We start from the raw sequence: 69,974 nt of genomic DNA, 5'->3' as shown, positions 1-69,974 counted from the left end.
CATGCCCAAATAAAAATCTGGATTTGATGAGAACACGTCCCTTCTTTCTAATCAATCTGCCAAAGACGCTGATGAGCTGTCACTGTTCTTTCGGACACTTCTAACTGCCATTTCTTCCAGTGGCTCCAAGTCCCAAGATACGGTGTTTCGAATTTCAGTAAAAGAGCATACACATTCATTTTTTACTGGTATGGTGCTCCACCATGGTGATGCTTCCTATCCAGTGAAACATCAAGACTTTTATTTAAAAAAGAAACAAAAATTATTTTGCGAATGCAAAATTACATAAATTACCTTCCCAACAAACTTATTGGAGTTACTGTGTTTATCTTTAATTGCATATTCCTCAGCGACGTCATTTTGCTCATTCCTAGAGAATCCTTTGAGCTAGATGTTATGATGTTATTAGTGGTCAAAGCATGACCACCATTAATATCCAGACATCAGAAAACTCACCTATATAATATTAATATATGAATTATCTCTATTACATTGAGATAATAATATTAGTAAAAATTAATAGTAAATTTTTTTTTATATTTTTTTTATTTTATATTTATCTCTTCTTTTTTATTTATTTATTCTACAACAAAAAATTAATAATAAATTTTATTTATATTTTTTTATTTTATATTTATTTTCTCTTATTTATTTATTTATTCTACAACATAAATATCTTTTTCGATACTTGATCATTTACTAAAAAGACAAAACACTCTTATATAATTAAAAAATTTTAATCAGTCTCCTACATACAATTTCAATAATTGGTCTAAATGTTCTCTTTAAACAGTAAATTAATTATGTATCAGGAGCTATTTAGTTCAGGAACATAGAGCATTTAGACTAATTATATAGGTGATTAGAGACTGTCATGACTTTTCGAATTAGAGACATTTTATTTTTTAAACAAATAATCAAAAATAAAAAAGTCATTTACTCCATTATTAAATATTAAGTTGAATGAAAAAAATGTTATTCTCTTTTCAATATTTAACATGTAATATTTTTTTGAAATATGAGACAATTCTGAGACATTAAACTAGATTTTTGAGACTTTAGATATATTTGACCCTTATTTATTAAATATAAAGAATAAATAATTAATCTAGAATAATAACATTTACTAATATATATTTTAAAATTTGACTACATATTTATATAAAAAAAGTTTAATTAAATAATTTTAATTTTTAACACAAAAGAGTATTGTCATTTATATTATTGATTTTTTTGGTGGATTTAAAAATAGTTAACATAGTTTCTAAATTCAATCCCATTTGCACATAGCAATCATAGAGGCTACCTGTATGCTTAGCAGGTTAAGATACACTAGAGATATACATAAACGAAGTTCAGACGACGTGCTCAAGTGTACACAATTCAGTTTGATACAAATTATATAAATTTCAGTTTGATCGTTTTAGACTCTTAGTTTTTTAATTGTTGTCCCCCCTCCTTTTTTTTTTAAATTATTTTATATCTAGTATGTTTTTCTTTTAAGCCTCTATAAAACTACATAGTTCTAGCTGTGAGAAGTTCTCCAGCTAATCTACTCAAAATACCAAAATGAATTAGTAATGAAAACAAAATCATTTTATATATGTACATAACAAGTTTTAGATATAGTATTCATTCATATCTATTCGTATTAGATTTGTTGATATTTAGGTTATTAATAAGAATTTGATTTTACTATTAAGTTGAAGTCCTGTGGAAAATAGAAATTTTTTAGTTTTTTTTTTTTTTTATTGCACGTGATTACTTGAGTAATTACTAATTAGACGTTAACTTCTGTGAGAAATGCTGTTAATGTTTTCTTTTTAACCGAAAGGAAATGGACTTGAAAAAGACGAGAGATCCTACGTGTACATAGATCAAAGCAAAACCATGGTCACATAGACACGTATAACCCGTCTCTCTACTCTCCACACTCTTTTTCCAGTCCTTTCCACTAACGATATTTTTGTTTTTTCCATTATTACCGGCCCAAAAATAATTTATCTTCACCTAAGACGAGATCTCCTCTTTTTCTCGTCTCGTCAGTCATAGACAATTCCAATTCCACCCTCTTTCACCCATCTCGCCCCGATTTATTTCTGTCAGAACCCGTTTTTCCATTTCCACGAAGTTCTCTCTCATCTCTCTCTTTCTCTCTCCTTTGAAAGAGAGGGTCCAAGTCTTCTCTTTTCTCTAACTCTTCCCAAGATCTCTCACCGATTTGGATCCTTAACTATTCTCTATCTCTACTATTCGCTCTTCCACACTCCGTCGCCGGAACTCAATCGCCGATCGCAGATCCGTGTCTTCTACTTCTCGATCTGAGGCACCATGGCGGCTGCAAACGCTCCGATCACCATGAAAGAAGCCCTAACCGTGAGTTATCCTTTGAACTTCGCGAGCTTCATTTTTTTAAGCTCACTTAGCTCAATTCACACTTGTAGTTCTCGAATTTGAAATCAGAATACTTGGTTTCGTTATAATTATCCATGTTTTTACTGTTATACTGAGCACAATTTCGGATTTCAAGTTAAATGCTATGCGAGTCCAGTTTACTTGCTTCCTTACTCTGAATTCGAGCAGATCCGTGTTCTATTTTGCCGTTTCGTTTTAAAATTCTGTTATTTTTGTGTGTGACTGGAGAGCGAGGAGCTTGAATCGTTGCTTTGTTAACGGTGAATTCGTTCGACTATTTAGTGAACCGAGTGATGTGATTCGGTTTGTGATCTGGCTTTTGTGGTTTGCAGTTGCCTAGCATCGGCATCAATCCGCAGTTCATCAATTTCACGCACGTGACGATGGAGTCAGATAAGTATATATGCGTTCGAGAGACGGCACCGCAGAACAGCGTGGTTATCGTTGATATGAACATGCCAAATCAACCTTTGAGGAGGCCTATCACTGCTGATTCTGCTCTTATGAATCCAAATTCTAGAATCCTTGCGTTGAAAGGTAGGTTATTGTCTCTTGTAGTCTTCACCTAAATTTGAGATTTTGCCTTGAAATGCTACTTATATTCAATGCGCATTTGGTTAGCTTATTTTTCTTTCAAATTAAACTAAGCTATTGTTTCTTGGAAAAGGAATGCAATTACCATTTATGCTCTTAGGGAACCAAAAGATAAAAAATCGTGCACCTATGTTCTTATTAGATGAGGAATTAGTTTAGAAAGATGATGTGCGAGTTGGACTATAACTTCTGAAAGATGTTTTGAGAGTTCGACTATTTCTTAATGATCCCTGAACTTTACATGTTAGATATTTTTCCTCGGTGCATTTGCTTCTGTTAAATCGTTAATCATTCTCAATTTACGCCATATCAATTAGATTTAGTGGTCCTTTAAATTTACCATGTTGACAAACGGGTGACTGGGTTTCCAGTTTAAAAAGAAAATAAGCAATTAACTGATACTATTATGCACTGTGTGTACACACACAAAAAACACGTAGGAAAAAAAAAATGTTCATAGTGCGTCCAATCCTTGGGTAATCTTCCAATCTTGTGTTTGATTATGTCATGTGCTTTTGCGTTTTCGCTTCAGCTACAGACACAGACACAAACACAAAGAAATATTTTTTTAGGGGTAGTATTCAAATTTTTATTTGATTACATCATGTGCTTTTGTTGGCGCTTCAACTATTTTACTTTTGGAGTTATCTTCACTGACAAGCTACACAATTCCTTTTGAAGCCCAACTGCAAGGGACTACCCAGGATCACCTACAGATATTTAATATTGAAATGAAAGCAAAGGTGAAATCATATCAGATGCCAGAGCAGGTAACTATTATTTACATGTACGTTTGTATATTTTGTAACGTAACGGGTTCAGAGGATCATTATATTAATATTCATGAATATCCTTATCTCATGTAGGTTGTCTTTTGGAAATGGATTACACCCAAGTTGTTGGGTCTTGTGACACAGACCTCTGTATACCACTGGTCAATTGAAGGTGAGATAACAGTAATATGGTTAACCTTAATACTTTGGCCCTTCTATATTTCCCATGTATGCATATTCTCACTCATTGTGCTTGTAGCTTGTTTGAAAGTTATTGACTAGCATGTTTTATGGGATAGAATTAGACGCCTAGTATCTAGTTGGTGTAAAAATCATGATCTTTATAGGGAAGTTCCCTCATGTTCAGAGATTGGAAGGCTATGCTTTTAGATAAATATTTTGTTTTATGTTTTTGCTTTTGTATTTTGTTTTATCCTGCTCCTCAGCTTAATGAAATTGTTTTTTATCAAAAAATAAAAATAAAAATAAATGTAACTTGCAGGTGAATCTGAGCCTGTAAAGATGTTTGAGAGAACTGCCAATTTGGCCAACAACCAGATAATTAATTACCGATGCGATCCTACAGAAAAATGGTTGGTCTTGATTGGCATTGCTCCTGGTTCACCGGAGGTATATTTCCGATGCCTACTATATTAGATTATTAGGTCAGGTGGAATACATTTCAACTATGCCATAGTTTTTTTTAGCTCATATTTTCTTGTCTTTATATGTATTGTTGCTGGGATTATCCGTCTATAGTTGTACCTCAATTATTATCTTGTTACGGTGATGTTTATAAGCCTGATCTACTTTATTTGTGCTTGCTGTTGTTTTATCATAGAGGCCACAATTGGTGAAGGGAAACATGCAACTTTACTCCGTGGATCAGCAGCGTAGTCAGGCTCTTGAAGCTCATGCTGCATCCTTTGCTCAATTTAAGGTGAGATTTGATATGATTATGCGCTTCTGCACTTATTTATTGATCACCTGAATAATTGCATACTTTGACTGCTATGTGTTGGATGAAATTTAATTTTTTTTTTTGGACAGGTTCCTGGAAATGATAATCCTTCAGTTTTGATATCTTTTGCCTCAAAGACACTCAATGCTGGTCAAATTATATCGAAGTTGCATGTTATTGAGCTGGGTGCACAGCCAGGTCTGCATATTTTTGCCTCTCACACCTGTCTCCTATGTATTTATTCTATGGCAACACGGGTGTTACACAAACGTGTCTTGTAGTACCAAGTTACTTGTCCTCTCCTGATTTTTCAAATTTAAATCCCAGTGATACTGATAATGATGAACATTTGTAGCCGTGATGGGTAATGACTTAAAGAGGCAGTAATTTTTTGACAATTCATGAGGACATGTGGTAAACTTGCATTTGGTAGTTGATGCCATAAATCCATAAGCTGTATGTTGAAATCGGTCAGGGCTCCCGAGGATGAATAGGATATTTTAAAATTGAACTTTTTGTATCATTGTATTAGCTGTGATTAAATTTTCCTCTGGAGTCTAACCTGTTAATCTATCAAATTTGTTTCCAGGGAAGCCATCATTTACCAAGAAACAGGCAGATCTTTTCTTCCCACCGGATTTTGCTGATGACTTTCCAGTTGCAATGCAGGTATTAAAGCAGTTGTTGTGTGTCGGTCATTTTATAAACAATGCAGATATTTGATTTTGAGCTTTTTTTTTTTGTTTGGCAGATATCCCACAAATACAATTTGATTTATGTGATTACCAAACTTGGGCTACTATTTGTGTATGATTTGGAGACAGCAACTGCTGTGTATAGAAACAGAATTAGTCCAGATCCAATATTTTTGACAGCAGAAGCTACGTCACTGGGAGGCTTTTATGCCATCAACAGGAGAGGCCAGGTGTTATTGGCTACTGTCAATGAACAAACCATTGTGAATTTTGTCAGCGGCCAGGTAGGTTTCTGATTATCATCTAACATGTAGACTGTGAAATATAATCACACTTTAACAAATTTCATCTGGCTATTATTACAGTTAAACAATTTGGAGCTTGCGGTTAATCTTGCCAAAAGAGGAAATCTTCCTGGGGCTGAGAAGCTGGTATGTCATTCTTTTGTAGAACTCAACTTCAGTAAAAATATTTCTAACTTTGGGTTGTTGCCAATGCAGATGCTGAGAATTTGAATGTGTTGCCTGTTAATTTTCTGTGTTTCATATAGTTCCCAAATGTTAACGTTCTCTGTTGAAACTATAGGTAGTGGAACGATTTCATGAACTCTTTGCCCAAACAAAGTATAAAGAAGCAGCTGAGCTTGCTGCTGAATCTCCGCAAGGAATCCTTCGTACGCCAGATACAGTTGCCAAATTTCAGGTTTGTTGTTAAGTTGTGTCTATAGTTTTTCTGCTGCATCATTTGCAGTGAGTATAATCTTTCATTGTTTTCCAGGAACTGTTATTTTTGCAACTGTCCTTTTGGTTGGTCTATTAGATTGTGATTTTTAAGAAGTATTCACTATATGTTTCAGAGTGTTCCTGTGCAAGCTGGGCAAACTCCTCCACTGTTGCAGTATTTTGGAACACTTCTAACGAGGGGGAAGTTGAATGCCTTTGAGTCGTTAGAATTGTCTCGGCTGGTTGTGAACCAGAACAAGAAAAATCTTTTGGAGAATTGGTTGGCAGAGGACAAGCTTGAGTGCAGTGAGGAGCTAGGAGATCTTGTTAAGGTTGGGTTGCTTTAGAAAATTTGAAGAAATTAAAAATATTGTTATATAAATTTTATGCTTTTGCACCCTCCCCTCTTCTTTCTCATTGTCTGCCTGATGTAGTAGTCCTTCTCTTTTGATTGCGTCAAATGGTGTACTTATAATGATATTCACAAGTCTTTTTCCTTCTAGACTGTGGACAACGATCTTGCTTTAAAAATATATATCAAAGCCAGAGCAACTCCAAAAGTTGTTGCCGCATTTGCTGAGAGGAGGGAGTTCGATAAAATTCTGATTTACTCCAAGCAGGTGCCTGTTTACTTATCAAAGAATATTTGATTCCCAATAATTTAATTTTATTATTTCATGTGGATGTTTTACTTACCTATATAGCTAGTATAACGTCCATGCCTTTTCATTTTACTTTAAGAATTTGAGCTTAAAAAGTTTGCACTGCCTTTTTGTTGTGATAGGTTGGGTACACTCCTGACTACCTCTTCCTTCTTCAAACAATCCTCCGGACAGATCCTCAGGTATGAAGAACCTCTGCAGTTGTTTATATTGTAGTTTATTAATTTAGAGTTTAAACTAACTATTGGGTAGCAAGTAGTAGTTCACTTAATAAACATGTTCTCTGCATTAGTTGAGAGTGTCTGCTTAAATTTTTCTGTTTATAGAAATTCAATAAGTTCATTTTGTTTTGCAGGGTGCTGTTAATTTTGCATTAATGATGTCTCAAATGGAAGGGGGTTCCCCAGTTGATTACAACACTATAACTGATCTGTTTCTTCAGGTTTGGTTTCCGCTATGATCAAGCAATTTTGATGAATAGCTATTTGATATCCTAGCTTTTACTACTGAGCTTTTGTGAAAATTATTGTCATTTTCATTTTGGCGGTTCCTTGATCTTTTCAGAGAAACCTGATCCGTGAGGCAACAGCTTTTCTCCTAGATGTTTTAAAGCCCAATCTACCGGAGCATGCATTCCTTCAGACAAAGGTGTTGCCTTTAGTTTCACATTCATTAATTTGAATTTGGCGAGTGTTTTTTCCCCCTCCCTGCAGTGAAACAAACTCTTTTGTGAATTGTTTTTCAGGTGTTAGAGATAAATCTGGTGACTTTCCCCAATGTTGCTGATGCAATTTTGGCTAATGGCATGTTCAGCCATTATGACCGTCCTCGTATTGCCCAACTATGTGAAAAGGCTGGTCTTTACGTGCGAGCTTTGCAAGTAATGAATTTCCATGTGCATTTTTCTAAATTGAAACTTAGAAGTCATACCTATGATTCATGATTCATTACATTATTTTCGGTGCAGCATTACACAGAGTTGCCTGATATAAAGCGTGTGATTGTGAATACACATGCAATTGAACCTCAGGTTTGTAGTCATTTTGCATGGGTTCTCTCATCTCTGTGTGTGTGTTATTTTCAGCACCATAAGCTTTTTGCCTCCTACTTATTCACTATGTGGTTATTACAGTCACTTGTCGAGTTTTTTGGTACTCTGTCACGAGAATGGGCACTGGAGTGCATGAAAGACCTATTGCTGGCCAATCTTAGAGGCAACTTGCAGATAATTGTGCAGGTACAGAAGTACCAGCGTCTTGTATAATTTATAGCTTACTGAATATAATTTGATAACTAAGCTTGCTTGTGTCTGACTGTCTGTTCAGGTTGCTAAAGAATATTGTGAGCAATTGGGTGTTGACAGCTGCATAAAACTTTTTGAGCAGTTTAAGTCTTATGAAGGACTGTACTTCTTCCTTGGATCATATTTGAGCTCCAGGTAGGACTCTTGTTTTATGACAGGATACGATGACATGCTTGGTCCATGTAGTTGATGTCACTTGGTAGGAATTAGGAAATGGCTTAGTTGTTGGATATAACTAGCCTTAGTATGATGTCAGTTTACTCCTTCTGTCCTTGAGGTATTTCCATTGTAGTTCTGCTAATGTATGTATGTGAATAATATGGAACAGTGAGGATCCTGAGATTCACTTCAAGTACATTGAGGCCGCAGCAAAAACTGGTCAAATCAAAGAAGTTGAGCGCGTGACAAGAGAATCAAATTTCTATGATGCTGAGAAAACAAAGAACTTTCTGATGGAGGCTAAACTTCCAGATGCACGGCCTTTAATCAATGTCTGTGATCGTTTTGGATTCGTTCCAGATCTTACACACTATCTATACACAAACAACATGCTTCGCTACATTGAAGGTTATGTTCAGAAGGTATCATCACAATATTCTGTCTTATAAGTTATGCCCTCTCTCTGTCTATTCATAACTTTTTGGCCTTGTTTTTTAGGTGAACCCAGGGAACGCTCCTTTAGTGGTTGGGCAGCTTCTTGATGATGAGTGTCCAGAAGATTTTATAAAAGGCTTGATTCTTTCTGTTCGCTCACTACTGCCAGTGGAGCCCCTTGTGGATGAATGTGAGAAGAGGTGTGGTGTCTGTCTCCAATCATGTTTTCTTGCTTTGCATTCACATTTCTGATTCTTATGCTGGGTTTATTTATTTTTTATGGTATGCAGGAATCGTCTTCGCTTGCTCACACAGTTCCTAGAGCATCTTGTAAGTGAGGGAAGCCAGGATGTTCATGTCCACAATGCTTTGGGTAAAATTATCATCGATAGCAACAACAACCCAGAACATTTTCTCACGACCAACCCATACTATGATTCACGAGTAGTGGGCAAGTATTGTGAGAAGCGTGACCCCACCTTGGCTGTTGTAGCCTATCGACGGGGACAATGTGATGATGAACTTATTAATGTTACAAACAAAAATTCTTTGTTCAAACTCCAAGCGAGGTTTGTGGTATATATTTGGTATTTCTTCCACAAAATTATTGTTTTGGATTCATTACTTACATGCTTGTATGGTGATGACAGATATGTTGTTGAGAGAATGGATGGTGATCTGTGGGCTAAAGTTCTTAGCCCTGATAATGAGTACAGAAGGCAACTTATTGATCAGGTTGTATCTACTGCTTTACCCGAAAGCAAGAGCCCTGAACAAGTTTCTGCTGCTGTTAAGGCCTTCATGACAGCTGATCTTCCGCATGAATTGATTGAACTTCTTGAAAAGATTGTGCTTCAGAATTCTGCATTCAGTGGGAATTTTAATTTGCAGAATCTTCTTATATTGACAGCAATTAAGGCTGATCCATCCAGAGTAATGGATTATGTCAATAGACTGGATAATTTTGACGGGCCTGCAGTTGGAGAAATGGCTGTTGAAGCTCAGTTATATGAGGAAGCATTTGCTATTTTCAAGAAGTTCAACCTGAATGTTCAAGCAGTTGATGTCTTGCTAGATAATATTCACAGCATTGATAGAGCTGTGGAGTTTGCGTTCAGAGTTGAAGAAGATGCTGTTTGGAGTCAGGTAGCCAAGGCTCAACTCCGGGAAGGGCTAGTAAGTGATGCAATTGAGTCATTTATACGCGCAGATGATGCTACACAATTTTTGGATGTTATCCGTGCTGCTGAAGATGCCAATGTGTACCATGACTTGGTTAAATACTTGCTGATGGTAAGGCAGAAAGCAAAAGAACCCAAGGTGGACAGTGAGCTCATTTATGCATATGCAAAGATTGATAGGCTTAGTGACATTGAGGAGTTCATTCTCATGCCAAATGTTGCTAATCTTCAAAATGTTGGTGATCGACTGTTTGATGAAGCATTGTATGAGGCTGCAAAAATCATATTTGCCTTTATATCTAACTGGGCCAAGTTGGCTGTTACACTAGTAAAACTGCAACAGTTCCAAGGTGCTGTTGATGCAGCAAGGAAAGCAAACAGCGCAAAAACATGGAAGGAAGTTTGCTTTGCTTGTGTTGATGCGGAGGAATTTCGCCTGGCCCAGATATGTGGTCTCAACATTATTGTTCAGGTACAGTGATTAGTTTTTTCTCTCTCTCTCTCTCTCTCTCTCTCTCTCTTTTTTGAATTTGTTATTTAAATGCATTGTATACTGATGTGGGAAGGTTGTTCTTTTTACGATGCAATCTGATTTCAGTTTAGAGTTTTTGAATGATCTGGCCTTTAGAATAAAAAGTTGAACCAAGGCCTTGAGGTCTTTGTGGTTATCGTAAGAGCTTGATGTTGGTATACTGGTAATGAACTTATGGAATTTCCAATGCTTATCATGTCATTCTATATTGTTAATTTTGTAGGTGGATGACTTGGAGGAGGTCAGTGAATATTACCAAAATAGAGGTTGCTTCAATGAGCTCATATCTCTCATGGAGAGTGGTTTAGGGTTAGAACGGGCACATATGGGTATCTTCACTGAGTTGGGAGTTCTGTATGCTAGATACCGCCCTGAGAAACTTATGGAGCATATCAAACTATTCTCAACTCGTCTCAATATTCCAAAACTCATTAGAGCATGTGACGAACAACAGCACTGGAAAGAATTAACCTATTTGTACATCCAATATGATGAGTTTGATAATGCTGCAACTACCATCATGAACCATTCACCTGAAGCGTGGGACCACATGCAATTCAAAGATGTTATTGTGAAAGTTGCTAATGTGGAATTATATTACAAGGCTGTCCATTTCTATCTGCAAGAACATCCAGATCTTATTAATGATGTTCTGAATGTCCTAGCACTTCGTGTGGACCATGCACGTGTTGTTGACATCATGCGAAAGGTATCTTTGATAGTAGCTGAATGATTTAGTAGTCTTGCTTCATCACTTGCTCGGTATATAATACTAATGTGTTGTATTATTTTCCCTGTGATGTACCATAGGCCGGTCATTTGCGTCTTGTGAAGCCATACATGGTTGCTGTTCAAAGCAATAATGTATCAGCTGTTAACGAAGCCTTGAATGAAATATATGTTGAGGAGGAAGACTATGATAGATTGCGCGAGTCCATTGATTTGCATGATAACTTCGACCAAATAGGCCTTGCGCAAAAGGTAGGCTACATTTGTTAATTACTACTGCTCAGTTTCAATTACAGAAACCTAATAGTTTATTATTATTATTACTATATGCTGCAGATTGAAAAGCATGAGCTTCTTGAGATGCGGCGTGTTGCTGCATATATCTACAAGAAGGCAGGTAGGTGGAAACAGTCTATTGCCTTGTCAAAGAAGGATAACCTCTATAAGGATGCCATGGAGACAGCCTCACAATCTGGTGATCGTGAACTTGCGGAGGAGTTGCTTGTTTATTTCATTGATCAGGTACCAGGTTCAGTTTCCGATTGCATAGATGATTTATTTTCTCTCATTATCCTTTTATTCTCTGCTAATGCACTGCGTAATGGCACAAGGCACTAGATCTTATGGAAATGTTACTATATGTCCATTCTTTTTACAATTTACATTGGTAATTGCATATTAGCGGTACGACTTGTAGCATGTGCAATTTTAAGTCAAGCAGAATAATTGTTGACACCTGGTTTTGATAATAATTTCTTAGTCAAGGTTATAGTTACTCCTCCTTCTGACATCCTTTTCTGTCTTGCTGTCAAAAACTTTTGATTGAAGAATTGTTATTTAATATTTCTTGGCATGGCCCATTTGAATGCTAATATAGTGATATTCCAATCTTTTATGTTATACGATTGAGTCTTCTAACTTTTCTTTCTCAAACTTGTGCAGGGAAAGAAGGAATGCTTTGCCTCGTGTCTCTTCGTTTGCTATGATTTAATACGGGCTGACATTGTTCTTGAACTGGCTTGGATGCACAATATGATTGATTTTGCCTTCCCATATCTCTTGCAGGTATGCATTTTCTGTTCCGTTGAGTAGTATCACTTGTAATTAGATTCACATGTATTTTATTCTCTTACAATATGTTGATAATAGGCTACAAAACTTTACATACTAATTAGTGCTCCTTCCCCCTCCCTGACATCTCAGGGAGTTATGGTGGTATAGTGGATTTGACCGCCTTTGCAAGGTCTTTGGTAGTCTATAGATAGTCTTGAACAGTTACTTTGATATTGCACTTTGCGGGTAAATGAGGAAATAATAGAAACTTCTATGCATGCCAGTGATGTTTTGTGGTTGTCTTACACTTGTTCTATCAATTCTTTGATTGGTTATCACATTTTTTTATTATTATTTCTGTCATATAGTACTACTCTCTCACCGGATCTCCTTTGCTTTTGTAGTTTATCCGTGAATATACTGGCAAGGTTGATGAGCTGGTGAAGGACAAAATTGAAGCGCAGAATGAAGTGAAGGTTAAAGAGCAAGAGGAAAAGGATGTTGTTGCACAACAGGTAATTGGTTTGGTTGTTTTCTGTTAATATAATTTTTGCCGTGGCTTTGTTGAGTACTTGTGACTTCCATGGAAGCAAAGTTTTCAAAATTGTTTCCTTCTTTTGTCAAAAATGCTGCCTTATCCTTGACTCTCAATACGGCCCTTGGGTTACTTATTCTGGGATATGATTTCTGTTGCAGAACATGTATGCTCAATTGTTGCCACTTGCTTTGCCCGCACCACCAATGCCTGGAATGGGAGGAGGTATGGGAGGAGGCTATGGTCCTCCTCCTCCCCCTCCTCAAATGGGTGGACTAGGGATGCCACCAATGCCTCCTTTTGGCATGCCACCCATGGGTAGCAGTTATTGACAGGTATCAAACCATGTCGTGTTTAGTGTGAACTAGGTCCTCATGGAGAGTAATTTAGCAGCTTCGGCGGTCGCATAGAATTTCTTCTGGGATTTTGGTGCAGTATTCTTTCCTTGCTTAGCGTGGTGGTTTAGGTTCAATTTATAAAATAATTTCAGGTTTCTGGTGGTGGTTCGTGTCATAATAGTCTTTCTAGTTTCTTTTTGTTTGTAGATGCGGCATTTTTTGGGCTTCTGGCCCTAGCTAGCTGATGAAATTCTGTATAATACCATTTTATTGTATTAAATGAACTCGTCCAATGTTTAATACCAAAATTTACCGACTCTGAATCCCATCATGATGTGCACATGTCCTGAACCCTCAATTAAGTCGATTCTTCCATTCTGGTGTAACCTCTAACTACAACCTTACTTGCTTTTAGTGTGCAGATTGTTTTAAAATTTGCGAGGCGTTTTTTTCCTTTTTTGGGTGCACTACTTATTTCATGTTTAACTGTATTTATTATCAGCTGCCATTGCTTTTGTTGCAGGTTTTTTATGCTATTAATAACAAATTTTTAACAACTCTAAGTGAAATTCTAAAGTGGTGCTGAGATTAGTTCTCCACTTCATTCCATGCTGAATTAGACGAGATGATATTTTAATTTTGATGTTAAATGTTTGAAAAGATGATGTTATTTAATGTTAATGGTCACATTTTTTGTGAGGATAAAATATTTTATGGTTTATTAAGATTAAATGGTGTTGTTTCATTCAGTGTCTAGCACCAAAACTAAAAAAATGACGTCGTCTTGTCTAGTCGAGCATAGAAGAAAAAATGGATGCTTTTCATTTTTTTTAACAATTGAGGGAGTAAAGTATGATTTTTCATCATTAATTTTATAAGTGAGATCAAGAATAAATATGAGAAAAAAAATAATGAAGGGTTTGAGATCATACTTTACACTCTTAATTTGTTTTACCAATTAAGAGGATCTATTATCGCATAGAAGGATATGTGACAAGTCACTCACGATGTGACGAATATCTCGAGGAGAAAGAAGTGGAACTAATGTGGTATAATTTTTTCAGTCTGATCATTTTTTAGTGCAATTGAAATTTTATGACTTTTTCAAGTGAATGTAATTGAGAGGATTAAATGGCTCAAGTGCTGGGGACTCGTTTACAAATTACAAAGGCCAACTAATATGTATTCTCTCATCCCGATATCATTCAATTCAACGTTACTATGGTTGATATATTTTTTAAATTTTTATGCACCTTGACCATAATAGTTCGCAAGACGATATTCAAGTATATACATTATGGTGTTTACTTGGGTGAATATGATTGACTTTTTAAAAGTACAAAAATTAAAGAAATTGTGACTATTTGTTTTGAATTTTCTCTTTGCCTGGTGGTCTAAATCATTAACACTTTCTACTTGATAGTTCTGCAGATTTTGTGGAGCTGTTAATCTAAAAAATCTTAAATCGAACTTAGAAAAAATTAGCCTTTTTTGGGTGGTGTTATATTGTTTTAGTCAATGTTCTTGTTAGTATGCTACTTACTATTCGGTAATATACATTTTAGTATTTTACCTAGATTCGGGATGAGAAAGGTGGGTTGGGAACACAAATCCAAAGAGCAGAAACTACGCGAAGCTTTAGATAAGATGGATGGTAGGGGTGGCAACACTATCCGAACTTGTGGGTATCCATCTCGCTCTTATCCGTTTGGGGTGGGTAATTACCCGTTTCGCACCAGAGCAGGTTTTTAGTGGAGCGGGTTCTTGGGTGGGGCGGGGCCGAGTTTAGGTTCTACTTGTCCTTACCCGTCGCGGTATAGATATATAATATAATTTTAATATATAATATGTGTAATATATGTAAAATAATTAGTAAAATGATTAATAATATTGTATCATATTTAAAATTTTACTTTAATTTATGTTATGTATGTGATGATGGTTATATGAATTTTGAAATTTAATTTTATTTATCAAATTTTAATAATTATAGGGACGGGTAAAAGTGGGGCGGATACCCACAGAGGTGGATTAGAGTTCAACCTTTTACTACCCGCAGATAGGAATGGAACGAGTTTTATGCGGATTATTGAAAGGTGGGGCGGGGTCAGGTAGAGCAAAAACTCACCCTGCCCGGCCCTGTTGCCACCCGTATAGTAACTACAAATTTTAACATTTTTTCAGAAACAACAAATATTATTAGTCTAAAAAGATATCTTTAATTTATCCTCCTTAATAAATATATTATTTATTAAAAAGTATTAATACTATAATTTAATCATATTGTATATGCATAAAAAATAATTAAATTATTAGTTTAAGAAAAGGTTTGGTGAAAATATAAGAACACGTATTAATGTTATTATTAGTAAAATTTTTTGCTTTCTTTTAAGAAAAAAAAAAACCATAGGAGTGCTTGTTCTTGAATGAACTTGGGTCCCTTACTCCCTTGAAGGACGTGCGGTCACGCGCTATGCAGCGTGTTGTGGCAGCAGGATATTTTAGAAGCTCAATTAATCAATTAAAAGGAAGGCCACTCTTTTTGTGGCTAATATTTCTATCACATGGAAATGGGTGGTTACTGAAGTAGCAGAACTTGAACATGAACATGGCCATATCATTATCAACACATCCCATGATGATGAGCTTCAACCCACTGGTATGTCTTTTCACTCTTTACTTCTTCACCATTCACTTTTGTACTATCAACCTCTTTATCTATCTCTATTCTGCTAATTTGCTCAAAGTAATTTCACTTACTATATAATCGAATCATTGGAATAATTCTACATTACTGGTTTCACAAAATCCTATTTTTGTGCTAGAGAGTTGTTTTACAAGTATGCTTAACTTCTTCTTGCTAAGATTTGTTGGAAGAATGCTCCTATAGAACATAAATGTTTGGATAATTCTGATGAAGAAGGTCTCTAGGGTTCCTATGACTAGGGGCAGAAAAAGACCTAAGAAAGGCACAGGAAAAAATTATTCGACTATTTAAATAATTTTGGTTTAAACATATGAATATTATGATATAGATCACCAATGTTGTTTTGTTTGATTCACATAGCCAACCCTATTAATGGGTCAAGGCTTTATTGTTAACTTCTTGTTTTTGTTGTTGTAAGCTTCCTTGTGAAGATGCATCTAACCACTAGAGCACGAATATGAGAAAATTTCTTGTGTGCTCTGAGAGCAAATGAATACTCTTGTTCTGTGTCATTTATGTTGTTAGTTTGGGGTAATTTTTTGTTTCATTAATTTTCTTAAAATTTAAACTAAAAAATAATAGTGACCTATAATGCTAATGTGAAAGACAATTAATTCATCAGAGCAAAAACGCTGATTTGCTCTCAAACCACCTAAGAATTTCTTTGAATATGATGATAAAAGGTTGTGAATTTAAGCTATGGAAAGAAGAATACCTTTAAGGTTTTGAAATTGAGTCAGAAAAGAGAAGACAACATGTTAAAGGGAAAAAGGATGAAGTCTATCGAGTTTGGGCATTCGGGTCCCATATTAGAGAAAGGGACAAATAAGAGCAGAGAGTATTAGTAATGTGATGCTGCTTGTGAAAACTGTGATTCCAATGTATTGTTGCTAATCTTGCAAGGTCATGTTTCATCAACATAACCAACCAAATACATCGTCAAACTAGTTCCGGTATTTCCATTGGTTTACCTGTTTTGGATCTACCATTATGTTATGATCCAAGCCATGGAGATTCAGTAAGTCTAATGTTTACTTCTGACGGATGAACACAACATATTTTTTAATCTGATTCCGGGATCAGCTATGTAAAAATTTGCAATATATATGCAGAGCTTTTTATCTTTAGTTTTTTTTTTTGGTAATGTGGGGAAAAACCTTTAGATAGATAGGAAATTGTTCAAATACTAGATATAACTGGATATTTCAATATTTTTAATGGTTTGTATATAATATAGGCATCATCTGATTCATGTACCTGATTTCTCCCACTAAGACAATACTTATTTGTTTTTCTTGTCATTGTTGGGATATGTTTGATGGCAAAAATTGAGTGTATGTTAATAATCATAGCCATCGTCATCTCGAGATCATTTTTTGGAAGGAAAAGCACTAACAAATAAGGAACTGTCAAAGATTACTGTGTTTTTCCTATTCTGCTTCAGCAAGATTTAGTTATGTTATCATTGATTTCCATTAGTCTTTGTTACTTATACAATGCTTTCGATTTCATTAGAAGTTGCAAGCGAAATATCAAGATTCATCATGGTGTTCTAATGGAGTTTCGCTACCAAAGGCCACTCAGTATACACCCTTCTTGGCAGTGCCGGTATCAAGAATGTTTTCCAAAGAAAAAAGATTTGGTCATTGTCTTTCAGTCGCAGACAGCGATCAGCTCGAAGCAGGCATCAGTAGTAAGGATCCTCCGGCCGAAAACTCCGAGTTACAAGCTAATGTCAATACCGAGTTAGAATCTCGGACATCAGATGCTTCTGAGGTTTCAACTGACCAAAATCAAGGATCAGCAGCATTTTCTAACCCTCAATCAAATCCCAAACGGTTGCCCTTGACGGCGAGAGAGAGATTGAGGGCGGCTCGAGTCCTAAACCGATACACAGAATCAAAAACATCCAAAAAATCAGACATGGGAAGCAGGGTGTTGGATGCTCTAAAAGAAAGTGACCGGGGAAAGAAGAGGTCTCGGCTACCGGAAGCCCCTACGGACATGCTTGACGACAGCAAGCGAGGGCTTCCGAAGGCAGGATTGACATTCTCATTTCCCGGGGGATTTGATCTCTTCATTGTTGCTTTCTCATTTGTTTTCATCAGCACAGTGATGTTTGCAACAACTTACTTTGTCTGGAAAGTTGGTGCCATCCATTTCAATGAGTACTGAGACAAAGTTATCAAGAATTCACCAAGCAGAGAGACAATTAGGGTAGCTGTGTGATTTTTATGTAATTTTGGATGAGCTTCAGATTCTTCAAGCACTATTAAGTATGAACTATTGAAATCTCAGTTACTTTACTCAGATTATAAGCACTAAGTTTCACAAGCTAGGAGTAAAATTTGCTTCGGGAAAAGGTTCTGATATACATGAATGTACAAACATTAGAGTAAAAGCATATGTTATATTATATAATTATTTGATACATCATTAAGCCATCATCATCTGCAAAATAAATTTTAAAAACATATATTCAGTTTAGTTCCAAGCGAATTGTGAGTGTAAATCTAGTTGTTCTTGTTTTTTTTCCCTTATGGAGAAATAATTAAGAAAAATGAGGTCAGCAATGTTGGATTGTAGGATTGAGTTCCATTTATTGATTGAATGACACAATTAAAGAATGCATAGTCACATTGTGACTGTTGTGAGGAATAAGACAAATCAAGAACGGTTAGCTGTAACCTCTGTGTCTTTTCCCACATTTATGATGTAACAAAAGCTACGTCTTCATTTATTTGCATTCTACTACTAATTAACACAGCATTCAACCATTTACTGTTAGCATTCAATGATTGAGTCTTTTCTTCTTCTTCTTCTTACTATTATTTCAACCTTGTCAGACCAAAGTTATATAGAGTGTGTGTTATATTAAAATTAAAATTTTCTTTTTTATATTTTGGTAATATTTTTAAGCAACACTTTTTAAAAAGTATTGCTAAATAATAAAAAAATATTATTTTAATTTTAACTTAATTTTTTAGAATATCATAACCACCATAACATAGACATACTAAAATGATCCTAAAAGATTTCATATATATAATCATTCATGTATTTTTACGACTTTACCTAATAGTTTTAATATTTAAAACAAGTGATTTTATGAAATGATATTAAAGTTAAAAAATAAAAATAAAAATCTAAAATGCAATCCTTGAAGCCCCCAAAAGAGTTCTTGCATTGATAAAAATTAATCAATTGTAATTTGAGATTTGTTATGTTTTGAAACCTTATAAACATGTATACTAACTACTATTGTATTAAGTGAGAAATACTTTACAATTTTTATTACATGAAAACCTAAGAATTTCTAATGCTTCTCATTTCGTTGATGGATAATAATGCATGCTTCATTTCTTATCATCTAAAAACAAGAATCAATGTCTCACTTTGGCCATCCTTTTTGTTTGCCATGTTTTTTTGACTTCATTGCCGACGATATGTAAATACATAGCTAGATAAACATTATTATAGATATGATTGGAGATTATGGGACCCGGGCCAAATCCTAAAACTTGGATTAGACATAAAATAAAATGAAAATGGAATGAGTGGTAAAAAAAATAAAAAGACATAATGAAAGAGATGTAAGAAGAAAAATACGGAAGCATAAGAAACCACACAAATTGGAAGAGAGATATAATAGAGCCTAGCAAAGTGAGTGGTTGATCAGTGGTCATATCACTTCTTTAAGGTGCTTTAATTGTGTGAGTTACAATTGTAAGTGATAATGGGACCCCCCTTCTGATTGTAATTGAAGCTTCCTTTGTTTGATTGCTATCTTTTCAATCAGAGAGCCACTAAAGTCTTCAAAATAAGCCGCTTTTATTGGGTGGCATGCTTTTAACTTTCAACTTTCAATCAAGAAGGAATTCACCATAAAATGGACAAAAAAATAAAAACAAGTAAATAAAGCATATAATAAGGAATACACCATTTTATGTGAAAAAATTATCACCAGTTATATTTTCTTAATTGATGATAAAAAAATTGATATTATAATATATTACTTTAAATCTCTAAGAAAGTCAATTTAATTTTTAAAATAGAATAATATTATATTGGCGTATAATATCATCACTTGAAATTATTAAATAATTTATCCAGTATTTTAATCACGTGAAATTTTTATATAAGATGTTGGATTTCTAAATCCAATACTTGTTTTGAAATCATGGAAAATTGGACTACTCCACTTGGCCGTCCAATATATATGCTGATGAGAATGGTATGATGGGACCCATGATCTATTTAACAATCTTGTTCATTGATGCATTTGTCTATGAGAAATGTTAGGGCTAGTAATATTTAGAATTTATAACTATTAAATCGCTATCAATGAAATTTTTAATGATGTGAGATTAATGTGAAATTTCATCTAATGATTCATTTTTTTTTTATGGTTACATATTAGCTAGAATTTAATAAAATTACTGACCCCTAAACTTTTCTTTTGTCTAATTATATAAGAAAATTTTGGGATCTTGTTTGTGATTGTGTGCTTGTTTTCTTTCTATAGCCTCCTTCACGCTTGTACTCATAGCAGAAGCTATAATTATGGAACATGGAGAATGCTTGGTGAATTGAACTTAAACTCACCATGGAATTTCGTGTTGAAGTATATTGAATGATGATCTTAAAAGTTAAAACCAAAAAGGTATATTGAATGATAAGAGAGTGAAGGATCCTAACACGTTGTATTTGATTAGTCACTCTATGTATAAATAACTATAGATAAAGACTGTTGAAGCATTATTTTATAGCACATTCTAAGATAAGCTAAAAAATATTTTTATATTAAGATAATGTTATTTGAACATCTAAAATATTTTGTTTTGTCAATATTTACTTATATTTAACTATTCGATCTCTTAATTTTATATTTAATATTTTATATTACCTTTTGTTGGGTTTTTTTATTTTAATAAATAAATTAATTATAATAATTACGAAAATAAATAATTTAAAAAATATTTACTAAAATAATTACTTCTCTTTTATCTCGTTTACACTGTAAATGAGATAATTTACTGTAAATGAGATAATTTTGCATGTATCTTGTTTACATTCTAAACAAGATAAGAGAGGTGGACGACACGTGTATATCTTATCTATAGATACGTGCAAAATTATCTCGTTTACAGTGTAAACGAAATAAGGGAGAAATATTTATTTCGATAAATATTTTTTAAATTATTTATTTCGATAATTATCACATTTATTTAATGAGAAAATGTCATTTCCCTCCCTTGAGAGATGTTAAAATGACACTCCCCTCCCCTCTATTTATAAAATATACATTCCCCTCCTCTATAACCTTTAAAAAAATCCCTCTTTAATCCATATTAAATTTTGTGTTAACTAATGTTAACTTTATTCATTTTTTTTGAAAAACAAAATTATTTTTACAAAAATATCCTTTAGTGAAAAATTTTATTTTTTTGTCATTAAATTTTGCTTACTAAAATACCTTTTAATAAATTATTTTTTTATTGATTAAATTATATTTTTACTAAAATATTTTTAAAAAATTAATAATTAAATTATTTTTTCTAATATACCCCTCAATAATTTTTTTGAGAGATTACATAATTCAAGAGAATTTTAATATAATAAGAGTGAAAAATGAGAAAGGAAAAGTGACTGCTATTTGTGCTTCTGAAGGTTGTCCTTGGAGGATTCATGCTTCTCCTTCTCCAGATGGTATTGCTTTTATGATCAAGAGTTATGAGCCAAGGCATACTTGTATTAGAAAATCTGAGAAGAGAAATGCTAATTCTACATGGATAGCAAAAAAGTTAAAACAATCTTTAAATGCTGATCTAAATATGAGCTTAGTTAGTAATCTGGAACGGACTGTGCGGGAATTGGAATCCTAACTCAAAAATTGAGTTTAGTTAGTAAATAAATATAAAGGGATAGTATGGTAAATTAAAATATTAATTTTATTGAATAAAATATTTAATTTTTTTAAATGAAATATTCTGTTAACATTTTTAACTAAATGGATTAAATTGTACATTTTACAAATAGAGGGGAGGAGAATGTCATTTTAGTATCTCTCAGAGGAGGGGAGTGTCATTTTCCCTTATTTAATTTATAAAAATAAAAAATCCACCTTTTGTTTTACAATCTTAATAGAATATTTATTGCTTTTTTAAATATATTTTTTATGATATTTTTGTATTTGACAATTCAAAAATTAATTTATTACAAATTTAAATATCTTTTAAATGTTGAATGATCAATAAATTATTGTATTCAAAATCTGAATTATAAACCCTAAATATTTATTCAATAGTTATTTTGAATATTTATTGTTTATCCAATATTATTTATATAGAAGATTTTAGAAGATAATTTCTCCTTATCCTTAATTACAATGCAATTTCATACAAAAGGCTTCCAATCTTGACATGTGAATAAAGCATAATAAGGCTAAACACAAACCTCCAATATTATTTATATAGAAGATTTTAGAAGATAATTTCTCCTTATCCTTAATTACAATGCAATTTCATACAAAAGGCTTCCAATCTTGACATGTGAATAAAGCATAATAAGGCTAAACACAAACCTTTAATCAAATAAAGTTTTCAGTTCAGGATAAGTACAATTAGGATCTGCACCATAATCCACAAAAGGATCCCAATGCTTATTATTAGTTTATTACAATCAGAACAGACAAAAAACTTTGTGGTTATAGATAGAAAGAATAAGATACTGATCACAATCCACTACATCTCTCTATTACTGTTACAAGGTCAAGTGATAACAAAGTTTCAACAGTGATTCCCAGCACTACTTGCTGGCACTATTTCATTTATTGCTCCATTGCTTAGTCAGCAAGGATCCCAAATAAGATAAGACCTGTTAGGCTAGGCCACACCATAATCCTTTTTTCACTTTGATAACATTGCTTGTATCTCAAAATTTGACATAAAAGATAGGCACCATCAAAATATACTCTTTTTAATTTGCTCATTTTTAAAAAATTTTTATGGTCATTTTTTGGTAGTGTTGAGGAATTGCAGCAATTTTGTATCTCAATTATTTATCACACAAAAATAAGAGGTTATGTAATTTTAATTTTATTTTTATTTTTAAATAGTTATATCAATTAAAAAGTATTTTCGTATTTTAAAAATACCGATATTTTAATAATTTTGATCGTTAATTTCAATATAAAATATATATTATATATTAAATAAAATCAATGATTAAATAAACTGAAATACCAATATTCTTAGAATATTTGAAAATTTTTGGAAAGTGATAATAACAAAAAAAGAAAAAAAGAAAAAAAGTGGGTATATAAGTTTGATTTTATCATGAGTATCAAATATTTTGAGACTCTCCCTGTATGTGGCATTCACTCTCAAATATCTACTTTTAAGTTTTCATGTAGAAATATAAGATTACCTTTTCCTTCTTTTGGTCGTTTTTCTTCTCCTTCAACTTCTGATTCTATAAGAAGTCCAAATCCACAAGAGAGGGAGAATTTATCTAGCTGAAGTGACAGGCAGATACATCCAAACATGATTTTCATTTGACCCCATTAAAGTTTTAATTGCATAATGACACCAATCACCATCAAAGATAACAAGAAGTCCCACACATTTAAGTAAACAGTGGTTGTGAATGAGAGATAATAAAAGGGATCAGAACTCAAAGAAGAAGCTTTAGAAATGATTTCACATTATTGTTGAATTGAATATGGAAAACTACTACTATTCTGGATGGCCTCAATCTCAATGCAACAACTCTGCACCAAACAGTAACAATAATTCTTCCTTTTCAGTACCAACACAGATAGTGCCTCATGCCTATGACTCAGCCTTTGCCTCTCTTCAATTCCAATATCCATGGCCTTTAGCCTTTGAAGGGTTTCCAGAAGATAGAGCTGCAAGTGCTTCTAAGAGCCATAGCCAAGCAGAGAAAAGAAGAAGGGACAGGATCAATGCACAGCTTGCAACTCTTAGAAAACTCATTCCTAAGTCTGATAAGGTAATATTGTTTTTCAAAATTCATATTCCAATAGTGTCATACACATAGACATAGTTAGTTACTTCTCTCCTTTTTGGCAAAGCATATAGTTTACTTTTACTTCTATCAGTTATGCTATTCAGAGTTTAGATTTTCTTTTTTCTTTTTTTCTTTTTCACTCCTTGAATTCTAGCTAGAAAATAAAAATTACCTACCTTAGGAAAATGACATGATATGCAAGGTATCATTAGTTTATGCTATTAATAGCTTTAATAGGTTCCATGATAGAACTTAAAGCATTTGAATTCTACTTCATCAACCTTGATAGATAGAGAACTAGAGAAGCTATACATGCTTTTGTTTTCTAGACTGCATAAATTCCATAATTGATTATGCTTTCAAAATCATTTCAACTAGAAGTGTAAGAGTAATATAAGTTCAACTTTGAATTATGCCGGAATGAATACTACAAAAGCAGAATCAAATTAATTAAGTTTTGTTGCGGATGCAGATGGACAAGGCTGCATTACTAGGGAGTGTAGTAGATCATGTGAAGGATCTAAAGCGAAAAGCAATGGATGTGAGCAAAAGCATCACAGTTCCAAGTGAAACTGATGAAGTAACAATAATAGAGTGTGACCCTGATCAAGATGAAAGCTATGCTAAAGTGAAGATACTGAAGCACAACATTGTAATTTCAGTTTGCTGTGATGATAGACCAGAACTTTTCAATGAACTCATTCAAGTCTTAAAAGGGTTGAGGCTCACAGCAGTTAAAGCTGACATAGCAAGTGTTGGTGGCAGAATCAAGAGCATATTGGTGCTATGCTCTAAGGAAAATGAAGAAGGTGGTGATGGTGTTTGCCTTAACACTCTCAAACAATCACTGAAATCTGCTGTTAACAAAATTGCTTCATCATCCATGACATCAAATTGTCCCACAAGAAGTAAGAGGCAAAGGTTCTTCTTGCCTTCACATTTCATACAGTGATTTCTACAATTTTTTATTCTATTTTACCTCCTATTAGAGAGGGTCAATTTCAGTAGGTGAAATCATTTATTTTTCATTTTTGAATTCGTATACCTATTAGTATTATTAGGTAGGTATAAAAAGCAAGTTTATTTTGCAAGGAAAATGATGGTCTTGTGCCTCCAATTATTGTGGCAACGTTAAGTAAAAAAGTTCAATGTATCACAGTTGTCATTCTAAAATGGGAAAATGAATTTTGATACATTGTTTGGAAGCTGGCCCCCTCTCAAACATGCGTGAAGATCTTCTAAAGTAAAAAAGTTGATAAAATAATAAACTGCAAAATTAATCACTTTTAAATTAAGATAGAAAAATACATATTTCATAGAAGTTATAAAATTAACGGTGATTAATCCTTTACTTTATCATTTTATCAACTTTCTTACTTTATAAGATCCAAATTTCTCAAATGAGACTCTCATTCTATGACATTCTCTTTTTCTTTCATTTTTCTTACAAATCAACATATTATATACATAATCCTTTTTTTTTTTCAAAGAATCCTTAATTCAAATTTACGAATTAAAAAAGCTTTCATGAAAAAGAAAAATATACAATTTTTAAATTTTTAATGAATTTGTTATATATATATTAAAAAAAATAAGTAAACTTCTACTAATAATTATATTAACATGTGCTTTTTAAATACATTTTAACTAAACCCATAAAATAAACAATAGTTCCATGTTTAAATCGATCCAATGAGGTACTAGCCTACTGCAAAAAATCGATATTCTAAAACAATACGAGGGGGGAAAAAATTTAGATACTTAGTTATCTTTGAACAGATCAATGTTTCATATACCCTTATCTGTTCTGATCTTTTTGATCCCAAATCATTATCCATGATATTTTGTGTTGTCTTCTGCTGCTTGGGGACAGCTTTGACATGCATGAAATTTATAAAGTTCTTCCAATGTGATTATGTGATCAAGATGGAGGCACCATTTCATACATAATTAGAGAGTGAGAGAGAGAGCAATTGTTAAAAAATTAGATTACAGCTAGACTCTTTTTAAAGGTAGTACCAAGACTCATCTTTAGACATCAAAGTCAACACCATGAGTAATTCACCATTCAAAAATTAATGTAAAAGATCGCATAGTAAACATCTAGCATCTCTTTGTTCAAAACAAGGACTCGTATTGTCACTGAATCTACAAATACTATAACAAAACAAGGTCCAGGTATTCTACTTTTCATTTTAACCCTTCGGGGTTCAATTGGAGGCAAAACCCCACACAAATCCAATTTAACCAAGGAAGTTCATGATCACCAGATGGAGAACCAAATTGCAGAGAACAAAATCTGCAAAGGCACGTTCAGGAGCAAGATCCTACAGTAGCACGCATAAGCAAAATTTTGTAAGAATATGTTAAGTGAAGGAACCAAAATGCAGAAAACAAACATATCACTTAATTTCATCATTTATGTTATGCTTTGATCTGCCAAGTTTCAAACCTACGTTATCATGCTAGGTGTTTAAAATAGTATGAATAAATGAAACCTGCAGCTTGAAAGGGCAATTAGAAGTTTCAATCCAACTCATACACCTTAACAGATAAAAAAAGACATGAAAGGGACTTTTACCTTGAATTCCTTGTTCTCTTTATTCACTTGGATACGGAGACAAACTGGAAAAAAAAATAAAGGAGCATAACAATTATAAGAAACATAAGAATGAGCCAATCCATGTTTATGCATGTATGCATGTAGTACGCTTCAAGGTCTCACAGTGTACTCAAGCATATGTTGTGTGTGTGTGTGTGCATGCATTGTATGTGAATATGCATAACTAGGTAAGCCAAGTGCTTATATCTTCTCCTCTTACCAGCCAGAACTGCAGTCCCTACACAAGAAAGTACTCCTGAAAGGAAGGAGTTAAATGGAAATGATCCCACCATAGCCATGTAAACTACCTGTTCATGAACAAAAAAAAATGAAAATGCTCTTAAAATTTGAACTTGAAGATTGAAAATAACTTCCTCATCTCATTCATTTTTAAGGTATACACAAGTTACAAGGGATTACTGCACATCTATAGAGCTTAATGCAGCCACATCATGTTAACAGAATCAATCCACAACAAACTATCCCAAAATCGGGAAAGGTGTGAAAAGAGTGTGTAGAGACTAAGTGACAGAGCAAAGCAAGAAGCAATCTGTTACATCAATCCAAAAAGGAGACAGACTAAGAGAAAGGAACTGAAAGCAAAATAAAGAACTCAAATCCCTGAAATACTTATTTCTCACTACTGTTTTTGTAGCTTCATTACATTACATACTCATAGGAAGTGAGGAGAAATGTAATCTAAACATTAGCAAGTATAATATTCAGCTGAGACAACTCTGACATTCCCCAACATACTCCAACAAATTAACCTCACAGTTGTAATTTGTATAAACTTAAAATAAACATAACATTAATGTCATTGCCTAAAACATACACCAGGCTAAATCAATCAATATCCCCTAACGAATTGAAGATATCTAAACCATCTAAAATCCTAAAACTCATCATCAATGAGTAATGAAATTGTTCTAATATTCTCTATAGCGAAACCCTAAATCTGATGAAAAACAGCGACAGATCTAGAGTTGAATTACCTGGATGAGAGCGGTGAAAACAGCGTACATGACGTAGAGATCAATGATCTACAGAAAGTGACGAATCGGAGGTTAAGGAAAGTTCAATTGTTTGTGAAAATTATTCGAAAGAGAGAGAATGAAAGAGAATGAGAGTCACCTTGAGATTTGTTGGAGTTGCGGAATACGCAGACCAAAGCGCACGGAAGAGGTCTTGTGCGTCCTTGCTGGTTGACCTCGCCATTTTCTCTTCTCTCCTTAGATCGCAATGCAAATCCTTGTCTTCCGATTCGGAATTGGAACAAGAATAGGAACGACACTCTGTATCTTCTTCACTGGGTTCTAACACTCTTTTCAGCGTTGAAATGAAAACTCAACTCCACTGCCACTCGGTTTTTAGTCTCTATAGTCGTCGTCTTCCCCAAAGGTACGAGGATAAATTTGTCTTTTCACTACATAATTTTTTTTGGATCCCCTTAAGAGTTTGCTTTACTGTTCGGCCCAATTAAGGCCCAATAAAAGATTACAATTGCTACACACCAGGCTTACTTAGGGTTACAGACCGGAGGAGGCATCAATGACCACCGGAGGAGAGCCACTCCCCGTACCCTCTGCAACGAGGCGTCAGTGAGAGCGGCGCCAGCGAACAAACCTGAATGAAGAGTGCAGTGGCAACTTCATTCATTCAGGGTCCAAGAAATGAAGTAGCGTGCGGAAGAAAGAGGAACATTGCGGTGGACACGGAGAGTTCAAGTTATCCGCGCAAGGTTTGTCGAACAATGGCGTGCAAGGGATGGACCAGGCAGAGATCGAAGTAGCAGCATGGAAGGGTACGAAGCTTGGGTGGAAGATGTAATGGAGTTCCCCCGCGTGAGTTGAGCATGGACCGGCGTTACGTCTTCAACGGAATCAATCTCCTCAACCTCTGAGGCGGAGCTTCTTGCCGAGGCGAAGCCAACAGAGAGACCGATTCTGACCTCATCAACCGTTTCGCGGCTTGATTCCAAACCCGAGAATCAATCGATAATGGGTTAAGCATGGCAAAGTCATGGTGGCCATGGAAGTGCTTCTCGGCGCCAAGATTCAACATCCGCGAGAGAGAAGATCAGTTTGGGGTTGGGTTTGGGCGGGTTGGGGTTGTGGGTTCGGGTAGGGTAATTTGGGCGAGAAACCCGTTTGGGGTTGGTGCGAGAAACCCGTTGGGGCGACTGCGGTGAAGCGGTCTATGACGGAGAAGCGAGCGACGGCGGGGTAGCGAGCGAAGCGGGAGACGGTGGTGTAGCGGGGGACAGCGGCATGTTTGCGGCGGATGAAGGTCTGCCTGGGAAATTGCAGAGACGCACATACGCAGACGAGAGCGAAGATGAAGTCTGAAAGGCGGGTCCGGTTCCGGGTTGGAGCTCACATTTCCAGGATGCTGGCCTGGATCCTGGTTCCTGACCAAAAAAATAAAAGGGTTGCTGCGGTAAAAAATTCCAAGTTTCTGTTTAGTAAAATAAAAAATTGTTAACCAAGTTGAGTTGTTATAGTGGTTAGTTCATTATTCCGCTTAACCTGTCGGATTAGGGGATACTGTTTATTAACTACCATTAAATCTTTAAATAAAGTATAGATTTCGTAAACAATAAAAAAATTAAAAAATTTTATATTTGTATTTTTGCTTGGCATTTTAAAAAATATGAGTATTTTAAAAAGCATTTGAAGTGAAGTTTTTTAAATTGTCTTAAATTTATCAAAATTAAAAGATTTAATACAATATCATACATTAATAAATTTTTAAATTTAATTCTTATATTTATTTTTATTATAATATTTTTAAATTTTAAAAATTATTTTACCTAACATAATTATTGTTATTTATATTTATTAAAAATTATTTTTAATTTAATTTATTAAACTATTAATATAAAGATTACAATTTTTAAATTAATTTTAATAAACTATTTTAAAATGTAAAAATCTTACTAAATTAATTTTTGAATGGATTGGACCATCAAAATCAATTATCTTTAATTAATATTTTTATTTTTATTTATTTCAAATTTTTAATACTTGTCTATTAATTGTTGATTTAAAATTGTTGGTTTTTAATAAAATTATGTTCAAAAAGACAAATATAATTTAAAATTGTGTGAAAATAAGTTTTTTTTTTTAGTTAAAATGAAGCCTAAACCCAAAAAGAAAAAAAAGTTACAAAGACACTAAACAAGGTAGAGAAGTAGAGTTTATTGTTTATCATCTAATTATGGAGTTAATAGTCAAAATTGTTTCTAAAAAATATCTTGATTTTTATTTTTGTCTCCAAAAGATAACCAATCTGGTTGTGTTATTCTGTCCGTCATCTCCTGTGTTGAGGTAGTTAACACTCGCTGGTTGACATGGCCTGTGAATTGCCAGCGTGACACTCGTTTAGTGTACTATCTTGTTGCCGATAAGATAAATTTATTAGATCAATTCAAATCAGTCCCTAAGTCCATGGACCCTAATCCTAAATCTAAAGGAATTGAACCTCACCTCTATAGCAGATTCCATGTTTCCAGGTTGTCCCTGCTACTGCCCGCGTCACTGTCTACGCCTTCAATGCCGTCATCGCCTGCACATCGACGTCATCTGCATTGTAGCCGTCGCCCAAAGTATAATAAAGTCTATCATCAATGCCGTTCTTCGCCACAGATTCTGTCGCAGCTCTCACGTTTGTAATATAGTCCCGTTTTACCACCACAGACGGCAATCCACATGATTGTGGCAGTGCTTCCTTTTTTCTACTCGACGCTACTACTTCATCCCGTTGCATCATCTCCGACTCGATATTCCATCATGTCTTCGTTGTTCTAACTATTCCCCCAATGCATATTTATCTCCGTGTTACTCTTATTGGTTGTATACTATGTTAATTCTTTATAAGATTGGTTGAAGTTAATCATCATAGTCTACTCCATGGGTGTTTCTTAAATGGGTAAAGGACAAATTCGTCCCTGACCTTTTAAATCGTGGACTTTTAACTTCCTCAGAATTGGAAAATACAAAACGACCCCTCACCCATCAAAACGCCGTACAAATCGGTCCTCCCGTTCAATTCGGTGTCCAACACGTAACGGAATATGTTTAGCTGGCGCCTATGTGGCGTGTATATGCGTACGTGTCTTCACGAGGGTGGTAACGGGGCTGACGTGGTGCTAGTAGAGAAAGTAAAGGGACATTGTAGTCCTTAGGGTTTAGGACGACGTCGTTTTGGTGTGTGTTTTGCAGTGGTGAGTGTGCGTTATAAAATATGCCAATGCTACCCATATCAGTGACAAAGAATTACAAGAAGCCTTAGCACCACTAAGCTTTTCCTTCTAAAAAATACAACGCTTCGTCTCCGCATTGTCATCGTTGCAGTTCCGTGGAGGAGTTCCATATTGAAGCTCCGTGGTTATACCTGCGTCTGCCGTAGAGAGTGGTAAGTACATTAATGTTCAATAGTTCTGCTTATGGGCATTTTTTTGCTATCAATGTTGTAGGGTGAGACTAATAGGGATTGTAAGTGATTCTCATATGTGATTAGTTGTGGGGTTAGTCATTTGCCATGTGTTGTTTAGAGAGATTTTGGTGATTTAGATAATAAGGGGTGATATTGTGGTTTGTTGTGGATTGAAAATTTTTGCAGATGGTTGATGTCTTTAGTGTTCCCGTGTTCCATCATGGGGGTAACTTTTCACGGAGGGCTAGCGGTGAGTTAGTGTATGTTAATGGTCAAGTTGAGAAGTTTCCTCCAATGGACTTGGATTTTGTCAATTTCGACGATTTGGTCACGATGTTCAAAGGACTAGGATATCAATCCTATAAGGAGGCTTACTGGTATGATCCAAAAAGTCAAGATATGGAGTCAGGGTTGCATGTAATGAGGGGGACGCAGGGATCAACCAAATGCGACAGGCTAAGTTGAGGAACAAAGATACTGAAGAGTTTTACATTTTTTTGACCATCATGTTGACAAACCTAAGATCGCAGATGATGATTTTGAGGAAAATGCTGAGGTTGATGAAGAAGTCGATCCAAATGAGTTGGAGAAGTCGGATGGCTCATCTACCGCCGATGATAGCACTGACAGTGAAGAAGATAAGCCGTATAAACCACCTCCAGCTGGTTATGAAAGTGGGAGTGATACTGGTGAAGATGATAGGGCAGAAGGGTTAGAGCTGCCAAAGGGAAGAGGAAACATGTGTCTCCATCATCGAGGAAAGGGGTTGATCCCAATGAGAAGCTAAAAAAACAAGCAACACATGAGTTTAAAAGGCAGAGATTTAAAACAAGAAGGGTGGACTCAGCTGGTGAGAGTTCCTCAAGGTCTACTGGGCCTACTAAACAGCCCAGCACTAGTAGGCCTGGATGTCAACCCAACAGATCAAGGCCTGCTAGGGAGCCTAGCATGAGGCCAGCCGTTGCAGACTATGTCAGTGATGTAGACACTAATAATGAAGACATTGTGTTTGAGTATGAGTCTGAAGAGCTACATACCCCTGTCTCATCAGTGGATGAAGGGAACAAACCACACTGGCCTGAGTTTGATGAACACTATGGCTTTGGTGAAGGCAGATTTGAGCTAGGCACAAGATTTGCTACAATAAAGAGGTTCAAGGAAGTTGTGAAGGATTCGTTTATTGCTGAGGGGAGGGAGTTGGTATGGATTAAAAATGATAAGGAAAGGGTTAGAGTTGGCTGTAAGAATGAGAATTGTCCCTGGATTGCTCATCTTTCATACAATAAACAGCTGCAGTGTTTCCAAGTGAAAACCTATAGAAGTGAACATACATGCGCAAGAGATCTGGGAAGCAACGCGGTTGACCAACACTGGATCAGCAAAAAAGTGGAAAAAAGGATGATCACCCATCCCCATATGAACACACATAAGGCCATTGATTTTTTAAAAGAAGAGTTTGATCTAGTACTACATCCTAAAATGGTTTACAGAGCTGTAAGGGAAGCCAAAGACAGGATCATGGGAAACGAGGTAGAACAGTATGGTAAGCTTAAAGACTATCTAATGGAGATCCATGGAAGCAATCCAAGGTCTACTGCATTGTTGGATGTTATTCCCCAACCACAAGCACCCCCAACATTCGACAAAATGTATATATGTTTCGAGGCCTGCAAGAGGGGATTTAGGAGTGGATGCAGGCCATTGATTCACTTGAATGGAGCATTCCTCAAGACCTATCATGGGGGCCAGTTGCTGTCTGCTATGGCACAGGATGCTAATAACCAGTTTTATGTCATTGTATTTGCTGTGGCAAGGTCTGAATCGAAAGTGTCATGGAAGTGGTTTCTGATCATATTACAAGAGGACATTGGAGATGTACAACAACATGGTTGAAATTTTATGTCCGACATGCAAAAGGTTAGTAAGTCAGATTCTCTATACTTAATTTAAGTACATTTGATGCACGATGATGAAAGTCATTCTTGAACCATTCTGTTTCAGGGACTGATGCCTGCATTGAAGGAGATAATGCCGAATGCACATGTGGAAGAATTTCATCAATCGTTTCAAGGACTTATATATCAGGAAAATTGTGTGGGACTGTGCAAAATGCACAACTGTGGCTGAGTTCAAGACAAGAATGAAGAGGCTGAAGGAAGTTAATCAGGATGTCTAGTCATACCTGATGAAATTTGAACCTGCAACATGGGTAAGGGCCTATATCAGTCATGGTCCAAAAGTAGACAACCTGACTAATAATATGTGCGAGCCTTTCAACTCCAAGTTCACCAAGTACAGGTGCAAGCCTATACTCACAATGTGCGAAGAGGTGCGCTGCTACCTCATGAGGCGTATGGTTCAGCACAAGAGACTGATAGATTGCCATCATGGAAAGCTTGCACCGGTTCAGGAGAAAAGGTTGAAGGGGCTTGTTAAGCCAAGTAACAAATGGACTGCGAAGTAGATTGGTGATAACGAGTGCAAGCGATTTGAGGTCACACAAAAGGGATCTAAGTTGGATGTGGACCTCATTAAACATACATGCACTTGTAACAGATGGCAATTAACTGGTCAGTGTGTAATTTTATTTTCCTAAATATTTCTTCTTGGTGCTGTTGCTGTTAATTTACTTATGACATTGTTTCTTGTTGGATTTGCTGGCCTACTGCTACTTTAATTATATTTCACTAATTGTTTCTTGTTGGATTTGCCTGTGTGCTGCTGCTGTTTCCTTACTTGCATATGTCCAATTGTTATCCTCAATTTGTATATGTCTAAGTTGAATATGTCTAATTCTTACCCTTAACTTGTTGGGTTTGCTGGTCAAGGGATGCCGTGCACTCATGCAGTTGCAGCAATCAGAAAAAGACATGACAACATGGAAGATTATGTGCATCCATGGTTATGCATGGAATCACTGAAGAAGACTTACGAGCACTTCATTCAACCAGTTACAAGTGAAGAGTTCTGGATACGGTTTGATCAGAGTAGGCCTACTGCACCTATCATTAAGCGTCTAATTGGTCGTCCAAAGGTATATAACAGGCAGAAGGACCCAGCAGAAACTGTTATCGAAGGTGAAAAACTGAGGAGAAGTTTCTATGTGACCTGTAGCAAGTGTGGTCAAACAGGGCACAACTATAAGACTTGCAAGGGTGTGCCATCCAATCCAAATTGGAAACCTAAGACCAGGAAACCAAAGAAGAAGACCCAAGACAACCTTTCTCTTGTGGTTATACCACTGTCACAATCAACACCTGAGGCAGAGGTACTTGGTTGGACTAAGGATCTTTATGTCCCCCCGATAACATGTTTAAGGATTTAATTGTCCATTTTAAAAGTGTTAGAGGACCTGTATGTATTTTTTAATTTTGCCTCATGGCTTTCTTGTCTTTCTTTATGTCAGGGTGAGGAGCATGACTCAGCTACTCCAACCAACCTGAACTATTCTACCACTTCCATAACTCCAGATGTGGCCCAGCAACAACTTGCTTCACAAGTTGCATTTGTGACCACCACTGCAGCCCCTGCAAGACAAGGTCAGGTTCCATTCAAACCTCCAACAAGAGTTCCAGCAAGGCCATCCAACAAAACATTCAGACCGAAACAACCAATTAGAAGGAAGGGTGATGGCAAACAACAGGTTCAGAAATCACAGCAGCCAAGTGTGGAAGCAGTTGAAGGACCATCTGATGAGACTCTGGTTGCAACAAGCAGTGGAACTAAAAGGATGTTTCAGTTCATCCCCACCCCAGGAGTCAACAATTCCAAAAAATGATGTTGATATTTTATGAGTCTGATATAAAACTTGGATGAAACTTATTTTCGTTTGTTATACATTGTGGTGTCTTTTTGGCAAAACTATGATGCTAAGGTTGTGAACTGTTATCAGACTGCATATCATGTTTTGTTAGGATTGTAATCCATCGAACTTAAACTTTGGTTCAATGTTAAATGATCCAAACTATTTTATGTCTTTTTTATTCTAATCCCATCAACATCATATTACATATACCCACCCAACTCCAACATGTTACAGCAACAGCATATCATCATTCATCAAAGGATAACTTAATACAACACTTGTGTTCTAAAGGCATAATTTAAACTGCTTTTCCACTTTTCAGCCAAGTTTGGCAACAACAGAACCCAAAATTACACTAACCACAATAACAATAACCAAATACAAATTAACATTCTCCTTCCTCTCTAGATGCAACATCTTCTTCTCCAAATCAGTGAGTCTCTGTTCCACCACCTTCTTTCCAAGATACAGCTTCAGATCATCAACCTCGTTCTCAGTCATAAACTTGTCCAGAACTCTTACTGTTGAAACATGGTCATCCAGCCATAAGAAGAACTTGCAGTGACTGGAATTTTTCAGCTGCATGTTCATCATGGCAAAACAAAAAATCACCAACTTATAATCAAAATAAATAACTTCTTCTTACGCCCGTATAATCAAAATCAATCAAATAAAACCACCAACTTACCTTAAAGAATGGACATCCAAAGAACAATCTGCAGCTTCCACACATTTTATGGTCGACGGTAGTGGAACGCGTCTTCCGCTGGATGAAGCTCCATCGCTGGCCATTTACCACTCCGCAATACCACCACCCCAACCTCTCACACAAATCACAACGGCTATAGCGACAGGGTTCCATTTGAACAAATAGGGCACAAACCAAAACGACATCGTCCTAAACCTTAAGGACTACAATATCCCTTTACTTTCTCCACTAGCACCACGTCAACCCCGTTACCACCCTCGTGAAGACATGTACGCATATACACGCCACATAGGCGCCAGCTAAACAGATTTCGTTACGTGTTGGACACCGAATTGAACGGGAGGACCGATTTGTACGGCGTTTTGATGGGTGAGGGATCGTTTTGTATTTTCCAATCCTGAGAGGGTTAAAATGCCACGATTTAAAAGGTCAGGGACGAATTTGTCCTTTACCCTTCTTAAATTAATGCATGCGAACCTTTTGCATCTTGACACAATCACATGAGACCTTGTTTTTGTCTTACAAGTGAAGGAGCACCCACGATTCAAACGAGAGCATGATGACCTCTATATTGAGCGCAATCTCAACTTGACCGAGGTTTTTTGTGGCTTTTAGTTTACTGTCACCATCTTGACGGGAGACAACTATTGATCAAGTCAAATTCTGGAGAAGTCATCAAACCAAGTACTATCTATAGATAATTTTGGGATTGTGCTTCACTGGAATTTCATTTTATAAACGTAGTTTTGATTCACAAATAACTTATAAAATCTGTAATGTAGGCCAACAAAAAGCCATAAATGATTAGGGAATGCCACAACACAATAAGCCGTTCATGAAGGGTTGTCTTTACATCAAGTTTAATGTGGATTTCCCAGACTCAGGGTTCCTTTCCCCCGACCAATGCCGATTATTAGAGACCTCAAAAATACAGCAAGCAGTTGACAGATATGGAGATAGATGAGTGGGAGGAGACCACATTACATGATATCAACATGAAGAATGAGATGAAAAAAAAAGCAACAACAACACTACCACGAGGCATATGATAATGATGATGATGAGCAATCCATGCCTCAAGTGTGATTTGGGATTAGGGTTCATGGACTTAGGGACTGATTTGAATTGATCGAATAAACTTATCAGCAACAAAAGGGTACACTAAGCGAGTGCCATGCTGGCAGTTAATAGGGCATGTTAGTCAGCGTTAGCCACCTTAGCGCAGGAGATGACGGAAGGACTAAAGCGACCAGGTTGGTTATCTTTCGAGGACGAATTTGATTAATTTTATCTTTTGGAGACGAAAATGGATATCGATGTATCTTTCAAGAACGATTTTGTCTATTATCTCTCTAATTATGGTTCTGAAAACTGATATGTCGAATCAAAAGCCGGCAATGTGAATGGTCCGATCCTATATCTAAAACCACTACTCAGGATAGAATCGGACAAAAACTGCTAAATCGATCAGGAACTGGCTGGTTGGACCAAACCAAAAACTGGTCGGTTCTTCCTAAACGAACGGTTTGGTAAATTCAAAAAAAAAAAAAATGAAGTATGCGTGTTCCCCACTTCCCCCCAACGCACAACCCCCTCGTAGGTGATTTCGTCCATTTTAGAAAGAAAAGGAAAAGCAAAAGTGCTTAAAACCCTAGCCTCTTCCACAGTTCCACCAGTGTCGTCCGTGGTTGTCCACGGCTTCCCTCTTCGCCCTGTCCCAAACCCTCTGTTCTGTCTCGGCTCGGTGTCTATCCTCCAGCGGCTTTTCTATTCGAGCTGCTCGCTGTCATCCTGCTCTCCGTCTCGCTCCACGGCTATTGAAAGTTAGTGGCCAGAACTATGAAAATGGGGATGATATTGTGTAATTTTTCGTAGGTTTCTCAATGACATCATTAATATGCATTGTCGTACATACTTGGAAGAACCTATCATTAGTCTTCTTATTGCAAGCTTCGAGCATAAAAAATTGGGGTCAATCATTTTACCTTTGAACTTCCATTATGTCATGTCACTAACTGTTATACTGGATAAAAAAAGCATGTCTAATAAAACTCAAATGTCACTGAGGCCACTATTTCGGATAAGGTTAACTTATTTCTAATTGTGCTCACCTGCTGTACCTTTATCTAAAAACGAAGCACTTGAAAATCTGCAAATGCACCTCTCAAATGGAAGAAGCAATGCCTTGTTTCGGATGAAGCATTGGGAGGTAGTGGCCTTCTTTTAGTTCAATAAAGAAATATGTGAATTGGATTAACTCAATTAAATTAATCAGTCTTTTAATTTAATGAGCTTCTATTTAAATTGATAAGTTTAAAGATTGTTAATACATTTTATAATTTACAATTTCAGTTATAGATGATAGTATTAATAAAAAAGTATTTGGTGATAATAATATATCTGTGGATAATAAGTAGAATTTTTTTGTTGTAATTATATTAATGAGTTCAATAGTGATACAATGACTAATGAATCTTAAATTGTTAATAATTGATGAGATCAAAGCTTATGTTATATTTTGGTTGATGTAGTACTCTAAATTTAGAAGACATTTTAAAGTTTATATTAGATTATAATTATATTTTAGGATATTTATTTATAATTTTTTTTATTATTTTATTATAAAACAGTTTTTTGATTAGACTAAGATTGAACCAGTAAATTAATAAACTAGTAGTTAGAGTGATTCGATGATCGGTCCGGTTTTTAAAACTTTGCATCTAATAGTAATTTAACCACCTTTCTAGGAAGGGTGTCCCAAAAGTAAAATCCTAAATCTAGATTCAGACTTTTACACTGTGACAATCAGCACAATTGTTACCTTTCCTATAAGTATTCACAAAAGGAATAGTCCAATTTTTCTTTCTTCATCTAAAGATGTCTTTGATCATATGTATGAATTTTTTTTCCAAAGTCATATAATTCCATTCATGAAATGAAAGAAACATATAGGTGTCCATATATGGGACAAATAAAAGAAATGGGAGACTCTCAATGCTCTACTATAGAGGTAACATCATATAATAATCTAATAAGAGAGATAAAAAGTAAAGTGCTCATCAATTAGGAAGTGGAAATTTGTTGAAACTCTTTCTACAGCTTCAAAGCCAACGCCATTATCTCTTCCACGCTAGTTGATACATTATCAAAAATGAACCTGTTCCTAGTCTTCCATAAGGACCAGCTCAAAATCATCATCATCATTCTCCGAGAGGAGCTATTGGATTGGGTACACAAGGCTCCCATTCTCAAGTTCCACTCAACATAGAAATCAGAGTCTTCGATGCTCTTTCTAGTAGCTGATAAGCCCATTTTTGACCAAATTTCCTTTGATTTTACACAAAGGAAGATGCAATGATTGATTATTTCTGGAAATGGTAGGCATCTTTGACAGATAGGTTGAATCGATGGGATGCGATGATGAAGCTTTTGCAGCACTGGAAGCTTTTCATGGAAGCCCCTCCAGAGAAAAATCTTAATCTTCCCTGATATTTTCAGCTTTCACGGTTCTCGCCACAAATTTTGTTGTCTCACTGGGTAAAGTTCAATGGGAGGATGCGAGAACCCATAAGTCATACGGTACCTAGTACTCACTTCATACAAATCACTCTTATTAAGGACCGATAAATTTTATCTTCTCCACCCCCAATTGTTGTTGCTAGCACACGTTAACTAGTGTCCTCAGAAAAAAATACTTCTAATTAGAGTTTGATTTCACTGACCATTAGAAAGTATTAAGTCTTTGACCATCAATAGTGGCTGATTTGTAGATTAGAAGTTTCAGATGAAGAAACAACATAAGGATGTGGAAGAGCAAGCCAAGGATCATTGAAGATTCGGATACTGGATCCATCACCAACTCACCAAACCAACCCCTTTTCAACAACCTTACGCCCTTCCAATATGCTACGCCATCCCCACGAAGGTATTGTTCCGATCTCTGCATTCATTATAGAACTGTATCGAAAATATTTACCTTTGAGGAGTCTAGATAGGAGTGATTGTGGCTGAGAGATAACTTTCCAACATTGTTTTGCTAATAGCGCCAAATTTTGAGCCCCTAAGTCCTTAAAACCTAGTCCACCTTTCAATTTTGGTCTTGTCATAGTATCCCAACTATCCCATGCCATTTTTCGCTCTATACCTTTTTGACCCCACAAAAATTGGGAGAGTATGTTGTGAATCTCCCTAGTTAAAGTGTCAGGAAAACGGAAGCATGATAATGAATAAATTGGGATAGCCTCCCCAATAACTTTGATTAGAACATGCCTGCCTGTAGAGGAGAGAAGTTTTCTTTTCCACCCTTGAACTCGCTTCCTCACCTTGTCCTTGATTTCTCCAAAGGTGGACTTTTTTTATTTTTGGACTGTAGATGGAAGACCCAAATATTTATCCTGTGCACCAATATGATCAATTTTCAATTTTTGAGCTAATAGTAATCGAGCAACGAGAGGAGTATTATTACTTAAGAATAGAGCTTATTTATGCAAATTAATTTTTTGGCCACTGAACCCCTCGTATGACTGAAGAAGATTGAGAATATTTTTACAACTGTTTCTGATGCTTTGCAAAAAAAGATTGAGTCATCCGCAAACAATAAATGATTAACAGTAAGATATTTTCGGTTGATCTGAATACCTTCAATGAGACCATTTTGCTCTGCCTTGTTTAGCAAAAAGGATAATCCTTCTGCACAGAAAAGAAAAATGTGTGGAGATAGAGGGTCTCCTTGACGGATACCTCTATTTGGTTTAAAAAAAAAAACCAAAAGGTTGACCTTCAACAACGACAGAGTAAGAAACTGTAGTCACCACCTCCTGTATCCAACCAATCCACCTAGATTCAAATCTCAGCTTCTCCAAAATGAACCAAAGAAAATGCCACTCAACACTATCATAGGCTTTACTCATATCCAATTTAACAGCCATTTTACTAGATAGACTCCTCTTCTTTGTCTTTAGATAGTGCATACATTCATGAGCGACTAGGACATTGTCTGAAATCAATCTACCCTTAATGAAGGCACTTTGATTAGGGCTTAGGGAAGTCATAAATTTCTTTAGCCGATGGACTGGTACTTTAGAAATAATCTTATACACAATTGAGGAAAGACTGATAAGTCTAACTTGTGTCATATTCTTTGCATCAAGAATCTTAAGAATGAGACATATTTGTGTATGATTGAAGCTCTTTAGTAGTCTACCACTGACAATGAAACTGCAGACAACCTTAAAAACATCTTCCCCTTCTAAACTTCAGTAGAATTGAAAGAATTTAGCCGTAAATCCATCATCATCAGGAGCGCTCTGGAGTGAACACTAAAGACCACACGTTTTATCTCATCAAAACTGACCGGTCTAGTTAATTTTCTGTTCATGGTTGCTGAAACTTTGGTTTCAAAATCTTCGAATGCATGTGCCGAATTAGCTTGGTTAATCGATGTGAAGATATCCTTGAAGTATGTTTCAACTACTTGTGCAATTTTCTCACGGGTGGTAGCATACGTACCATCATTCTTTTCTAGTTTCCAAATTTTATTTCTCCAGATTTTTTATTGGAATGATTGGTGAAAGAAACTTGTATTTTTGTCCGCTTCTTTTAGCCACTTTACACGAGATTTCTCCCTCCAATAGCTTTTCTTCCAAAAGTAAGCATCCTCAAGTTTATTTTCTAAGGCTTCAACCTATTCCCCCCTGTAATATCTTCCTCTCTGAGAATTTCAAGCTGAGATGTGAGTTCACCAATGTCCTTCTTCGAATTAGATTTGTTCTGCTGCTGCCATTGAACAATACGGTGCCTACAATGCTTCAATTTTTTAGCCAAAACAAACATTACTGAGCCATTCACCCATTCTTTCCAAGCTTCCGTGATAATTAACCGAATTTCTTCTAAACCACACCATCTCTCCTGAAACTTAAACCTCTAAATAGATTTTTCTATGATCGGATTTGTATCAACGAGGATAGGCGCATGATCTGAACCATTTTCTGCGAGTCGAGACAGCGAGGCTGATGGAAAACAATCTATCCACTCACCGTTTGCAAGTGCACGGTCAAGCCGCTCCCTAATTTGGTCCTGCTCTCGTCGCCTATTAGTCCAAGTGAATCTTCTCCCAATCATACCCAAGTCCTTCAGTCCACCATCATTAATAAAATTCACAAATTCAGAAATAGATGAAGCTGGTTTTAACCTTCCTCCTTCCTTCTCATCGAGGCTCACTATAGCATTAAAATCACCCATAATTATAACTTTTTCAAAGAAACCTTGTACAAAAGAGAAAAGTTCTATGTATTGGGTAGATCGAATCTCATTCAAGCTATTTAAATGTACCCCAATTAGCCCCCAAGAACAGTTCAAAGCATGATCTTTGGCAACTGTAAAAAACTCTTTTTCAGGAAGAATCTCAACTGTTGTGCCCTCTTTACATGCTAAAGTCAATCCACCAGCAGTTGTACCTGTCGAACTAACAATCCTCCAATCCGTAAAATAACAAGATCTCAACTTACTTTCTACCAGACGAGATTAATTTTTTTGTTTCACATAAAAATACGATCTCGGAAGAGTGGGATTGACACATCCCTTTAAAGTTATGAACTGTCAGGAGTCATTCCAAACCGCGATAATTTTATGAAAGAACTCTCATAACGAATTAAAGGGAAGGAATAAAGAAGGGAATAAGGAAAAGATTAAAGAAAAGAATTGATAAAATCAAACATTGACCTAGACAGTACAAGAATTCTATTTTGGAAAAACTTCTAGCAGAACAAGTTAAAAATATATACTCCTCACGTGAAAAAATATAAACGGCGCTCGATCATATTTATGAATTAGTTGCTTTCTTCTTAGATGATTCATCAATATATAAAGCTTCATATCTCTTCTTGAATGTTAGTTGGAGTAATTTTCTTTTTCATCAAGCACATATCAATGCTTTTAGCCGTTGACTTTGAATGGAAATCCTTTCCTTATTTAGCTTAATTGTAATGGGCAACAACTATCCAATCACTCATGAATTTGATCTTTAACGGTATCAATTGTTGTATTGATAGTACAACATTTTTTAAAAATAAGCTTGATATTATCTTAAGTTCTTAACGATATTCTCATTAATATTGCTAGTTTGCATAATTCTAGCTTGTTTGATTAGTTATTTTTGATTGATTTCTACATTACTCATCATAATGATTAATAATTGAAAATAATCAATTATGTTTATTATCACAAAATATCAAATCAAATCTTGACTCAACATTTATAGGCCATTGAATTTAAAATTTAGTTTCGTAGATTAGTTTATGGTTGAATTATGAATGAATATCAGAATGTAAGATGTATTTTTATTCTTTAAAGAATTTTTTCTTCTAAAAACTAAATGTTAAATGGTTGAATAAATAAATTAAGAATTTTAAGTTTTTTAACTATTTTTTTATGAAAAATATTATAGGACTTTTAAAATTTATTATTTTTTGCCTTAATTAATTATTAATGTTTAAAAATATAGGTTAAAATATATTATTAGATTACTAAATTAAAAAAAATTAAATTAATGACTAAAAATAATAATAATAATAATAAAATTTAATAATTTTTAAATATTTCTCTTTTTTTATTATTACTAAAAACAAGTCCAAAAATTGTTTATTTAGTAAGCAAGTCTAATTCAAAATAAATAAATAAATGGAGAATTCAACGGCTCAAATTGTGTTGAATGGTTCATCCAAAAGCCTAAAATATTAAAATCTAGTCTAAGTTCTAACAAGGATTTTATTAACTTCTAGCAACTCTTATTTGTAGTTATGTTTAATGAAAGTATCTTTGTAAATATATTTAATAAAAATATCTTTTTTATAGTTGTATCTAATAGAAGTGCCTTTTATAAATGTATTTTTTGGATGTGTTTTTTTATACATATATTTAAAATATAATAATTAATTATTATTGACAATAAATTAACAGATAATATATTGGTACCCTATACTTTTTTTTTATATTATATTGGTAATCCTTTTATAAAATACGTATTCTAATCATATTGATCAAAAACAGGAAAACACATGTATTTATTTGAATTTTATCAATAAGTTAAAGACGAAGGTGAGCCACTTTAGACCAAATTTTATTTGTAACTCAAACTCAGCTTTTAACTAGAACTATTGCCTCGAGCCCTCAACTCATTCAATGCATGAGGCAAGTCCTCAAAGGGTAGGAAAGAGGAAGGCAGTGTTTGGCTGTTTGCCTTATCAAAATATTAGATATTATTTTTGTCATCATTTTTTTTCTTTTATTTTTTTTGGTGAGCATTCTTTTTTGGTATCGATTCTTAATGCAAATTATTCTTTAAAATAAGCTCATTCTTATAGGTAGAAAAATCTTTTAATATTTATTTAGTAATTAGCCGCCTCATGGGTGAAATCATCCCTTATTCAACCCTTAACTACTTGCCTGTTTTCTTGTTAATTCTAAGTTTCTAACTAACTAACCTACCACTTTTAGTTGCAGTTAGATGTTGTGTTTGTTGCAACTATTTTTGTTTAATGTTATCAAATATTCAAGTAGCTCTTGATTTACAATCCAATTAAATAAAAAAGTACATATTAAAATAAGTTTTTAAAAAATTTTGCATCTAATATTTTTGTCTTTAAAATTTTTATTACAATAAAATTCATAAGATATATAAATATTTCTATCATATTTTTTAGAACTTATTTTTTTAATTTAAAACAATGGGTGTGACTAAGATAAGAATTTATATATTTTATTTTTACAAAGTTTAAAAACCTTAATATAATAACAAATTTTAGAGGCTTACATGTTTAACGCAGAATTTTGTAAGAAGCTATCTGACTATATATGTATGTATAAACATCTTGCTTTGGGATACCTTTTCTTTTCACCAAAAAGCATGCTATTTGTTTTGGCCAAAATCAATGTTTTAAAATTTTTAAAAATTTTATTAAATATTAATTACCAAAAACTTCTACTCCAGTATCTTTTCATGAAATAATCTCATTACGTATAGCTCTTTTTATAATAAATATTGTTTTGATATTAGTATTTTTTTAACAACTATACATGAATCCTTTTGTTTTGTTAGTTAAAAAATAATTTAAATATGTAATTCATTAGTAACAATTGTATTTTTATATTGGGTGTTAAAAATATTAAATAAATAGTCAAATTAATTTTTAAAAGATCATTTATTTTTTAAATTAATTTTAAAAGATTTTTTTAATTAAATTTATCTTAGTTCCTCCATTACTTCTTTTACTAATAATATCAAAATTTATTGATATGACACGTTAAGTAATACTATAACACATACCTAGTAGTCCTAATTAGCAGCTAACATAATAAGTTTATGAAATTAGATCAAATCAATCTCAAATAGGGATTCTAATGCCTGAAATTGTCCCCTCAATTAAGTTTTGATTTAATCTAATTTTAGAAACTTATCAGCTAATGTCAATTAAGACACCTATGTATGTTATAGTATCACTTAACATACTATATTAAATACATGCTACATTAAATTAACAAATTTTGGCACTACCAATAAAGAAAATGATAGAAGAACTAATGCGATTAATTTAAAAAATTTTAAAAAATAAAATTGATTAAAAAATTTTTTAAAAACTAATTTAAATAACGAATAATCTTTTAAAGATAAATTTGACTATTTACACAAAAATATTCAGCATATAGTGTTTTTCTTCGTAAAATAACCTTATTTTAACATTGACTTTTGTGTTAATAATTTTTTTAATTTGTATACACAATTGTTTTAGGGATAGGCTATGCGCTCTAACTCTTTTGGATATCCAAACTGAGTATTAGTTAATCCAAAATAGAAAATACACATCCACAGAAGATAATAACAAATTATTTCCCTAAAGTTAAGAACGACGTACTCTCTTATATAGTTTACATAGAAAGAGCAATAATTTGAAAATCTAATTTATCTTTCTTACTATTCCGCTAATACTTAAATGAACAAAAATTTAAATACATAATTTTTTAAAACATTAAAAAATAAAAAATTAAAAAATTATTTATTTAGAGATAAAAGAAAATAAGTTAGAATTTCTAATAATTTTTTCAGAGTTTTAAATTTATGCTTTACACAAAAATTAAACAATTCTAATCTTAATTTCTTCTTTAAAATTAATATTTTCAAAACCTAAATAAATTTGTGTATACTAAAAGGTGTTTAGTTTTTTGTTTCTTGTTTTTTTTTGTTATGACGATGAGAAATTTAGGATTTCAAATATACTATATATTCAACCCTTCACTCCTTCACTGCTAGATCAATCTTAATTGAAGAGGCATTTAGATAAAGACGTCTAAAACGTCCTTTTTTTTTAAAGATGTTTTTTAGTAACTAAAAAATAATATTAATTTAGACCGATTCAAGATTTGATTCACTATTTTTTCGTTTAAATTAATTTGTTTAACTTTAACTTTGACAAAAAATAACATAACTTAATGAATTATATGTGTTAACTTTTGATTAATAAAAAATATCTTTAAAAAAAAATATTTTTAACGTCTTTATCTGAGTGCATTCCTCTTAATTATTAATAGTTTAGTGTGTTATTGACTTATTTTTTTTTTAATTATTCATATATTACGTAACCGTTGTACGTACCCATCTTTTTCATGGTACAAAACATTAACAGCATGTTAGCGAGTGCCGGTCGAAGCAAGACTCGTTATTTATCATAAATTTAAGACGACGGGTTTGAACAGCATGGTTAGCTGATTTGATCCCATAGTAATAATGTGATATGATGGATACCTATATGAAAAGATATTATACTTTTGTATTTAAAGAATACAAAGATACTTAGATACCTCAAGTCCTGAACAAATAATATAAATTAAAACAACTCCAACCCCACCTTACTAGCTAGTAAACCATTGAACATGACCCCAAATTTGCCATGCAATTTGATGTCCATATATATACCTCAACCTTCTTTCTACTCAATTTTCGTTATAAGTAACGTTGGCGAGGGAAAAAAAACCACGAGCAAAAAATATATTGAAGAAATCTATCACTTAAAAATAAACAAAAAAAAAAAAATAAATAATAAGAAATGAAATTTAACAATTAAAGTTTTATAGTTATCCAAACACATTTTTAGATTTTTACTATGCCACCTAGCCACCCACCCACTCATATACCCACGGCCGGACCTACATGCAATACAAAGAGGACATTTGCCTCGTCAAAATTTTTTAAAAAATAATATATATATATATATTTACTTTTTTATATTATATTTATCTCAAAATAAAATATAAATAATTTTCTTCTGTTTTATGTTAATTTTTTTTAAAATTTAACATATAATAATAAAAAATAAATAAATAAATTTAAAAATAATAATTAATTTTATTATATTAGTTAATTAGTTAATAATTAAATTAAAATTTAATTTTTTAATTAAATACAACTTAAATTATTAATAATTTTTTAAAATTATTTAAGATAAAAAATATATTATCTATCTATTAATATATTATATTAATATTTATTATTAAAATAATCTTGATTATAGTAATTATTTTGGTTAAAAAATTTATTATACTATAAATACTATATTAAATAGACCTAACAGTTAAATATTTAAATATGAGATAATAAAAAATAAATTAATTTTTTAAAAATATATATAAAAATTAATATTATCATATTAAAAATAAAAAGAAAGGCATTATAAATTATTGTTTTTATTATTCTGAATATTATATTATGGGTGTAAAATTATTTTTTTTATTATTTTAAATACTATAATAAGTAATTATGTGTATATTTTTAGTTTTTATCAATATGTATAGATAGTTATAATTTAAAATTTTAAATATATTTAAACAAATTTAAATTGGTCGAGTGATCAGCTTAGTTGTTATCCACCTAAGTAAGTATTGAGAGTTTGAATTCTATCTTGTATATGTAGTGACTTTTTAACCAATTACAAACTCTTAATAAAATTCAAATTCATAATAGAATAATCCTAAACATATTGAGTATTATAAAAAGTCTAAAAAAAATATTTATACCTAAATTTTATTATATTTTTACTTCCGTTACAAAATTTTTTTAAATCTGTCACTGCCCATATACTACAAGACTACAAAACCAAATTGCCCTGCTCTCATCTTCATATAACTAACCTTCTCTCTACTAGTCTCTAGCTAGTAGCTACAAAATAAATGAGTTCACGGAAAAAGACCACGAAAAAAAATCTTCCTTCCTTTGAGTTAGTTAAACTTGAAATATTTCTAATTCCACTTTCAGAATCTCTTTCTCATTCCATTATGAAATTTCTATTAAACTATATTAGATCTACATTAAAATTAATTATTAAAATAAGTTATTACTTATGAATCCGAATTTCGAACCCAAGAGGCCAAGAGAACTTGACCCCAAAGTCCAGCTGGTTCCTCAGGCCCAACCGTTCTGGTACTTGACAAGTCGGCATGTCATCAACCGATATTTAAATTTAAATATTAATATTAATTACTTCCGAACCAACTAGAAGATAAAATACCTTGATTGAACCTATATAAAGGAGAGTCACATGCTTCTTCAGGTAACACATCCTTAAAATTCTAACTCAGATCAATTTTAACTCAGATCAGAATTGTGAAGCCAACCACCATGAAGAACCAATAGAGAAACTGTGGATCCTGTGATTTATTTTCAGGTAATTCATAACATAAGTCATTAGTATAGAATATATATCAAAATACAAAATATATACTCATTAAAATTAAATTAAACAATATAATAATCTTTTTAACTTAATGTGACAATCATAGGATTTCAATTAAATATTTTACAAACATAATTAAAAAATAAAATATTTTATTTTTAAAATTTGGTGATCTTATACTGATTGAAATTTTTTATCAATAGAAAAACTTTTCAATTTTTTTGTCACTTCTAACAAAATTATTTTTTGTTATAATTTAAAATATTTTAAATATATTTTGTTATTAATAAATATAAAAGATAATTTTATTTAAAGTTTAATTAGATACTTTTGTTAATGATTGGGTAATTTCATCTAACCAAATTTTACTTCTAATTTGGTTAGAGTTAGTTCAATTTACAAAAAAAAAATTTGTACATGTAATATTTTTCATAATTAAATATGTGACATGATCTGTTATGAAAATAGTTAAATATATGGAGGATAAAATTGGAAATAAGAGAATAACTGAAAAATAACTTATTTTTGAAGTTTAAAATATGTTCTTATCCCCAGTATGTACTCTGTACTGTTGTGCATCTCTAACTGCAACAAAATCATGCAGTTACTACATCCTTAGAAACACATCAATCCCCTTAGTCATAACCATATATTCCTACACTTTAATAACCGATGACCGTTCCCACCCTCATGTTCCACTTTGACCTACCCATCAGTTAGTTAGCCTCCTTCCTTTCACACACATCAAGAATAAATACAACAATTAAATCCCATTTATGCACCAAACAAAATAGGAATTACATAGTCAAAGTAAATTAATATAATGTATATAGAAAGTGAAGAATAGTCCATCCTAACTGCCACAGTCTTGAAAAATGTTATTCATCCCAACTAATTAAAATTAATTAACATGACGTATGTAATATGTATATCTCCAAAGCTTGTTAGAGTTTCTAGTTTATAGGAAATGGCGTTATTTGAGTCAGTTAGAAAAGAGTGCGGCAGTTATAACGTCCTCTCCCATTATTATGAATCTCCCTAACCATCTAAAACCCATTCCTCTTCCAAAAATAACTAACATGTTTTAAAACTCCCATGCCCCAAACTAAATCATCCAAAAGAAAAGCGCTGTTCAAGGTTCAATGCCAACTCCAACTCTACCAATTATCTTTGGTATTAACAGATATATACCATACTAATCTCATTCTGGAATTTCATCGAACAGGTTGCGATGATGATCCAAGACAACACCAAATTTGACGAAGAAGCAGATCGAATCAAGGGGTCATGGACTCCTCAAGAGGATGCAACGCTTCTGAAGCTGGTGGCGCAGCACGGAGCACGGAACTGGTCCGTCATAAGCAACGGGATACCGGGCCGATCGGGAAAGTCATGCCGACTGCGGTGGTGCAACCAGCTCAGCCCCGACGTTCAGCACCGACCGTTCACCCCTGCGGAGGACGAAATCATCCTTAAGGCTCACGCCGTACACGGCAACAAGTGGGCCACCATCTCCAGACTCCTTCCTGGCCGCACCGACAACGCTATCAAGAACCACTGGAACTCCACCCTCCGACGCCGTAAAGGTGTAACCGTCGCCTTTTCCGGCGCCGGATTCCCCTCCGCGGCAGCCACCGACGCCTCCACCAGCGGAGGATTATCCGGATTCTCTTCTGCCGCCACGTCGTCGTCATCAGATTTCAGTCCAACATTTGTTTGCCAAAAGCGCAAGGGCGAGCAGTTAGAGTTGCCACAGAATTTCATCAAGAAGCCGTGTTTGGCGGCAGTTGCCGTCGACAGTCACGCGGAGGAGGAGGTTCGCCAAAAGCGGAAGGCCGAAGAAGAAGAAGAAGGCGGCGTGACGACACTGAGTTTGCTCCCGCCCGGAGAGAAGCCTTTGGGCGCAGAGGGAGTGTGGCGGAAGGAGGAGGAAGTCAATCCGTACGGCGAGCATGCATGGTTGATGAAGATGATGCGGCCCATGATAGCAGAAGAGGTTAGGAGATACATTCAAAGCTTACAAAAGGCTCAACCACTCTTTGACCCTGATCCACCTAGTAAAAAATTTTAATTAATAGACAAACATATTAATAATGTATATCTTTTCTTCTTTTCCTTCTTTTCATGTATACATTTGTATTTTACTTTCTTGCTCATTCCTTTCAATAACCGTTGCCTAGATGCCTAGTTTTTTATTTGTTTAGTTAGGATGATGATATTAGTCAATGTAATGGTAGATTTTGAATCACTCCATTACGGATACTACCTCATTGTTATGACTTTGATACTCAGACTTTTAATTTTTTTACAAGTATCTATCGTATTAAGATAGTTTTTTTTTTTAAGTAAAGTATTGTGATCACTAACGAAGATGCACATGTGGGGATTAATTTATTCACCCCAACATTAACATTATTACGTCGGTTATCATTTTTGTTTTCTTCGGGCTTCATCTTAGTGAATGCATTGGAGGTAGTTTGTGGATCAATTTTGCCTATGAAGGAAAAGATTGCTGTGTTATGGTCTTCACGGATGTTGATTTGGTACATGTAAATATTTTGTAACAAAAAAACATTAATCAAAAATTTATTTTTTTAAATTTTATTTAATGTATCTTGTAATTAAATAAGGTAAATTTAAATTGTGTGGCCTAATTGTTTTTCGTTTCTATATTATTTTTGTGAAAAACAAATGGTACACAAACCTATGTTTTTGTTTTTCTGATCAATAGTGCATGCAACCAAGGTGGATAGACATGGGAACGTGCAGATACAGGGTTGTTGCCATGGTAAGATTTATGGGGTTCGTAGAAAATATTTTCTGTGGTCTTCAATTAGGGCATCAATTTTTTTGTGGGGTTAACTCTTCTCTAATGTACTTTAGAAAAGACAACTAGTTAGGTACAAATATCTTAAATGAAGCTTCAATTTAGTGTGTGTAAATGTGTATGTCCAAAAAAAAAAATAAAGCTTCAATCTATGTTGAAGGACTGAAACATATCATGGAAAACAAACAAAAATACCCTAAAACTAACACTGCACAACAAACACAACATTTTTTACTTATCCCATACTTAACACGATCTCAAAACCTGCGTTCAAAATTCTTTGTAGTTGTGAAAGTCACAAGCACCCACCTTTCTCCACAATAACAGGTTGTTCAACCAAATGGAATAGAGGAAGATATCATTTTAGTTAATTTTTAAAAAACTAAAATATCCTTTTAGGATTATGGTTGTTTATTGTATTAGAAATTTAAAACTTTGAATTTGGTTTTAGAAATATGGAGCATTGCAAGTGCACAAAAATCATTTATCAAATTAGTCACTATGTTTTTATGTATAAATACATATACGAGAAATGTTCAAAGTTTGTTTTTTTTTGTCAATATTTTTAGTCATTAATCCAATTTTTTTAGTCTAGTAATTCATCAATATACTTTTAATTTATATTTTTAAATATTAATGACTAATTGCTAGTAAAAAATAATAACTTATATTCGCCATCTAGCATTTCTCTACATATACTGTTCTATTTATTTTTATTGTGCATTCTACTTTCAATATGTATTCTTCAATAATTAATTTTTTGTGTACACCTTGATTGTTTTGTTATTAAATATTTGTTGAGTCCTCTTAATGGCACTTAACAATGCCTAAATAAAATTTCAGCTATATATAATAGTCTTTTTTTAATATATAGTGGTATGTTTGATATTTGGTTTTATATCTATTGGTGCCTTTGGTGGTATGGTTAATACGTCTATTAACCGATGTGAAGAAAATCCCATTCAAACATACATTTCATGGAAAATTTAGAAGGTATGTTATTTGGTGATAGAGTATTATGGCCAGGTGATTTAAGAAGTTCAAACTTACTTCAGTAATTGGTCATTTGAATTTTTTGACATTGTTATTTTAAAGGAAATACTTGACGTAAAATAACTCAAAAATTAATTTGGATTGTTCAAGTGATTAGCTAATTCATCTATTTAAGTAAGTATTGAAAATTTAAATTCCACCTTATGTATACAATAATTTATTAACCAAGAACAAACCCTTAAATACAATCCTAATCCATAACCGGTCAGAATATATGATATCGTGAACACCAAAAAAATTAAAAAAGTAACTCATAAAACATCGGTGGAAACTCATATACTACCTTTGTATAAACGTTAATTTGTCATATTTTAACTAAGACGCTTCTACTATTTGTAAATTGGGTGAGTTCGCAATCTTATCATTATTAATGCAATATACTTTCTACCATGTATTACAGTTGTATGAAACGAAATAAAATTATTTCTATGGCTACCCAATGATAAATTTCCAAAAGCCATCGGTTCATTTACTAATACAATTCAAAATATTAGATATGAATTTTATGAAGCACTCTGAGTAGTTAATACTAATTTCCATACAACTATGTAAGTATACAATAAAATCAGAATACAGATTTCAGTGTACACATGCATTTTGTTTTCCATACGTGCAGTTCCGTTACATATCCGTAACCCTTCTAGTAGGGTTATAAATTGGATCGTTAAGGAAATTTTAAGACAATAATAAAAGTCTTAATTTTAAAAAATAAATTATATCAAGTTAATTATTTAAAATCCTTATGCAGTTAACAATCATAATCCAATAGGAAAAATTTGGAGAAAACGGCATAAAAAACCAAAATATAAAATCAGGGTCACAAAGAAGCAAAAGCAGAGATTATTATGGGTCAAAGTGGCAGTTCTAAATTACAGGCTTCAATGTAACTCTGTAACTCAGTAACCTCATTCCCAACCTTCCTTTATCCGTTACTTTTTATTTTCATTTAGAGGGTTTGGTTACCGATTAAAAATGAATATAGCAGAGAAAACAAAAATAGCGGGTTCGGAGTACTCGTTCATTCGTTTATCTGATTTCATATACAATCAATTGAGAGTACTACAGGTCTAAGTCGTTACAGAAATAAACAAAACATTACCTTAGATGTGAATATTTTTTCAAGTAATAGGTTTAACTGTTTAAGTAGTTATCGTGATCCTATATATCAGTCAATGTGTTATTCAGTAAAAATCCTAAAAATCAACATTCGCATCAAACTTCAAAGTACACAATCGCACCGCAAATTCATCAAATAAACAAAAAGCAATCCTTAGCGGAAATTCTAATAATCGCAATAGATATAGGCAAATTCCAGAATAATTCAAATGTAAAAAAATAAATAGAAAAAAAATTCTTAACTCAGAATAGTAGCAAGAATTTTTCAAGCTAATGTAAATTTTGAGACACAGAAATTAAGCATCAAAATATCAAACGTGAGAGACTAATACGGTAAACTACTAGCTCTTACATTTGACAGTTACAAAATAGAGACTACGATAGAATGCCGAGAGAAGAACGCACTACTTGGATCTCTGTCTCATCTTTCGGCGCTTCCTCTTCAACCTCCTCATACGCTTCTTCTTCCACTGCACAAACCAAAGTCCAAATCAAGCGTCAATTTTACTATCAAAGCGTAATTGGAAAATTAAATAAAATAATAAGCGAAGAAACATAGAAGAATGAAGCTCACCTTAGCTCTCATGGTGAACAAAGGGTTGAAGCTGCTTCTTTCCCTCAAGAGAAAAACCCTAATTGACGCAGCTGAGTTATTAACAAGAGGAATAGAAAGTGCGTGATGCGAGGTTGCGAACTATTTATAGCTAAGAACCCTAAAACGTAAAAGCAACGGTTGTTTTGGGCTTATATGGGCCTTCCTAACCCAATTGGGCCCTAATTACACGGTTATGCGAAAAACCGTTTCCCATAATATTTACAATTATTTACTTTTTGAGAAACATTACATTTCAAGTCCAAAATCAAATAGAAGGCGAGTTCTACGTGTAGAAAGAAAAAATTTTCTACACCTATAGAATACTTTGTGGCAAAGTATAGGAAGGACATGTGGACATTTGTAACTAATTGATAGTTCAGCAATAACAGGAATGATAGACAGATTATAATTTGTTGCAGTAATTTGCAGTATATTACTAAAAAATTAGAATTTTGATTCTTTAAAATTTGAACTTTATTTTAAAAAATTAAGTGTAATCTCTCATCATTTATTTTATAAATAAGATCAAAAATAAATATAAAAAAATTATTTAAAGATAAAAAGTCATATTTTATCTTCTAAAGTATAAATTTAAAATTTAGAAGATCTAAATTTAAAAAATTAATAGTTTGATAAAATATAATTTCAGTTTTTAATTTAGTTTTGATGGGCCAAGTAAAACTAAATATAGTGAAATGCAATGTTTGGGTGGAATGCAATGTTTTTCATAAATTTAGTGAAAAAAAAGGATCAAATTTTTAAACTGCTGCCTCCCCCTCCCCCCCTCAGAAAAAGCTGAACTACATTTTTAATATTTATCTATTTGGTAGATTTTGATAAATATGCCAATTTTAAAATTGGGGGACCATAATTTGGTGTTTGGATAAGTTATATAATTAAAGTATTTTTTTCACAAGATATTATATTATAAAGTAATTTTATTATAAAAGTTAACATCCAATATTTTAAAAAAAGTTGTCAAAAAATCAGTTATAGACCTAATATCATAAATTTAAAATGAAATAAATGATAGTAAACAATAAAAAAGCATCGTGATTATGCTAAGAGGCAATAACATCACCCTTGAAAAATAAATACAAATGAGTATGCAGAATAGCAAAATTAAGTGAATAATTTTTTTTCATATTTTAATATTTAGCCTGAAATTACTAAAGACTACAATTTATAAAAAGTTGTATATTTTTTGCTTTTTAGATATAATGCTGATTTAGTAAAATTTTTAACTTTTGAAAGTAATTTATTAAAATCAATTTTTAACAAAAATAACTTTTTAAAACTTGAGGCATATAAGTTGGATAAATCAAATTAAAAATTTTTTTTTAATAAATATAAACACAATAATTATATTTAGTAAAATAATTTTAAAATTTAAAATATCATAATAAATATAAATATAAGGATAAATGTTTATATTTTTTAATATACAAAGTTATTTTAGATTTTTTTTTAATTTTAATAAATAGAAGTTAACTTTAAAAAATTACAAATATAAATATATTATCTTTTTGGTTTAGTTTACTAAATATAAAACTAGGTTTTTAAATTTTTGAAAAATATAAACACCGCTATTAAACCAAACTATAATTCCTGGAAAACAAGTTATACCAATTGTATTTTAGAAAACAAAATAGAAGTAATTTGTGGGCTTTTTTATTATAATAAGCAAAAAAAAAATGATTATTTCCTCAAATACATGGAGGATAATAATGCCAAGAATACGTAGGTCCATTTCAAGCCAAGCACTCGCGAAATGGATTTGGCCTCCAATTCACTCCAGCCACCCACGAAATGGGCCAGAATTTCAATTCAAGGTCAGCGCCCATGAAATGGGCATCTCTAACTCAGCAACTGCGAATTGGGCCAATTTGCTGGTGGTACATGCGAATTGGATAACTCTGCATGGCCAGACGCAAAAAGGAACCATAGCAGTTGTACTCCACACAAAATGGAGCCAGGAATTCGCTGTATAAAGGGGCGTGGAAGACAGTTTGAAAGCATGGTTGGAATTTTTTGGTGTCTCACCGAAATATTCATCTCAAGCAACTCTCTCCTATCTCTATGTGTTTCCTTTCTTTTTAACATTTTGTAGATGCTATTTTGTTGTGTCTATGGCCACCGAAAATGTGTACGTTGTCGTATATCCTAATGGAGAAATTTCTGTTACATCTGAAGGTGTTACATTTGTTTGTGATGATCTACTGTGGATAATGATCCCGCCGCAGACGTCTTTGGAGGAGCTGAAGAACGTGATCCTGATGAATACCGGTCTAATAGGAAAGAAGAAAATCACGAAGTTGACTTACAGAATGTCCGTTGCAGTTGCCAACTCGTTTGCATATCAGAAAATGCACATTAAATCTGACCAACAAGTTTCGATGATGTTTTCTTATCATCGGAGCATTGAAAGTATCTACTCCTAACATTCTCTATCACTAATTTTCACTGCATGAAGAACACTTGGTCCCCTACCCAACTGTCCTTTATATAAACACAGCAATGCATAATTTCCAAGCTTGCCACCCCATGCATCCAATGCATGCGTGTATGGGAACTGTTGCACTGGAAAATTGCAGTCTTGCCATTTCGTTGCTGCCGCCACTGAAGTGACCATCTCGTGGGCGCCGCATAGGAGATGGTCCATTTCGCGTTCGCAGGTCACGAGTTTGTCCAACTCGTGGTCACCCAGCTTGAGATGCTCATTTCGCTGCCGCCACCACAGATTTTTGCCATTTCGTTTAGGCTAGGCTTGAGTTGGAGCTGTGTTAGATTCTCTGGCCCATTTTGTGGGCGGTTGGAGTGAATTTGAGGTCAAACCCATTTTGTGGGTGTTTGGCTTGAAATGAACCTGCGTATTCTTGGCATTATTATCATCCATGCGTATTTGAGGAAATAATGATTTTTTTTGCTTATTATAATAAAAAAGCCTAATTTGTGATAACCATAATTTACAAAAAATTTTTTGGTGAAATTAATTTGTGATAACCATAATACACCATCATCACAAATTCTTTTTTTATTTTCGTGACCTGCATTTTGGTTTTTTTTATATTTTTTTTTACTCTAATATACTGCTAGGATAATAATATTGTGGGCCTATTAAGATTATTAGTCATTTTTGCTACCTTGATATATATTTTTGGCCTTGTGCTCTCTTGATTTTATATACAGAACAATTTATCCGTCCTAAATATTCTTTAACTCTTATGTAGTTCATGAGGTTTTGGCCAAACAAGAAACTCTTTCAATAAACAAATTTGGCCTATCAAATGATAAAAAAACCGTAATTACATTTCAAATCAAACTGTTAAGTTTTATGGTAATATGCTACTAATCACTGCGATAAGCTATAATGTCAGCCTTTTCTGTTATTGATCAATCAGTTACAAATGTCCACATGTCTTTTCTATGTTATTCTACAAATATTTTATAGGTATGAAAATCTTTTTTTTTTACACCATAGAATTCACCCAAATTAAAAACATTATATTCAATTTGAGTATTTGACTGAAATTGCAGCTGAGGCCTTAATTCAGGTGTCAATTTATATGCTTCTTAATATGTTGCACCCAAGTTTAAATTTTAGCAAATGTGTCAAGTATTGAAAAAGAATCATTTAATATTACATAAGTGTGGTGTGATATCTAGGTGAAACCATCTCTTATTCTTTCTTTTTCCTTTCCTCTTCTATTTTATAAATGTTAATCCTTATTTTCATACATTCATTACATTATTGAATAATCTAATATTTATATTGTTTCTAATAATTATAATGCAACATCAAATAACATTATTGCGTTAAGAGGTGTTTGCGGTACGGTTTAGTTTGATTTTTAAGTAAAAAGTCATTCGATCCGATCGTCTAATTAAACTGCAGTTCGGTTGGTTCGATTTTCTTATCGAAGTCATTCAAATCAAACCAAACCAATTAAAATCGGTTTGGTTTGGTTCGGTTTATTCATTTTTTCAATCAATTAAAAAAAATACTACTATACTACTTCACAAAATCATAACATGATATATTTAGAATCATTTATTTTTTCGAAGAAAGAAATCACTTTTAGACAAATTACCAAACATAATCAGTATACATCAAAATCAATTCTACAAATGTTAGAATACAAATAAAGCTTACCTCTGTAATAGGGCCTATTCTAAAGTTTCCATGACCTCTTCTTTAGACACCAATATAAGAAGTGGAATAAGTACAAAAGGAATCTGAATTAACCATATTGAGCCATTCATTCATAGTATCCAATGAACTCTCTGATGTATTAAAAATTATAGTAGCTATCATTGTTGGAACAATAGCACAACTTCTAGTAATCAATGACCTTAACCATTTCTTTATATTTAGTTTAAAAAACCCTTTAGTTATAAATTATCCTGCATATGTTTCTGTAATTGTGCTACTTTGTCCTGCTGCTAACAAACCAATTTCCTATATATATATATATAGATTTGAAAACAAAAGTAATAAATCATACTAAACCAGTTCAAAATTTATTTTTTATTTTTCAAAAATAACTAATAATAATAATAAACCAGAAGCAATTTCAGATCAAGTTTTTAGATATTATAGATAACAACAAACAGAACAACAATTTTAGTATGAACAACAAACAGAACAGCAATTCAGTAATTCAGTATGAACAACTCAGAAGCAGTTTCAGTAATTCAGTATGAACAACACAGTAATTTCAGTATGAACAGCAAATTCAGTATGAACAACCCAAAAGCAGTTTTAGCAATTCTAAGTCAGTAATAACCAGCAACATTACCAAGTCAGTAAACCAAATAATAACCAACAACAATAAACCGAACAATGAATAAAAAACCAGCAACAATACCAAGTCAGTAATAAATCAATAAACAGCAATAATTACTTAATTAGTCAACTAAATAGCAACAATGAATCCAATACCCAGCAACAATACCAAGTCAGTAATACATCAATAAACAGTAATAATGAATCAACAACCAGCAGCAAGTCAGCAACAATGAATAAATAAACAACAGTACCAACAACCGTGGTCAAATTACATACCTGTGTTGGCCTGCCCGGGTCAGTGGGTGGTTGGGTGCTCTACGACTGCTACTACTGGGTGCGAGGGTGGTTCTGGGGTTGGGTCTTCGTGGGTCGGCGGCGTTGGGAGGAAGGCTACGCTGCAAGGTGGTGGAAGGAACGATCTCGAGAATTCGCTGCCGGCCTCGAGACTCAACCACGTGGGTGGCTCCGCGGTTGGGTGCACCGGTGCAGACTGTGAGAGGACATAGGCACTCTAATAGAAAAGTCCATAGAGGTGGTGGACACCATGACAAGGAGGAAGATTAACACACTACAAGAAAATGGAACATTTGTAACAAAAATTTTGTATCAAATTTAAAATTGTTGCAAAAAACCATTTTTTTGTAATAATAGTTGCTGATTGTTACAAAAAAAATATGTTTTGTAACAATATCACAAATTGTTACAAAACATCCAGATATTTTGTAACAATCTATTTTATTTTGTTACAAATTATGGTAGTTTTCGTAACGCCGTATTGTGTTGTTACAAAATATTATAATATTTTGTAACAGAAAGTTAAATAGTTGCAAAAACTCGTAGTATTTTGTAACAAAATAGTTTTTTGTTTCAAAAAATCAAATATTTTGTAACAAAATATTTTTTTGTCTGAAAAACTCAAATTATTTTGTAACAAAAAATTCATTTGTCACCAAATTCAACATTGTTTGTAACAAGTTTTTTTTTTGTGTCACAAAATATATGTATAATTTATAATTTTCTTTTCAAAATGTTAAAAACTTTAAGAATTAAAAAAATTGTCTGTATATTTTTTTTAAAATAATTGTATTTTGTTTCAGAAATTAAATAAATTGTTTATATAAATCATTTAAAATATATTTTTTATATTATTTTTTACATATTCATTAATTTTTAAATGATGTAAATATTAATTTATATGTCTTTATAAAATTAGTATATAATTTTTAATAATCAGAATTATAAGATAACTTAAAACTAATTTGTGAAATTTAAAATTTTTTTATTAATTTATAACTATAAATAACAGTAATTAAAAATATTCCAAAAAAAATTAAAAAAACAAAATGCAGTGTAAAAACCTAAGAGTTAATATCTATAGTGAATGTAAAAAGTAAAAAAACCCTAAGTTCCCCCATTCCCCCACCTCACTCGAAGCCTCACACCCAGCCACTCTCAAACCATCGCGCCGTCGAAACCCTATCTACGAGGGAGAATGGAGCTGCTGCCAGAGGAAGAGTCGCCGGCCTAGCCCCTGGGAGACGTCTCGGCGGTGTCGTGGTCCTCCACTCGCTCCTCAAATCTGCTTCGTCTGCGCCGCTGCTCACCTCTGTCCGTGTCGTCCTGGCCGTCTAGGCTCCCCTGCGTTCTGCCTTCTTCGCCTCCGCGTCGTACCTCTTCTGTATCTACTACCTCCGTTTCTGTGGTCGTCTTGTTGGGTGAGTCCTCTGCTGGCTGTGCTCTGTCCGTGCCGAAGCTCTGCTCGTGCCAAAGCTCTGATCGTGCTGTCAACTGTCCTCGCCTGTGGCCTGCATCTTCGACGGTGGAACGGCCCCAACCTTTCACTCAGTGTGGTTCTGCTGCTGACATTCTTCACTGTAGAGGTGATTTTTTTCTTATATGTAGTTATTGTACAGTAATTTTGTGGACTTCATTGTTGCTGTTTTATTGTAGGTTTAGAAGAGAAAAATTGATACTAATTCCTAACTGTATCTGTATGTAAAAGTAGATGATTTAATATGTTGTTCTGTTTGTTCTTTTTTCTTTGTTGAGGCTTGTATATTTATGTTGGAAAACCTGAGTTACATAATAAAGCAGAAGAAGCTTTTATTAGTACTAATTTCTTTGTCTCCTAGCTTGATAGTGAAATAATGAAGATTTAATAAAAGGGTCTTCTTCTGGTGTTGTGTTGCAGTCTTTAATTTCATCTGGTTCTGCCGTGCTTCGTTGGTCTGCTGCCGGTCTGCTCCGATCGTCTCCTCTGCTGAAGGTAAGTCCAGTTTAATGTAGATGAACCTTGATTCTGCTGATGTTGTGACTGAAGATATTAGTTTTATATCTGTTGGACTATATTAGTGTTATTAGCTTTTGCTTTCTTTTAACTCTGTTCGATTTTGTTTTTTTTTTACTTTTGTGTTTGTGAATTGAGTAAAGTAGGTAACTATTTGATCCTTAGTAACATAGAGATATGGATTAAATTTTGTTAATAATGTTGTGTATTTTACATTGCATTGAATTAGGATAGTTTATGCTGCTCTGCTCATCCGGCGTTGTCCTTTGCCTCTGCTGGTCTGATTCGGGTGTCCTTCTTCTCCTGCTGGTCTGGTCTGGTCCGATTACATTTCTGCTTAAGGTAACTTCAGTTTATTTGAGTATTGTTAAATATGCTGCTATCTGATAATCTTAGCTGAAATATTGAACATTGAGTCTGCTGAAGGTAACTTCAGTTTATTTGAGTATTGTTGGTTGATTATGCTGATGTTGTTGTGGTTGAAAGTATTGGTGTGTAACATGGTTGATTATCTAATTTTTAGGTTATTGGGAGAGTTGATATTTTTGTTCTATTTTTTATTTCTGGGCTTTATTATTTTGGTTCTATTTTTTGCACTTTTTTGGTGATTTTGAAAGTGATAGTCCCGGTGATGCTATGTTATGTCATGCTTCTCTCTTTCTTTTCACTCTTTACATCCTTCTATCCATTCTCATCTCCTGCAGAAATTAGTCCAATGGTCAATTACCAGAAATATTGGGTTAATTTTGATAGGCGTACTCCTGAGTTTAGAAAGTGCCTCGATGAATTGTGGCAAATTACTCATCAAAAGAGTAATGGAGAATGGGTCAATGAAAAAGCTAAACAAATTGATGTAATATTACTAACCTTTTCCTCTTTCAACTGCATGGAAGTTAAATTTTATCTCCATTTTCAAATCACAAATTGGATTGTGTAGGATGATATTAGCTCTATGCTCGATGAATCCTATGATTTGGAAAATCCTCTCACTCCAAATGAAGCTTTTCTACTTGTGAGAGGTGACAAAAGTGGTGCAAGTTATGGCATAAAGGCTACAAAGTCTAAGTTAAGGATTCAAGCACAACTTCAAGAGGCAATGCAAGACCGTGAGGAGCTAACAAAGGAAATAGATGTGCTCAAAGAAAAACTTGAAGAGCAACGAACACGGCAAGAGGAAGAATTAGCTCAAATGAAAGCTCAATTGGAAGCTCAACAAGCTGTTGTGAACTCTCTCATGGCGCGCTTTGACAATGAAACAAACTAGACCCTAAAGGTACTCCTAAAATTGCTTATGGCTTTAATACATTTTCGTAGATGATTCCCATTTTATATTAGTATACTTTAATTTGTTTATGGATCTATCTATCACATTTTGCTTGTGTCATGGTTGAAATATGACAAATGTCCTATTATTTGGTTTGATAAATTTGGTTGGGTATGGCTGAGACATAAGTTGCGCTTTAGTTGTGTTTGTTGGAACCGTGGACGGTGGAAATATCCAAATTTTAGGGGAGGTTCTGCCGAAATTTTTCTAAACATTTTGGATAAAACTTAGTGGAAAAAATAAAATCAGTGTTATATCTTGTTTCTAACTTCTTTGTTTCGGTTTTTCTTATTTACAGGAGTGCTGAAATGGTGATCATATGCTACCAAGAATTAGCTCAACAATATTTTGATGCATAGAGACATTAACCTATGTTAGAACTTTTATGTTTTGGTTGAACTTTGTATGTTAGAACTTTTATGTTTTGGTTGAACTAATCAATGTACTCACTAACTAATGTTATTTTGTTTCAAGACAATTTTAGCTAAAAAGATCTTGTTTGACTTATGTATGTTTTTGCATGTTATATACATGTAAACTTGCTTATTATCATTGTTAATATATTAGTTAATTTAAAAAATAATTTAGTAAATTATGCATGTAATTTGTAATAAAAAAAAGTAGTTACAAAATAATTAATTTGCTTTCGTAACTAAAGAAAAATATGTTACAAAATCATGTTACATTTTGTAACAAAATTTTTTGATAGGAAAAAAATTGACTGTCACGAAAAATACCTTCAATATCAAAAATTGTTACCACTTTTGTAACAGCTTATGTTTTTTTGTATAAAAAAAAGTGTTACAAAATATGCTTTTGAATTGTAACAGTTCCATTTTTCGTTACAAAAACTTTTTGTAACGGGACTTACTGCAATGGACCCTTTTTTTGTTACAAAAAACTTTTGTTTCAAAATTTTGACGTTTTGTAACAATATTTTTTGTTACAAATGCGCCTTTTTCTTGTAGTGACATTATGTGCCTACAAGAAACGAAATGGGTTGGTGCAAAAGCTAGGGAGTTGGATACTTCTGGTTTCAAACTTTGGTATACAGGAAAGGTGAAGAATAGGAATGGGGTTGAAATAATTGTGGATAAGCAGTGGAAGAAGGACGTAGTGGATGTCAAGAGGGTGGGAGATCGGATCATCTCTATCAAACTTGTGGTGGAGGGAGGTGCTTTCCATGTGATTAGTGCCTATGCACCGCAAGTGGGTTCGGACGAACAACACAAGATAAAGTTTTGGAAGGATCTAGAGAGTTTGGTTCAAGGCATACCTTTGGGAGATAAGATTTTCTTAGGAAGAGACTTAAATGGCCATGTTGGGAGAGAAGTGATTGGATATGGGAGTATTCACGGAGGCCATGGTTTCGGGGTGATCAATGCCGAGGGTAAAACTATTTTGGACTTTTCCTTAACCTTTGATCTTCTCATCGTAAATACATGTTTTAAACAGAGAGACGAACATCTTATAACCTATAAGAGTGGCATGACAAGCTCTCAAATCGACTTCTTCTTGTTGAGGAGAGTTGACCGGAAATTTTGCATTAACTATAAAATTATCCCGAGAGAGAGTTTGACAACACAACATAGGGTGCTCGTCATAGATTTTCACGTTGAGCAAAAGTTGAGGAAAAGACATCATACGAAGAACCCAAGGACGAGGTGGTGGCGGATAAAAGGTGAGGAACAAAGAAGCTTCCTAAGACGGATAGGAGAAGAGGCAAAGTGTGATGGGAATGGAAGCATGGAAGAGATGTGGAGGGAGATGGCAGAAGTTATTAGAAGAACAGCAAAAGAAAGTTTTGGTGAAATAGGACTAAGAGACAAGGAGTCCTGGTGGTGGAATGCGAGTATACAAGAAAAGATAAAGATAAAAAGGGAATGCTTTAAAGAGTGGTCTTTATGCCGCAATGCAGATAACTGGAAAAAATATAAGGCGGCTAAGAAAGAGACAAAAGTGGCTGTAAGTGAAGCAAGAACAAGAGCATATGAGGGTCTCTACCAGTCTTTGGGCACGAAAGAAGGAGAAAAATGTATATATAGAATCGCAAAGAGTCGAGAAAGAAGAACGAGAGATTTGGATCAAGTTAAGTGCATAAAGGATAAGGATGGAGAGGTGTTGGCTCAAGAGGAGAAGATTAATGAAAGGTGGAAGAGATACTTCTATGAATTATTTAATGAGGGACAGAAGACTGTTCCGAGCCTTGGTTGATTGTGCACAAGGGAAGAAGATCAAAACTTTGACTACTATCGAAGGATTCGAGACTTCGAGGTAAAAGAGGCTCTAAAGCAGATGAAAAATGGTAGGCAGTAGGACCTGATAATATCCCGATTGAGGTTTAGAAGGGTTGGAGAAAAAGGCATCAACTGGTTAACCAAGCTTTTTAATGAGATTTTAAGGTCAAAGAAGATGCCTGATGAGTGGAGAAAGAGCACATTGGTACATATCTACAAGAATAAGGGGGATATACAAAGTTGTGGAAATTATAGAGGGATTAAGCTTATGAGTCATACTATGAAGTTATGGGAAAGGGTGATAGAACGGAGGTTGAGAAAAGAGACACAAGTAACAGAGAACCAATTTGGATTTATGCCAGGCAGATCTACTACTGAAGCGATATACCTATTAAGAAGGATGATGGAGATGTATCGTAGTAATAAAAGGGATCTACATATGGTGTTTATTGATTTGGAAAAAGCGTATGATAGGGTACCAAGGGAGGTCTTATGGAAGGTTTTAGAAAAGAGGAGAGTAAGGATTGCATATATTCGGGCAATTAAAGACATATATGATAGGGCCACAACTAGTGTGAAGACTCAAGGTGGTGTGACAGAGGAATTCCCTTTTGGTATAGGATTGCACCAGGGATCATCCTTAAGTCCATACATTTTCACATTAGTCTTGGAAGTACTCACAGAGCACATCCAAGAGCCTGTGCCATGGTGCATACTTTTTGCCGATGATATCGTCATTATGAGGGAGTCAAGGGAAGACCTAAATAAGAAGTTGGAGTTATGGAGAGAAGCTTTAGAAGTGTATGGTCTGCGCATAAGCCGTAGCAAGACGGAATATATGGAATGTAAGTTCAGTCTGAGAAGGGAAAACCCCAATATAGAGGTGAAGATTGGAGAAAATATCCTACGAAAAGTTAAAAGTTTTAAGTATCTTGGGTGCATTATACAGGATAATGGAGAGATTGAACATGATGTAAATCATAGGATCCAAGCAGGTTGGTCAAAATGGCGAAGTGCATCTAGTTTTATATGTGACAAAAAAAGTGCCTCTAAAACTTAAAGGTAAATTCTATCGCACCGCTATAAGACCGGCTATGCTGTATGGTACGGAGTGTTGGGCGGCTAAAGGGGAGCACGGACATAAGCTGAGTGTGGCAGAGATAAAGATGTTGAGATGGATGAGTGGTCATACGCGATTGGATAAAATAAGGAATGAAGATATAAGGGAGAGAGTTGGAGTAGCACCCATTGTGGAAAAGATGGTTGAATCGCGTCTCATGTGGTTTGGACATGTGAGAAGAAGACCGATAGAACATCCAGTCAGGAGGGTGGATGAGATGGAAGATGGACAAAGGGCGAAAGGCAGAGGAAGACTTAAGAAGACCATCCATGAGGTGGTCAAATGAGATCTACATGTAAATGGTCTCTCTGTAGACATGATACATGACATAACACAATAACGTCATTTGATTCATGTAGCCGACCTTACTTAGTGGGACAAGGCTTTGTTGTTGTTATTGTTATTGTTGGTTGGTCAGTTTAGTTCGATCTAGATCAATTTTGAACACCCTAGTATTACACTATTCAGACACTTACATTCCAGTCTTAATTGAAATTTAAACTTACTACAACTTATTTAAGAGACAATCTCATTTACTACTTAGTCTACTCTTCTGCTGCAAAAACACTTAGTCTTTGATTTACAATTTTTCTAAATGCAAATGGATAGGTGCAGTTTATATAAATTATTAGATGTGTCACATTTATATAAATTATTAAATAAAAATTAAAAACTAATATATAAAAAGAATATTAATAATTTTAATAATATAAAATATCCTAATATATAAATGAATATTATTTAATATATAATATTTTAAATGACAACATAATTTTTTATTTTAAATAAATAAATATAAAATATATTAATACAAAATATAAATATTTTTATTTATTAAGATTAATTATTATGCACTAAAATCTTTATAATATTAAAAAAATTATATTAAAATAATATTTTGAACTGACCATAAAAATATAAAATAATTAAATTTTATTTTTTATTCCTCGACAAATAATTTGATTATTATATTCAAAACTTATTAATCAACTACTTTTGTTAAAAAAATATTATATAATCTAATTTTCTATTAAAATATTTATTTGTGAAAATTAAAATATTTACAATTTTTCTAAAAACTATTCTTTTATCCTTTTGTACTTCTTTTTCTTTATTTTAACATTATCATTTCGACCTATCATCAATTAGTATTAGCTGTCCATACTGACCATCCATTGTTTTCACCAATCCTAAGTTATAAATTTAAAATTTAAAATTCTGAATTCAAAATTTTAACCATAAAATTTTTATTCTAAATTTTGAATTTCATAACTTAAATTTATTTTATTTTATTTTCAAATTTTTTGTTTGAATTTTGAATATTTTAATTATTTTTAATTTAAAATATTTTTTAGTATTTAATTATTGTTAGTTAATTTATTGACCAAAATAAAATCGTGAAACCTTTTTCAATACAAATATCAGTTTCTATAATTGTATTAGCCGCCACACCATAGCATTATTCATGCATAGAGGTGGTAAATAGGCCGAATCCACCATATCGCCTGCATAACTCATCAAAAAGGGCGGGTCGACTATAAATTTGAAATTGTCATAATAAAAAAATCCGCTTAATTTGCATCATCTAGTCCACGGGTTTTAGTGGGGCAAGGGCTTATCCTGCGGGCCACCATTTTATTTTTAAAAATCTGGAAAAAAAAATCCAAGCCCATATTAATTGAATTTAAAATATTATTTTTGTGCTTGTATGTAGAATGTTTACCCATTTTATTTGAAGTTATAATTTAAAATATGTTTGATTGATTAGAGATTTAGATAATATTTAATTATATATTTTGGATAATTGGACAATGTCAGTTTTATTATTTTGTTTCAAAAAGTTTGGTTAATGATTATATTTATTAAATATTTAGAATTATAAAGACTTTAATTCTTATAAATTTTAAAATTATAACTTTTTTATGTCTTTAAAAATTATAAGTTTATTAAAATATTTATAAATTATATATTTTTTAATATTTAGTGGTTTAATAATTTTTCAAAAAAAAAATTGGCAGGCTGAGCCCGCCAATCCGCCATTAGACGGGGCGGACTAAAAAATTAGAACTGTCTCACTAGGCAGGGTATGGTAGGCTAACCCATCAAGTGAGGGGATTTTGGCGGGGTAAAACGGGCTAGTCCGTTTGCCCATCCTATTCATGCATAAAGGTTATTTTTGTCTGACAGTAAACTAAAGAAAAAAGTCAACAAATAAGACAAATTTATAAAAATGAATTTATTATGTGAAACCTATGTTATATATATTAAATAAAGTCGAAATATTAAATTTCATAAATATTTTGAAAAAAAATTATATTAAATAATAATATTTAAAAAAAATAGTTAGTTAATAAATTTTAAAGATAATAATCTAATTATTTGTCAATTAATATAAAATAAAATTTAATTATGTTATATTTTTATGTTGGAGTTTAAAATATTATTTTAATATAATTTTTTAATATAATAAAATTTTTATTATATAATAATTAATCTTAATAAATAAAAATATTTATATTTTGTATTAATATATTTTATATTTATTTATTCAAAAATAAAAAATTAAGTTAAAATTTTGTTGAAATTATGTTGAAGTTATGCTCATTGTTATTGCTCAAGTGCTTATTGTTAATCTTTGAAAAAGTTTATTAATCTTTGTTAAAATTTTGCTAAAAATTATGCTAAAATTATTCTTATTGCTGTTGCCCAAGTGTTCATTGTTAATCTTTAAAAATAAATATTATTTTTTGTTGAAATTATACTGAAAATTATGTTGAAATTATGCTCATTGTTACTGCTCAAGTGCTTATTGTTAATCTTTAAAAAGTTTATTAATTTTTGTTAAAATTATGTTGAAATTATGCTCATACAAGTGCTTGTTGTTAATCCTTGAAAAAGTTTATTAATTTTTATTAAAATTATGCTAAAATTATGTTCATTGCTACTGCTAATTATTAATTTTTGGAGAAATTTATTAATCTTTGTTGAAATTATGCTGAAATGATGCTCATTGCTGTAGTTGATTGTTAATCTTTGAAAAAGTTTATTAATCTTTGTTATGATTATGCTAAAACCTTGTTAATTTTTGGTTTTTTTTCTTGTTATTTGACTTTTAAATTTGTATTTTGATAAGATTATAAGCCTTTAGTTGAAAATATTCTAAATTTGGATGATATTTTAAGATTTATATTAGGCTATAATTATATTTTAGTATATTTATGTATATTTTATTTATTATTTTATTATAAAACGGTTTTTTCAGTTGAAATATGGTTAAATTAATTGGACCAGTAAATCAGTGAACCAATGATTAGAACGGTTTGATAATCGGTCCGATTTTCAAAACCTTAATCACAGAAAAAAAATATTGATAGGAGCTAATCAATCTCATAGAAATAAAAATCAGGAATGGAAAAGATTTTTTTTTCGTATTGAGGCATCATTGTCTTTCGACATAATTATCAAGGACCGATTAGTATTTTTTTTTTCAATTTAAACTATGTCGCTCTTTGCCTCTCTCTCTATGCTTTCTCTAACACGTCCACTTCTCCTTCTTGCAGCACTGCCGATGCTCCTTGCCTCCATCACAACCGCCGCTTGAGGCTCTTCACTTCTTCGCCACCTGAGCTTATTTGATTCATCACCTTTGTTGTCCAGTTCTGCGCCACTCTGCTTCTTTGTCAGTTTTGCTTCCATTCTCGCCAAATCGTTGCTGCAGCGTTCATCGTTCTACTTCTGTCGTTGCTTCTGGAGTTTTAGGTATACTACTATAGGTAGGTTTTCTTTGGTGTTGTGCTAATAATTAGTACTCTTTTTTTTTTCATTTTGATTTGAAATAATTTGACACTGCTAATGTTGGTTGTGTTTTTCATTGATTCTTCATCTGAGAGCTCATGTTGTCTTGCTAATGACTATCATAGAGTGACATAGGATTTGAGGTTTTTCTTGTAGTGATTCCAAATATGATATTAAATAAAGGGGTGCACTACACATCCATGTAACCATGTAATCAAGTTGGCTCAATCTCAAATAGAGTCACGCACATTAATGAGAGTAAAAATATGCGCTTCCTCAGTTCTTCTTCTTCTTCTTCTTCTCTACTCGCGTTATAGGCTTCACTGTTCTCCTCTGCTCACATTTTCTTTCTTCTTCTTCTTCTTCTTTACTCGTGTTCTTCGTTATGGATCTGGATTGACTTCAACATAATTAGCTTTGTGGTTCTTCTTCTTCTTCATTTTCTTCTTTGATCTAGACTTTTGAATTGAAACAATGAATGAATCAACTTCAAAATCAGTTGAATGAGTGCAATTTAGATTATTTTTCTGAAACGCATCACAATAATCTTAAACATTGAACAAAGTAAAAAGAGGCCACCGAATCGAACAACATTCATTTGGTGAACCGAAATCACAAAGGCCACCGAGCGAACAATGTATATGTGGTGAATAAATGGTGATCAATTTTCAATCAACAAGAATAGTATTTCTCCATGCAAAAGAAGTACTGAACAAAGTAACAACCAATTTCAA

At 33.3% G+C, this 69,974-nt stretch overlaps 6 protein-coding genes, 1 long non-coding RNA gene and 1 pseudogene across 8 annotated transcripts; 6 read left to right on the top strand and 2 right to left on the bottom strand.

Annotated features, from left to right (window-relative positions):
* The first annotated feature begins 1,991 nt into the window (after positions 1-1,991).
* Positions 1,992-13,415, top strand: LOC112702363 (clathrin heavy chain 1). Its single transcript, XM_025753359.3, has 30 exons — positions 1,992-2,376; positions 2,748-2,952; positions 3,691-3,779; positions 3,876-3,954; positions 4,285-4,412; positions 4,624-4,722; positions 4,833-4,941; positions 5,333-5,412; positions 5,495-5,722; positions 5,804-5,869; positions 6,024-6,140; positions 6,295-6,492; positions 6,664-6,780; positions 6,945-7,004; positions 7,178-7,264; positions 7,387-7,470; positions 7,568-7,702; positions 7,790-7,852; positions 7,955-8,059; positions 8,148-8,260; positions 8,454-8,706; positions 8,783-8,919; positions 9,010-9,288; positions 9,370-10,372; positions 10,656-11,141; positions 11,243-11,413; positions 11,498-11,683; positions 12,104-12,226; positions 12,619-12,729; positions 12,911-13,415. Exons 1-30 carry the CDS (start codon positions 2,332-2,334, stop codon positions 13,079-13,081), a joined length of 5,127 nt encoding a protein of 1,708 aa, XP_025609144.1. The 5' UTR covers positions 1,992-2,331; the 3' UTR covers positions 13,082-13,415.
* Positions 13,416-15,377: 1,962 nt separating this feature from the next.
* LOC112702362 (uncharacterized) lies at positions 15,378-18,227 on the top strand. 2 transcript variants are annotated; one of them, XM_025753356.2, is made up of 2 exons: positions 15,378-15,746; positions 17,310-18,227. In XM_025753356.2, the coding sequence occupies exons 1-2, from the start codon at positions 15,690-15,692 to the stop codon at positions 17,967-17,969; spliced, it is 717 nt and encodes a 238-aa protein (XP_025609141.1). In that variant the 5' UTR covers positions 15,378-15,689; the 3' UTR covers positions 17,970-18,227. The 2 variants fall into 2 exon arrangements, with proteins under 2 accessions (XP_025609141.1, XP_025609142.1); XM_025753357.3 differs by having other exon boundaries at positions 15,506-15,746; positions 17,313-18,227.
* A 4,913-nt stretch (positions 18,228-23,140) lies between these two features.
* LOC112702361 (transcription factor bHLH51) lies at positions 23,141-25,030 on the top strand. The gene is made up of 2 exons (XM_025753355.3): positions 23,141-23,807; positions 24,298-25,030. The coding sequence occupies exons 1-2, from the start codon at positions 23,517-23,519 to the stop codon at positions 24,775-24,777; spliced, it is 771 nt and encodes a 256-aa protein (XP_025609140.1). The 5' UTR covers positions 23,141-23,516; the 3' UTR covers positions 24,778-25,030.
* A 798-nt stretch (positions 25,031-25,828) lies between these two features.
* LOC112702360 (dolichyl-diphosphooligosaccharide--protein glycosyltransferase subunit DAD1) lies at positions 25,829-28,860 on the bottom strand. Its single transcript, XM_025753354.3, has 5 exons — positions 27,562-28,860; positions 27,423-27,470; positions 26,648-26,735; positions 26,407-26,450; positions 25,829-26,152 (listed from the first exon to the last, which is right to left on the bottom strand). The coding sequence occupies exons 1-5, from the start codon at positions 27,643-27,645 to the stop codon at positions 26,069-26,071; spliced, it is 348 nt and encodes a 115-aa protein (XP_025609139.1). The 5' UTR covers positions 27,646-28,860; the 3' UTR covers positions 25,829-26,068.
* A 2,952-nt stretch (positions 28,861-31,812) lies between these two features.
* Positions 31,813-33,008, top strand: LOC112701089 (uncharacterized). Its single transcript, XM_025751888.1, has 2 exons — positions 31,813-32,752; positions 32,866-33,008. Exons 1-2 carry the CDS (start codon positions 31,813-31,815, stop codon positions 33,006-33,008), a joined length of 1,083 nt encoding a protein of 360 aa, XP_025607673.1.
* A 2,835-nt stretch (positions 33,009-35,843) lies between these two features.
* LOC112701088 (chaperone protein dnaJ A6-like) lies at positions 35,844-36,464 on the top strand (annotated as a pseudogene).
* A 12,492-nt stretch (positions 36,465-48,956) lies between these two features.
* LOC112702359 (uncharacterized) lies at positions 48,957-50,384 on the top strand. The gene is made up of 2 exons (XM_025753352.3): positions 48,957-49,234; positions 49,323-50,384. Exons 1-2 carry the CDS (start codon positions 49,193-49,195, stop codon positions 50,166-50,168), a joined length of 888 nt encoding a protein of 295 aa, XP_025609137.1. The 5' UTR covers positions 48,957-49,192; the 3' UTR covers positions 50,169-50,384.
* A 2,863-nt stretch (positions 50,385-53,247) lies between these two features.
* On the bottom strand, positions 53,248-53,808 carry LOC112702358 (uncharacterized). The gene is made up of 2 exons (XR_003154024.3): positions 53,668-53,808; positions 53,248-53,563 (listed from the first exon to the last, which is right to left on the bottom strand). It is a non-coding gene; the product is annotated as an uncharacterized lncRNA (long non-coding RNA).
* Between the last annotated feature and the right edge of the window lie 16,166 nt (positions 53,809-69,974).

This window comes from Arachis hypogaea, chromosome 7, assembly GCF_003086295.3.
Source record: "Arachis hypogaea cultivar Tifrunner chromosome 7, arahy.Tifrunner.gnm2.J5K5, whole genome shotgun sequence".
NCBI lineage: Eukaryota > Viridiplantae > Streptophyta > Magnoliopsida > Fabales > Fabaceae > Arachis > Arachis hypogaea.
Note: the sequence above shows the minus strand (reverse complement) of the source record. Positions and strands in the feature narration are given on the sequence as shown.

Coding starts and splice junctions, on each gene's coding strand:
- LOC112702359 (XM_025753352.3), top strand. CDS start 49,193: ATGCCCCAAACTAAATCATCCAAAAGAAAAGCGCTGTTCAAG. Junction 49,235..49,322: donor AAAGAAAAGCGCTGTTCAAG/GTTCAATGCCAA, acceptor TTCATCGAACAG/GTTGCGATGATGATCCAAGA.
- LOC112701089 (XM_025751888.1), top strand. CDS start 31,813: ATGAGGCCAGCCGTTGCAGACTATGTCAGTGATGTAGACACTAATAAT. Junction 32,753..32,865: donor TGGAGATGTACAACAACATG/GTTGAAATTTTA, acceptor ATTCTGTTTCAG/GGACTGATGCCTGCATTGAA.
- LOC112702361 (XM_025753355.3), top strand. CDS start 23,517: ATGGAAAACTACTACTATTCTGGATGGCCTCAATCTCAATGCAACAAC. Junction 23,808..24,297: donor TCATTCCTAAGTCTGATAAG/GTAATATTGTTT, acceptor TTGCGGATGCAG/ATGGACAAGGCTGCATTACT.
- LOC112702362 (XM_025753356.2), top strand. CDS start 15,690: ATGAACATGGCCATATCATTATCAACACATCCCATGATGATGAGCTTC. Junction 15,747..17,309: donor TGATGAGCTTCAACCCACTG/GTATGTCTTTTC, acceptor CGATTTCATTAG/AAGTTGCAAGCGAAATATCA.
- LOC112702363 (XM_025753359.3), top strand. CDS start 2,332: ATGGCGGCTGCAAACGCTCCGATCACCATGAAAGAAGCCCTAACC. Junction 5,413..5,494: donor ACTTTCCAGTTGCAATGCAG/GTATTAAAGCAG, acceptor TTTGTTTGGCAG/ATATCCCACAAATACAATTT. Junction 7,853..7,954: donor CACATGCAATTGAACCTCAG/GTTTGTAGTCAT, acceptor TGGTTATTACAG/TCACTTGTCGAGTTTTTTGG.
- LOC112702360 (XM_025753354.3), bottom strand. CDS start 27,645: ATGGCGAGGTCAACCAGCAAGGACGCACAAGACCTCTTCCGTGCGCTT. Junction 26,736..27,422: donor TTTTCACCGCTCTCATCCAG/GTAATTCAACTC, acceptor GTTCATGAACAG/GTAGTTTACATGGCTATGGT. Junction 26,451..26,647: donor AGGGACTGCAGTTCTGGCTG/GTAAGAGGAGAA, acceptor TTTTTTTTCCAG/TTTGTCTCCGTATCCAAGTG.